Genomic DNA, 72089 nt, shown 5'->3' with positions numbered 1-72089 from the left:
TCAAACCAAGTACCTCAGGGTGCAGAGGGAATGCTGGTATTATGGACTGAATATTTATGTCTCCAAAGTTCATCTGTCAAAGCCAAATTTGATAATATTTGAAGGTAGATTTGGGAAACAGTTAGGTCATGAGGATGGAGCCATCATGAATGGGGTCAGTGCCCTCATAAACAGAGACACAAGAATGCTTTCATCCTCTGTCTCTGCCATGTGAGGACAGAGCAAGAGTTGGCCATCTGTTTAAGGTCCTCAGCAAGAACTTAATCAGCCCGTACCTTGATCTTGAACTTCTCAGCCTTCTAAATTTTGAGGAAAAAAATATTTGTTCTTTAAGCCACTCAGTCTAAGACAACTAAAATCCGACTGGTTCTGCACTGCCACTTCCAGAGCAATAAAGAGGCTAAGGCTGTAAGCCAAGTGAGAGATTATGGCAATTTAGACTAGAATTTGCAGTGTCAGGGTTAGTGAAAAGTGCTGGGCTTTGAAATATCAGTGCTAAGACTCAGTGCTAAATTCTCTTTGAACTCTGTACCTTCTCTTTAGGCGAACTCACCCATTTCCATTACTTCAATCACCACCTGCACATGAATGATTTACATTTACATTTCCCACCACCATCTCTCCTTTTTTTTTTTTTTCATTTTTATTGCCAATTGTTTTTTTTTCTGAAATTTATTGACAAATTGGTTTCCATACAACACCCAGTGATCATCCCAAAAGGTGCCCTCCTCAATACCCATCACCCACCCTCTCCTCCCTCCCACCCCCCATCAACCCTCAGTTTGTTCTCAGTTTTTAACAGTCTCTTATGCTTTGGCTCTCTCCCATTCTAACCTCTTTTTTTTTTTTCCTTCCCCTCCCCCATGGGTTCCTGTTAAGTTTCTCAGGATCCACATAAGAGTGAAACCATATGGTATCTGTCTTTCTCTGTATGGCTTATTTCACTTAGCATCACACTCTCCAGTTCCATCCACGTTGCTACAAAAGGCCAGATTTCATTCTTTCTCATTGCCACGTAATATTCCATTGTGTATATACACCACGGTTTCTTTATCCATTCATCAGTTGATGGACATTTAGGCTCTTTCCATAATTTGGCTATTGTTGAGAGTGCTGCTATGAACATTGGGGTACAAGTGGCCCTATGCATCAGTGCTCCTGTATCCCTTGGATAAATTCCTAGCAGTGCTATTGCTGGGTCACAGGGTAGGTCTATTTTTAATTTTCTGAGGAACCTCCACACTGCTTTCCAGAGCGGCTGCACCAATTTGCATTCCCACCAACAGTGCAAGAGGGTTCCCGTTTCTCCACATCCTCTCCAGCATCTATAGTCTCCTGCTTTGTTCATTTTGGCCACTCTGACTGGTGTGAGGTGATACCTGAGTGTGGTTTTGATTTGTATTTCCCTGATAAGGAGCGACGCTGAACATCTTTTCATGTGCCTGTTGGCCATCCGGATGTCTTCTTTAGAGAAGTGTCTATTCATGTTTTCTGCCCATTTCTTCACTGGGTTATTTGTTTTTCGGGTGTGGAGTTTGGTGAGCTCTTTATAGATTTTGGATACTAGCCCTTTGTCCGATATGTCATTTGCGAATATCTTTTCCCATTCCGTTGGTTGCCTTTTAGTTTTGTTGGTTGTTTCCTTTGCTGTGCAGAAGCTTTTTATCTTCATAAGGTCCCAGTAATTCACTTTTGCTTTTAATTCCCTTGCCTTTGGGGATGTGTCGAGTAAGAGATTGCTACGGCTGAGGTCAGAGAGGTCTTTTCCTGCTTTCTCCTCTAAGGTTTTGATGGTTTCCTGTCTCACATTTAGGTCCTTTATCCATTTTGAGTTTATTTTTGTGAATGGTGTGAGAAAGCGGTCTAGTTTCAACCTTCTGCATGTTGCTGTCCAGTTCTCCCAGCACCATTTGTTAAAGAGGCTGTCTTTTTTCCATTGGATGTTCTTTCCTGCTTTGTCAAAGATGAGTTGGCCATACGTTTGTGGGTCTAGTTCTGGGGTTTCTATTCTATTCCATTGGTCTATGTGTCTGTTTTGGTGCCAATACCATGCTGTCTTGATGATGACAGCTTTGTAGTAGAGGCTAAAGTCTGGGATTGTGATGCCTCCTGCTTTGGTCTTCTTCTTCAAAATTCCTTTGGCTATTCGGGGCCTTTTGTGGTTCCATATGAATTTTAGGATTGCTTGTTCTAGTTTCGAGAAGAATGCTGGTGCAATTTTGATTGGGATTGCATTGAATGTGTAGATAGCTTTGGGTAGTATTGACATTTTGACAATATTTATTTTTCCAATCCATGAGCAGGGAATGTCTTTCCATTTCTTTAAATCTTCTTCAATTTCCTTCAGAAGCTTTCTATAGTTTTCAGCATACAGATCCTTTACATCTTTGGTTAGATTTATTCCTAGGTATTTTATGCTTCTTGGTGCAATTGTGAATGGGATCAGTTTCTTTATTTGTCTTTCTGTTGCTTCATTGTTAGTGTATAAGAATGCAACTGATTTCTGTACATTGATTTTGTATCCTGCAACTTTGCTGAATTCCTGTATCAGTTCTAGCAGACTTTTGGTGGAGTCTATCGGATTTTCCATGTATAATATCATGTCATCTGCAAAAAGCGAAAGCTTGACTTCATCTTTGCCAATTTTGATGCCTTTGATTTCCTTTTGTTGTCTGATTGCTGATGCTAGAACTTCCAGCACTATGTTAAACAGCAGCGGTGAGAGTGGGCATCCTTGTCGTGTTCCTGATCTCAGGGAAAAAGCTTTCAGTTTTTCCCCGTTGAAGATGATGTTAGCTGTGGGCTTTTCATAAATGGCTTTTATGATCTTTAAGTATGTTCCTTCTATCCCGACTTTCTCAAGGGTTTTTATTAAGAAAGGGTGCTGGATTTTGTCGAAGGCCTTTTCTGCATCGATTGACAGGATCATATGGTTCTTCTCTCTTTTTTTGTTAATGTGATGTATCACGTTGATTGATTTGCGAATGTTGAACCAGCCCTGCATCCCAGGAATGAATCCCACTTGATCATGGTGAATAATTCTTTTTATATGCCGTTGAATTCGATTTGCTAGTATCTTATTGAGAATTTTTGCATCCATATTCATCAGGGATATTGGCCTGTAGTTCTCTTTTTTTACTGGGTCTCTGTCTGGTTTAGGAATCAAAGTAATACTGGCTTCATAGAATGAATCTGGAAGTTTTCCTTCCCTTTCTATTTCTTGGAATAGCTTGAGAAGGATAGGTATTATCTCTGCTTTAAACGTCTGGTAGAACTCCCCTGGGAAGCCATCTGGTCCTGGACTCTTATTTGTTGGGAGATTTTTGATAACCGATTCAATTTCTTCGCTGGTTATGGGTCTGTTCAAGCTTTCTATTTCCTCCTGATTGAGTTTTGGAAGTGTGTGGGTGTTCAGGAATTTGTCCATTTCTTCCAGGTTGTCCAATTTGTTGGCATATAGGTTTTCATAGTATTCCCTGATAATTGTTTGTATCTCTGAGGGATTGGTTGTAATAATTCCATTTTCATTCATGATTTTATCTATTTGGGTCATCTCCCTTTTCTTTTTGAGAAGCCTGGCTAGAGGTTTGTCAACTTTGTTTATTTTTTCAAAAAACCAACTCTTGGTTTCGTTGATCTGCTCTACAGTTTTTTTAGTTTCTATATTGTTTATTTCTGCTCTGATCTTTATTATTTCTCTTCTTCTGCTGGGCTTAGGCTGCCTTTGCTGTTATGCTTCTAGTTCCTTTAGGTGTGCTGTTAGATTTTGTATTTGGGATTTTTCTTGTTTCTTGAGATAGGCCTGGATTGCAATGTATTTTCCTCTCAGGACTGCCTTTGCTGCATCCCAAAGCGTTTGGATTGTTGTATTTTCATTTTCGTTTGTTTCCATATATTTTTTAATTTCTTCTCTAATTGCCTGGTTGACCCACTCATTCGTTAGTAGGGTGTTCTTTAACCTCCATGCTTTTGGAGGTTTTCCAGACTTTTTTCTGTGGTTGATTTCAAGCTTCATAGCATTGTGGTCTGAAAGTAAGCATGGTATAATTTAAATTCTGGTAAACTTATGAAGGGCTGTTTTGTGACCCAGTATATGATCTATCTTGGAGAATGTTCCATGTGCACTCGAGAAGAAAGTATATTCTGTTGCTTTGGGATGCAGAGTTCTAAATATATCTGTCAAGTCCATCTGATCCAATGTCTCATTCAGGGCCCTTGTTTCTTTATTGACCGTGTGTCTAGATGATCTATCCATTTCTGTAAGTGGTGTATTAAAGTCCCCTGCAATTACCACATTCTTATCAATAAGATTGCTTATGTTTATGAGTAATTGTTTTATATATTTGGGGGCTCCGGTATTCGGCGCATAGACATTTATAATTGTTAGCTCTTCCTGATGGATAGACCCTGTAACTATTATATAATGTCCTTCTTCATCTCTTGTTACAGCCTTTAATTTAAAGTCTAGTTTGTCTGATATAAGTATGGCTACTCCAGCTTTCTTTTGGCTTCCAGTCGCATGATAAATAGTTCTCCATCCCCTCACTCTCAATCTAAAGGTGTCCTCAGGTCTAAAATGAGTCTCTTGTAGACAGCAAATAGATGGGTCTTGTTTTTTTATCCATTCTGATACCCTATGTCTTTTGGTTGGCGCATTTAATCCATTTACATTCAGTGTTATTATAGAAAGATACGGGTTTAGAGTCATTGTGATGTCTGTATGTTTTATGCTTATAGTGATGTCTCTGGGACTTTGTCTCACAGGGTCCCCCTTAGGATCTCTTGTAGGGCTGGTTTAGTGGTGACAAATTCCTTCAGTTTTTGTTTGTTTGGGAAGACCTTTATCTCTCCTTCTATTCTAAATGACAGACTTGCTGGATAAAGGATTCTTGGCTGCATATTTTTTCTGTCTAGCACCCTGAAAATCTCGTGCCAATTCTTTCGGCCTGCCAAGTTTCTTTTTTTTTTTTTTATTTTTTTTCAACGTTTATTTTTATTTTTGGGACAGAGAGAGACAGAGCATGAACGGGCGAGGGGCAGAGAGAGAGGGAGACACAGAATCGGAAACAGGCTCCAGGCTCCGAGCCATCAGCCCAGAGCCTGACGCGGGGCTCGAACTCACGGACCACGAGATCGTGACCTGGCTGAAGTCGGACGCTTAACCGACTGCGCCACCCAGGCGCCCCACGGCCTGCCAAGTTTCAAAAGAGAGATCAGTCACGAGTCTTATAGGTCTCCCTTTATATGTGAGGGCACGTTTATCCCTTGCTGCTTTCAGAATTTTCTCTTTATCCTTGTATTTTGCCAGTTTCACTATGATATGTCGTGCAGAAGATCGATTCAAGTTACGTCTGAAGGGAGTTCTCTGTGCCTCTTGGATTTCAATGCCTTTTTCCTTCCCCAGTTCAGGGAAGTTCTCAGCTATTATTTCTTCAAGTACCCCTTCAGCACCTTTCCCTCTCTCTTCCTCCTCTGGGATACCAATTATGCGTATATTATTTCTTTTTAGTGTATCACTTAATTCTCTAATTTTCCCCTCATACTCCTGGATTTTTTTTATCTCTCTTTTTCTCAGCTTCCTCTTTTTCCATAACTTTATCTTCTAGTTCACCTATTCTCTCCTCTGCCTCTTCAATCCGAGCCGTGGTGGTTTCCATTTTGTTATGCATTTCGTTTAAAGCGTTTTTCAGCTCCTCGTGACTGTTCCTTAGTCCCTTGATCTCTGTAGCAAGAGATTCTCTGCTGTCCTGTATACTGTTTTCAAGCCCAGCGATTAATTTTATGACTATTATTCTAAATTCACTTTCTGTTATATTATTTAAATCCTTTTTGATCAGCTCATTAGCTGTTGTTATTTCCTGGAGATTCTTCTGAGGGGAGTTCTTCCGCTTGGTCATTTTGGATAGTCCCTGGCGTGGTGAGGACCTGCAGGGCACTTCCCCTGTGCTGTGGTGTATAACTGGAGTTGGTGGGCGGGGCCGCAGTCAGACCTGATGTCTGCCCCCAGCCCACCGCTGGGGCCACAGTCAGACTGGTGTGTGCCTTCTCTTCCCCTCTCCTAGGGGTGGGATTCACTGTGGGGTGGTGTGGCTCGTCTGGGCTACTTGCACCCTGCCAGGCTTGTGATGCTGGGGATCTGGCGTATTAGCTGGGGTGGGTAGGCAAGGTGCTCGGGGGCAGGAGGGGCAGGCTTAGATCGCTTCTCCTTAGGTGATCCACTTCAGGAGGGGCCCTGTGGCAGCGGGAGGGAGTCAGATCCGCTGCCGGAGGTTTGGCTCCGCAGAAGCGCAGAGTTGGGTGTTCGCGCGGAGCGAGCAAGTTCCCTGGCAGGAACCGGTTCCCTTTGGGATTTCGGCTGGGGGATGGGCGGGGGAAATGGCGCTGGCGAGCGCCTTTGTTCCCCACCAAACTGAGCTCTGTTGTCAGGGGGCTCAGCAGCTCTCCCTCCCTTTGTCCTCCAGCCTTCCCGCTTTCCGAGCAGAGCTGTTAATTTCTGACCTCCCAGACGCTAAGTCGCGCTTGCTGTCGGAACACAGTCCGCCCGGCCCCTCCGCTTTTGCAAGCCCTACTCGGGGGCTCTGCTTGGCCGGCGAGCCGCCCCTCCGCCCCGGCTCCCTCCCGCCAGTCCGTGGAGCGCGCACCGCCTCGCCGCCCTTCCTACCCTCTTCCGTGGGCCTCTCGTCTGCGTTTGGCTCCGGCGACTCTGTTCTGCTAATCCTCTGGCGGTTTTCTGGGTTATTTAGGCAGGTGTAGATGGAATCTAAGTGATCAACAGGACGTGCGGTGAGCCCAGCGTCCTCCTAAGCCGCCATCTTCACCATCTCTCCTTTGAAATTCAGACTCTTATAACCAGTTGACTATTGTAGCATTTCCCATCTCAGAAATGGCACCACTGTCTACCCAGTTGCACAGTGGTCATGGGTTCCTTCTATTCCCTTATCTTCTCAGTCTATTAGCGAGTCTATTTTACCTCCTAAATATTAGGTCAATAGACTTTTCTGCATCTGTATCACCAATCCCCTGACCCAAGTCACCATTTTCTCTTAGAATAGTTTAAGAACTAGTTTCCTTATAAATCACTTTTATTCCTGCTGTAGTTTCTTTTCCACAGTGCAATAAGAGTGATGCTAACAAATGTCAATAGCTTTCCACTGCTTTTATGATGAAAACCAAAACTTTGGGTGTGGTTACAAAAGGTCCGATCCTACATACCTCTTCCATCATATTTTCTCAGTTTACCCTTAGACCCAGAAGTGGGACCTCTGCTGGACCTCTCACTTTAGACATTTTCCCATATCACACACACACACACACACACACACACACACACGCACAATATGTGTGTGCACATATAAAACATATTAGTTGGGTGCCAGAGTGGTGGCTCAGTTGGTTAAGCAACCAGCTCTTGATTTTGGTTCAGGTCATGATCTCATGGTTCATGAATTCGAGTTCCACATTGGGCTTTGTGCTGACAGCTCACTAAGCCTGCTTGGAATTCTCTCTCTCTTCTCTGCCCCTCCCCCATTCATGCTCACTTGTCTGCTTTCTCTCTCTCTCTCTCATTCAAAATAAATAAACTTAAATTAAAAAAAAACATATTAAGAAACACAGGGGAGCTTCGGTCACTAGAATAGGAACATAACCTTGACACAGTGGAACTCATTTCCTTAAAAATCTATTTCGTGTGGTGCCTGGGTGTCTCAGTTGATTAAGCGTCCAACTTCAGCTCAGGTCATGATCTCACAGTCTGTGGGTTCAAGCCCCACATCAGCCCCTGTGCTGACAGCTCAGAGCCTGGAGCTTGCTTCGGATTCTGTGTCTCCCTCTCTCTCTGCTCCTCCCCCAATCATGCTCTGTCTGTCTCTCTCTCAAAAATAAATAAATAAACGTTAAAATATATATATATATATTTATAATATATATATTTTAACATTTATTTATTTATATATATAATTTATATATATTATTTATATATATAAATAATTATATATATATTTATATATATATATATATATATAATCACTTTAAAAAATCTATTTCGTGATTGATACTCATGACTGATACTCAAATGTGGAACATTTTTCCACATCTCTTCCACTACGTCCTCAAAACAAAAGATCACAGTGCCCAAATGCCATGAAGATTTATAGACAGTTTACACCACTGCTAACAGCAGTGCTTTGGAATGCAGAGAGGATATTAGCAAATTCATAGATAAGAGCTAAGTAAATCAATTAATTTGTCAAAACCTTCTTCTCTGATATCATGAATATAATAGATGGATATATCATTTTATAATATTTGAATGTTTCATAAATATTTTTTTTTTTCCTGACAGACTATAACCTACCTGAGGGCAGGGGCTGTGTCTTTTTTTGCCCACTCTAGTGTTTAGCATGGCCATATACTGAATAATGAATACTTGCTGATTAAATAAGGTAATAAATTAAGAAACAGACAGAAGTGGTGGAGGACCTTGGGCAAGTCACTTTAACGTATCTCTTAATTTATTACCTGAAACGAAGATAAAGGCACCCATCTCATAAGGTTGTTTATGACAGTAACAACATAAGGCCATGAAGAACACACAGTGTTCCTGCACACGGTGATTCAGTGAATTATAAAGGATGAGGTTTCTCTTCACCATGGTCATGTTTTCCCAGATCCCACCACATTTATTAATGCTATGCTTATTTTTTCCAAATTTTCAGAACAAAATGCCTGGAAACTAAATTATAATGTGCAATTACCCTGGAAAACTAAACCCAATACCTCTTTCGATTCTTCTGCCAGAGTTTTAACAAAAGATGAGAATAATAATGAACCAGTACAGCTTAATTTTAATTACAGAGGAGGCATTTTACTGAGTAATTCTATTTGTGCTGACACAAATACTGATCCTGTATGATACTGCATCCTTTGACCCTTCATTTGTAACTCAAGACTCTTTAATTCTCTTCTATTTATTTGCAAATATCATTAGAAGAGTGTGTCAGAAAATCACATTTGAAATTATAATCTACATTGGAAGATATTTATATAAATTACCATTACTTTTACCATATTAATCTTCTAACATGATTCTAATTATATTTGTCTGAATATAGATGTACTTTCCAAAGCTCTGGCTCTCAGTACCTTGATCCCCTTTCTCCTCCAATCACCTCATCCTTCACACAGCTTCACCCACTCACTCTCATGATCATAGTTTAGAATTTGTCACTACCAATGTTTACTGACCTACCAAATCTCAATTTCTAGCCACTCCTCTCCTTTTTCCTCAAACCCCCCAAATTTTGCTCCCTATCCTCACACTCATTTGATGGCCTTGCTTCCTTTTTCTCTGAGAAAAACAAAAACAAAAAACAGAAGTATGCCTCTATTCTCTTTATAACACAGCAGCCAGATTGATCTTGTTAGAATATAAATCAAATAATGTCATTCCTCTGATGAGAAACCACTCTTTCATGTCTTCTCATGGCGGTCAGCATAAAAGCCACACCCTACAATGGCCTAAAAGTAAAGTTTTTAAAAGGTGTTATTGATAACTGCACTAGGACAACAGACACGAACCGGGAATCTTCTAAGCAAACTGAGAAGGGTATTTCACCTACATGAATCTGGCATCCATTAACTCTCTGACCTTATCCCCTACTGGTTTCCCTCTTGCTCACTCTATCACAGCTGCATGGTGCTCCTTATTGTTCCATGAACATTCTAGGCCCACTTCAGTCTGGGGTGATTTCACCACTATTCTCTTTGCTTTAAACATTCTCCAAGATATCCTCTCCATTTGCTCCCTCACCGCCTTCAAATCTAGACCTTCTATTGGCCCACTACTTAAAATCACCATACACTTAGTCTCTATCCCCTTTTTCCTGCTTTATTCTTCTCTTTAGACATTATCACCATCTACTATACAATATATTTTACTTATTTATTGGGGTATTATATGTATTCTATCCAGAAGATAGAAAACAACAAGCAAATTAAATCCGAATAAAGCAAAAGAAGAAAGGAATCAATTAAACAGAAAACAGACAAACTATGGGAAAAATTCACAAAGACAAATGTTGATTCCAAAAAGATATAAGTGCTTTGAAGGGCTAATAATGAAAAAAGAGAAATACACATTACAGTATCAGGAAAGAAAAAGAGGTTATCCCTACAGCTCTATAGATATTACAAATGTATTAAGTGAGTATTATGAATGACATTATGCCAACAAGTTTAAAGGCATAAAGATTGGGAAGAAAACTGCCTCAATTTGAAGATGACATGACAATACAAATACAAGTTTAAAAAGCAACCACTAAAACTAATATGTGCATTAAAAAGATTGCAAGAGGGGCGCCTGGGTGGCGCAGTCGGTTAAGCGTCCGACTTCAGCCAGGTCACGATCTCGCGGTCCGGGAGTTCGAGCCCCGTGTCGGGCTCTGGGCTGATGGCTCAGAGCCTGGAGCCTGTTTCCGATTCTGTGTCTCCCTCTCTCTCTGCCCCTCCCCCGTTCATGCTCTGTCTCTCTCTGTCCCAAAAATAAATAAACGTTGGAAAAAAAAAAAGATTGCAAGATACAAGGTTACATACAAAATATAAGTCTATCACCATATACCAACAACATACATTTGAAAAACGAAATTATTTTAAAAATTTAATTACCACATGATCAAAAATATAATACATTTGGAAATAAATTTAACAAAATACACATAAGACCTCTAAAAAAAACCTACAAAGCATTTCTGAAAGAAACTAAAGACCTAAAAAAAAAGGAGAGGTATACTTTGTTCGTTGATAGAAGTGCATAATATTGTTAGAATGTCAATTCTTCTCCAATTGATTTATATATTCAATACCCAAGCAAGATTTTTTACAAAAAGAGAAGCTTCTCCCAAAATTTATATAAAAATGCACAGGCAAAACAATGTTGTAAAAGAACAAATTTGGAAGACTTGCATTCCCTGACTTCAAGACTTATTACAAACCTACAATAATCAAATTACTTTGGTATTGATACAAGGATAGACAAATTGAGAATAGAGTCCAGAAAAAGACCCATACTTATATAGTCAATGGATTTTTGACAAAAAGGTGAGAGGCTAAGAGAAAAATTACCAGGTGTAGTCACAACTGCAAAGAAAAGATCTTTCCCCTCCCCCCGCTGTTCCCGAAACCATCCAGGGCTCGCCCGGTTGTAGTCTGACCTAAAGGCGGGAACCAATCAAGTTCTGCTGAGTGGTTTGAAATAAAGGCGGGAACCAAACAAGTTCTGCTGAGCGTTCAAATTTAAATGTCAACCAATAACAGCTCTGTAACCTCAAAAAATCCCTAACATGTTTGTGCCTGTCTATAAAAGAAGCTGTAAGATCCTTGCTCGGGGCCTCTTAGCGTCACCGGCAACGAGTGCTCGGAGGACCGGGTTCGAACCTGCAATAAACGACCCTTGCCACTTGGCTTTGACTCTGGACTCTGGTGGTTTGTTTTCGGGGGGTCTCTCGAATCGGGGCATATCAAAGGCTAAAGCAATTAAATGGAGAAATGGAAAAGGAGAATCTTTTTTTTTTTAATGTCTTTATTTTACTTTTGAGAGACAGAGTGCGAGTGGGGGAGGGGCAGAGAGAGAAGGAGACAGAATCTGAAGCAGGCTCCTTGTCAGCGCAAAGCCTGACGTGGGGCTCTAACTCACGGACTGTGAGATCATGACCTGAGCTGAAGTTGGTCACCCAACCGACTGAGCCACCCAGGCACCCCAAAAGGAATATCTTTTTGATCAATTAGACAGAAAACCCTTACTGACACCACATAAAGCAATCAATTTGAGATAAATCATAGATTGAAGTGAAAACCGTACTGTTCATAAAGTTCTTAGAAGGAAATACGGGAGAATAACTTTACTACTTGAGAGTAGGGAAAGATTTAGAACTGGACACAGAAAACAATAGCAAAGGAAGATATTGACATGTTGGTCTTCCCCAATGTTAAGATACCTGCTCAGTAAAAGACATTGTAAGAAAGGAACAGCCAACCACACAAGAGAAAATATCCACAAGATATCTTACAAAGAACCTGTGTCCAGAATATATTAAAAATCCTACCACCCAATAATAAAAAAGACAAACAACTGAATTTTTAAATGAACAAATATGAACCAACACTTGACAAAGGAAGATATAAAAGCCAAAAATCACATTAGAAAGTGCTCAACATCGTTAATCAATGGGATATTCAAATTAAAGCCACAATAAGATACAATTTTAGGGGCGCCTGCATGGCTCAGTTGGTTAAGCATCCGGCTTTTGGCTTTGGTTCAAGTTATGTTCTCACAGTTTGTGGGTTCAAGCTCCACGTCGGGTTCTGCACTGGCAGTATGGAGTCTGCTTGGGATTCTCTCTCTCTCCCTACGTCTCTGCCCATCCCCTGCTTGTGTGCTCTCTCTCTCAAAATAAATAAATAAACTTTTTTAAAAAAAGATACAATTTTATATTCATTATAACGGCTAAAACTAAATAAACTGAAAAGCGCAAGTGATGCACAGCAGATTAATCAGAACTCTCCTGCATTGCTAATAAGAATGTAAATGCTACACCGCTCTGTAGAAGTGTTTCTCATTGTCCAACAAAGTTAAATATTTACCCCTAAAGTTAAATATCTTACGACATCCACTCCTAGATATTTACTCAAGACAAATGAAAACATATGTCCACATGAAGACTTGTACACAAATATTTATAGTTTCATCATTATAGCCCTAAAGTGAAAAAAACCTCAAATGTCCATTAATAGGAGAATAGATAAACAAATTATACTATGTTCACAAGATGGAATACACTTCAGCAATAAAACAGAACTAATTATTGATTACAAAACATGAGTAAAACTTACAGATATTGTACTGTGCTAATGAAGTTGAATGTAAAAGAATACATATATTTGAAATTCTAGAGTAGGTAAAATTAATCTTTGGTGAATAAAATCAGAGGGAAAAAGTTGCATGAGAGGAAAAAGGTATTGACTGAAAACGGGCTTGAAGGAAATTTCTGAGTGACAGAAATATTCTGTACTTTGGCAGGTGTATATGTTTCACTTTGGCGTGTACATTTGCCTAAATTTATACTTGGGTGCACTCAAGAGTTATACATCTTATGCAAGAAAAAAGGTATAACCTTGATATCTTTTATGTAAGAGAGTAGGAAAAGCTCCCTTTTATGTAAAACTTGTAACTTTTATGTATTTATACCTTTTACTGTTACCTTCAAAAATATATGTACACAAATATTGAACTCTAGTTAGGAGATTACTCTTTCACAGTAGTGTGGTTTAGCAATTCAGGAACTATTTTCTAGGTATTCTAGGCTAGAAGGGGAGAAACAGAATCATTAGTGTGTATGTGGCATGTGTGTGTGTGTGTGTGTGTGTGTGTGTGTGTGTGTGTGGAGAGAGAGAGAGAAAGAGATTTGAAGGAATTGACTCATAATTCTGGGACTAGCAAGTCTGAAATCTGCAGGGCAGGCTGACAGGCTAGAGACCCAGGGGAAGAACTGATGTTGCAGCTTAGAGTCTGAAGGCATTCTGGAGGCAGAATTCCCTCTTCCTTGGGGAACCTCAATCTTTTTCTTAAGGCCTTCAATTGATCATATGGAGCCTACATACATTACAGAGGGTATCTGCTTTACTCAAAGTCTACTAAGTTTTAAATGTTAATCACATCTGAAAAACAACTTCACAGCATCATCTAGACTGGTGTTTGACCAAACATCTGGGTACCATACCCTAGTGAAATTGACACATAAAGTTAACCACCACAGGAGCGCCTGGGTGGTTCAGTCAGTTGAGCATCCGACTTCAGCTCAGGTCATGGTTTCGTGATTTGTGGGTTCTAGCCCAGCATCGGGCTCTGTGCTGCTGACAGCTCAGAGCCTAGAACCTGCCTTGGATTCTGTGTCTCCCTCTCTCTCTGCCCCACCCCAACTCTCACTCTCTTTCACAAAAATAAATAATAAACATTAAGAAAAGAAGTTAACCACTACAAACAACTAAGAAAATGTAACAACTAAGAAAATGGTGAAATTTAAAATGTACCCTGTGATACTGGATTGAAGTTAGAGGTATCACTATGAACACATAGTTTTCAATAAGTAGATATAGACATGGGCATGGACATTAATATAGGTATAGCTGCATTTACACACACACACACACACACACACACACACACACACACATTCCCTACTTCTGTCTGTTGAGAGAGGCAAGAAGCAATAATAGAACAGTAGTGATGAACATAACTAGCATTCTATGCTAAAACACAGAAGGGCTTCTTGGAGAAAATGCTGATTCAAGGGCTGGGGCAAGAAAAGCCCACGTTGAGCCTAGAATATCTTGTGGTACAAAACAGTATTCAAATATTACGCAAACAATGCAAAAGAACACAGCTACCAGCTTGGAGCGGCTCCTACTAACCATAAATAAACTTCGGGACAATGAATAAACAACTGAGGGAAAAGGAAAAGCTCTCCCTTAGAGTAGGATGGTACTGTAATAAATTTAGAAGAAAGAAGATCATCAATAGATACTAATAAAACTAGTAGATGAAGTTTTTAAAAACAGCATGGTTCAATCTCCCCATAAATACATATTAAACCAAAAAGAAAATTATAGAGACACCTGGTGGACAACATCTTAATGATCAGTAGTACTGGAACAAGTTCACGTCACGTAATTCCTGATACAATGCACTGACAAGGACATCATTACAGTGGTATTTCTGCCAAAAAAAGATAGATTCAATGTAATCATGAGAAACTATCAGATAAACCCAAACTGAGAGTCATTCTACAAAAAACTGATCCATACTCTTCAAAACATTAGTCAAGATAGTCAAAGAAGGCTGATAAATTGTTCTAGATAAAAACTGACTAAAGACTAAATGCAGCACCTATTTGGATTGATCCATTACTAATCAATTGTTGGTTGGATCCTATATCAGGGGAAAAATACTATAAAAGTAATTGTTGCAACAATTGATGGAATTTGAATATAAACTCTGAATTGAGTAATAGTATTACATCACTATTAAGTTAGCTGATTTCATAATTATACAAGATAATGTAGAAAATCTGTTTAGCAAGTACACACTGAAAAATTATTGCAAAAGGGCACAATATCACTATAATATCTCCAACTTATACTTAAGTGGTTCAGAAAACAAAATACAAACATATATAAATATTCATATATGTGTTTATAAATATATATGTAAATATAAATATAATATAAATAATCTTTATATTGTAAAGTGTCATGTATATAAATTTAATTACAAATTTAATAAATACATAACAATTTATCTTATAAAATTTATATACATATATATACATGTAAATATAAAAATAAATTATAGCAAAGCCAAATGAGGCAAATGTGAACAATGGTGAACATGAATTTAAAAATACCCATAGTTTGGGGCGCCTGGGTGGCTCAGTCGATTAAGTGCCCGACTTCGGCTCAGGTCATGATCTTGAGGTTTGTGAGTTCAAGCCCCGCTTCGGGCTCTGTGCTGACAGCTCAGAGCCTGGAGCCTGCTTCAGATTCTGTGTCTCCCTCTCTCTCTGCCCCTCCCCTACTCACACTCTGTATTTCTCTCTCTCTCTCTCTCTCAAAAATAAACATAAAAAAATTTTTTTTAATAAATAAATAAAAATATCCATAGTTCCCTCTATTGTTCTGGCAACTTTTCTCTAAGTTTGCATATCAAACTATAAAATAAATCAAATTTGAAATTACCAAAAATCGGGGCGCCTGGCTGACTCAGTCAGTGGAGTGTGCAACACTTGATCTTGGGGCGGTGAGTTCAGGCCTCATGTTGGGCATAGGGCTGCCTTAAAAAAGTTACCAAAAAACAGAATTTTTTTACATGCCCATGATTTTTCTCATGCACAAAACAATGCCTACCACATAATAGGCATTCAGTTTATTAAGTTTATTAAAGGATAGATGAATAAACTTATTTTCTAATGAATACAAAAGCTCTTTGTAAGTTTGGAAAACACTGTGAAGCAGTGAAAGTTTTATTAAAAATTGGAAATCCAGCATTTATAATTCATACCACATTTTTCAGTCCCCAGATAATCATATTATAATAAACACCATGCAAATATTTTTATCTGATTGGACAAAATTGAGCACAGAAATAAACAAGTCAAGTTATCCCCCAATCATGGAGACCCTTCACCCAAGGGGACTTAACCTTTGGTCACAAGGCTAAACAGGCAGTTACTCTCTACTTCAACCTAAACATGATAAATTAGCTCTTAACTCTCTCTCACAGGCTGCACAACTTTGTATTAAATATTTGACATATTCTCAAAAAGGTTTAAGGATGCCTTGCAGAATAATTTAACATAACATATTCTCTACTTCCTATACGATTATTCCCTCATTTTTACTACTTGGTGCAACACGTAACTAAATCAGTAAAAAAAATCCAGTTCATGAACCCACCATCCAAACCACTTGGGCCAGAGTGCATGTTTGATTTCATGAGAGTTTGAGAATTGTTAAAAACAAACATCTCAGCATTTGAATAACAAAACATAACAATTTTATTACTATTTTGAGGACTATTTCACAAACACTAGAACACATTTATTAAAAGCAGCTTCCTTGTATCCTGAACTAATAATAACAGAAAAGCAAAACTATTATTTAGTGAGAAAATTATTCTTTCAATATCTGAAACCTACCAAGATTTTTATAAATAATCTGCTTGTCTATTTCTATCAAAATCAATGCAGTTCTTATTGTAATGCATAGCGGAAAGTTTAACAAATTTCAAAACCATGGCTCTGTTTACGGAAGGAAACAATGTGAGAGATGCTGTCAATATTTATTGATTGCTGTCTTTGTGCCAGACACTGCATTCAATTTGAATATGCAGATATGAAAGATTCAACTTGAGAGTGGATATGGCTCAATAATTCAGGGAAGGTGTCTGATAAAAGCTAGTTTATACCTAGCTGAGTTTTGAAGACTCAGTAAGATCTATGCAGGTAAAGAAAGTCAGGGAAGGCATTTGTGGGAAAGGGAATAGCAAAAGTGAAGGCAAAGAGGTTGGAAAGATATGGATGTTTGAGAAATTTCAAAGAGTTTGATAAGCTTGAGGCAAAAGTTGACCCAGACAGTGTGATAAAAAATGATACTGAATAGTTTATCATGGACCTAATATTAAGGAGCCTAGAATGCCATGGCAAGACAGCAAAGATTTGTGATTCTATCCAAGCAACTATGGAAAACCAGTCAGGAAATTGCAACTGAGAGGTGACATGATCAAGTTTATAAGAGAACATTTATTCTCATGGGTAATATTAAGTGCATTCAGGATGGTCATAAATTCAATGTAGGTATTTTGAAAGCCTGCTAAGTCGATGATTAGGGAGAATAAAACACAGAAGTATAATTTTTTCCCCTTCTGTCCACATTGTCCACCAATAACCCATAAAACTAAAACACCACACACACACACACACACACACACAGGGAAGGTGGCTTCCACTTGGTGATATTGAAGAAAAGCAGTGAGTCTGGGAGACAGGCTTACACATAGAAAAGTTCACTGACCTCTTCCCACCTGAGTCCTCCACACAATAAACACACCATGTCAGAGCCCTGGGTCTTTTTTTTTTTTTACTGAGATATAAAGATATATAATATTGAGTAAGTTTAAATTGTATAGTATGTTAATCTGATACACATAAATTGCAATATGATTACCATCTTAGTAGCTTTAGCTAACATCTGTATCATAACACGTAATTATCATTTCCTTTTGGGGATGAGAACATTTAAGATCTAGTCTTTTCACAACGATAAAGTATATAATACCGGGTTGTTGACTATAATCACTATGCTGCACTTGGATCTCCAGAACTTCCCTTTTGGTTGCAAGTTTGGACCTTTTAACAACATCTCTCCAGTTCTCCCACCTGCCAATCCCTGATAATCATCATTCTATTTACTCTCTGTTTTTAGATTCCACACATAAGTGAGATCAGACAGTATTTGTCCTTCTCCATCTGACTCATCTTGCTTAGCATAATGCCCTCAAGGTCAGTCAATGTTGTTGCAAATGGCAGGATTTCCTTCCTTTGTGAGGTAGGTCAGTAGGTCCCTATCTTTTTATATATCATTGTTCCCAGGTCTCTCTTGGGGGGTGTGAGCAGGCTACCATTTCCTCTGCATCCTGCTGCACAGTTATTCTCTGCAGTGGTTTCCCAGGTAAACTCTGAGATCCAGACTTGAGGTAAAGTTGTGGGAAGCCTCATTTTGACCACAGATTTAAGCTTCATTTTCTAATCTAGCCTTAGCAATAATAAAGCTAATATTTCATTTTTATCTGAATGCCATGTATAATTCTGTTTGATTCTCAGAGAGGTAAATAGATTTCATAGAACTAGATGACCAAAGGTGAGGATAAAGGTGGAAAGGAGACTCAAAGGCAATCCCTCCACACAGGCCTCTCTCAACAGCTTCTCTACCACAGTCAGAGCTGTGAGCTCTGAAATTCAGAGAGCTGAAATTCAGTCAAAAGGTCAATGATTAATCTAGTTTTGAAAACAAATCTCTCTCTAACATAGTATCTTTGGTCTGAGTGGATTCAGACAGAAATGCCTTGGCAGGACATTCAGGGAAAGAAGCAGTGCCAGAACATATATCCTTATCCTGCTGTACTAACACAAGGCAAACAGACCTCTGCCCACTTGCTATCCATCACTCTTCCAACAGTCAGTCAATGGCAGGACTGGAGGATCCGGTTTTATTAACACCACATGGTTACTGACTTCCCTGCAGGTAGGCTGAGACTTGGAAACTCTCCACCCCCGCCCCCGCTCACATTAGGGAACTACCAGCAGTGATTCACATTTCTGAGAAAAGCTCTGGTAAGATATTAGTATGCAAAAGGAATTTGTTATTTAAAATAAAATTACACGTGTCCGTGACATCTCACATTACTATATATGAAATGAATCTCATTTTTTTCCTTTTTTACCATTATGATTTGAAATCGACATAGAGCCAAAATACAATGTCCCATCATCTGTTGGCTAATATCTTTTCCAGCTCCCTCTGGACCTATGTTCCCATGTTGTGAAATTCAAAACTATCCAAAGAAATTGTGTGCTGTGAGTTGCAATCTTTTCAGATAACTTGCTGACTTCACTATTCTTTTGTTTTTAATAATATTGAGAATTAGGACAAATGTCACAGAACTTATCAACTGAAATCAATACAGCATTTCAGTAGAGTATGGGAATGCATGACATCTTAATACATCCTGAGGGATAAACCTTTTTAAAAAATACTAAGAGACAAAGACAAGTACTGTATGATATCACTTACATGTGGAATCTTAAAAAAAGTTAAACACTGTAAAAAAAACAAGATTAAAATGGTGGTTACCAGGGGATGGGGATGGGGGAGGTAAGAGTGGTAAGATGGTGATTAAAGATACAAACTAGTATTAAACAAGCCATAGAGAACTAATGCACAGACTAATGAATACAAACATTAATATTGCACTATAATTATGTAATCTGATAAATATCACTACATTGGCAATCATATATGAATGTACCAAAGTAACATGCTGTATACCTTAAATTTATACAACACTACATATCAAATTTATTGAATAAATTTTTAAAAAATATTAATGTTTAAAGAACTGGGTAAAAACAAACACATGTCCTTTATGTATTTAATATTAATAAACAATTCCAGACACAAAACTTTGTTTGCAATACTGACTGAAGGGCACTGATGTATTATATATCCTACTGTTTTTATAGTCTGGAATGTCAATTAATTTAAGAAGTATTTATTTTAACTACTTCTTGCTGCTACTAATATAAAATAAAGATATTTTTCACATAATCAATTTCTTGACTATTTTTTCACATAAAAGAATCCTTTGTTTGTTTTCCTCCTCAGGAAAGTAGGCATTGAAATGATGTCTTTCTATTTGTCTGCTTTTCCTTTTCTTCTAAGAAATCACTGAATTTCAAAGAACGCATTGAATCACCTGGCACATAGTCCTCAATCTATATTTGCTGAATGAATGAATGAATGAATGAATAAATGAATATGATCCTGATTCATCACTGCAAAGGGGAGAGGTAATTGGAGTGAAAAAGATAAAAGAATAACTTCCTTTTAATGAGCAAGGCTCCTATTTTTAAAAGAGAAAGAAAACAGTAGAAAACTAGAGAAAAGTATCACGTAAGAGCTATTTTTTTTCATTCAGACACACATACACACACACACACACACACACACACACACACACACTAACCCCATCTACATCACGCCTCAAAGCTAAAGTTGGTTTACAAGGAAAGCTGTATAAACAGAAAAGGCAGAATTTTCATATGTGCTTTTTTGTATTCCAGAACACATTGCCCTGGTTATTTCTCTTTACTTCAAACAAAAACAATGTTCAATCAAGAGTCTCTAATATTTAGGAAATATTTAGGAAATGTTTGGAGAACACAGTCATCTAGTGCTGACATCTATACAGTAATCATATGTTACTCAGAGTAAAACATAAGTTAGGAGTCTAGAAAGTAACATCTTTTAAGTTTTTAATAATACATTCACATGTAAAACTTATTTTCAGATTAAAAATAGTATTACTCATTTGACTCCACTAAAGAGACTTTATCAGGTTTGTAATTTGGGTAAATAATAGGCTATGTGTATCATATTTACATAAATTACATATCACAAATGATTCAAAAAATTTGTAACATTTAAAATGATAGATTAGGCTATATGCTAACTAATTTGGATATAAATTTTAAAAAATAAAAAATAAAATTAAAAAAATGATAATTAGGGACACCTGGGTGGCTCAGTCAGTTGAGTGTCTGACTCTTGATATCAGCTAAGGTCATGATCCCAGCATCATGGGATAAAGCCCCACATTGGGCTCTGCACTGAGCATGAGGCTTGCTTAAGATTCTCTCTCTCAGGAGCACCTGGGTGGCTCAGTTGGTTAAGTGTCCAACTTCAGCTTAGGCCATGATCTCATGGTTAGTAAGTTTGAGCCCCACACTGGGCTCTGTGCTGACAGCTCAGAGCCTGGAGCCTGCTTCAGATTCTGTGTCTCCCTCTCTCTATGCCCTTCCCCCACTCATGCTCAGTGTCTCTCTCTCTCTCTCAAAAATAAATAAACATTTTTAAAAAAGATTCTCTCTCTCTCTCTCCTTCTGCCCCTTTGCCTGCTTGCACACTCTTTCTCTTTCTAAAATAAAAAATAAAAAATAAAATAAAATGATGGGTTAAAAGGTTATGCTTACCCCTAGCTTAGCTTTATTACAAACCACAAAGAAATTCTGTATTAGGTTTGGCTAATGCTATGGTCCCTTCTAAAAAGTAAAAAAAATAGAATTTTTTTAAATGAAAAATCCCTCTGAAGCTTACAAGGCAAATAACGTCATAAATATATTGATGATTCTGGGCATGTGTCTCATTTACGGCACTTTAAGTTTGTTCTTAGAGAACAGAATTGACATTCAAAAGTGAAAAAACTAGGTAAAAATTAATAAATACTGTATAATCATGTGTATATCTTGATAAAAGTTGGTTTATGAGTAGAAAAACGTCTGAAAAGACATATTTTGTTAGTGTTTTTTTTCTCTTTGCTTATATGCTTTTTTCAAATATGTTTTTATAATACGAAAAGTTATACTTAGGTTCAAAATTTATACTAATCATTTGCTAATTGAAAATAAAATATTAGTCACTTTCGTTTTTTGATTTCAAGAAAAAGGCTCACAGTTGTGTGCTCCTGTATCCACAAACAAGAAGACTGAGCTCTGAAAAGCCCTCGGTTCCCTTATCTGAGGCCAGTAGAGCAGCTACATCTTATGCTCATTTTGACAGTTCAGTTAGTTGCCTCTTTATTCAACAGATGAGTGATGAAGCTCAGCTACATGAATTATAGTTACTTTCCACATTTCTGATTTGACCTAACTTGCTATCTCTTAGCTGTGGGTCTCATTCAACTTTTAATTTTCTGTGCTCGGCAGAAATAGACCTTATTGAGGATGTGCACTCCGACCTTCCTGGTAGTGACTTAACTGCCCCTTTTGGAAAATCCAATGCTTTTGAGGAAAGTGGCAATTTGACAATTTGATTGAACATGCTGGTCCATCTAACCTAGAAGAGACTTCAGGCCTAAACTCCAGATTAGAGTTATGTAGTAGTAGTTTAGTTAGGTTTCTATGCTTACAAGAGCAGGATGTTATTTTCTTAGTTAATAATTGAAAGCAATTTTCATGCATTGAGTTCGATGGGCTCCTCAAACTTCACACCAGGATGTGGAAGGGAGATCAGTTTCCTTCACTCCTTTCTTGTCCCCCTCCTCCATATAATCCCGCCACCCACCCAAGAGCATCTGGACACATGCTACTCCAAGGAAAGTCTTCAGAGTCTTCACTTCACACCTGGATAGAGCCAGCCATACAGATAATAGTGTCTTTGTATCCCCGTTTAAACCACAGCGTTCTGTGGAAGTGGCTGAGGTGGTCATCTCTGTGAAGTAAAAAGGTGAAGAAACTGAGGCCCCAGAAAATGAAACGGTTTGACTGGGTGTTTCCATATGGGGGGCTGCCAGCTATGGGCCCTCTGTGTGCAGTGCTACCAGCCATGGGGGGAGTCAACACTAAAATCCTGAGTGTCTGTCATGGCGGACATAAAGCAGATGGCGACGCCACAATTAACTTGGGCGTCTGCTCGCTTCACATTACCTCCTTGCATTTCATTGGCAGAGTACTAAACCAACGCCAGCCAATAATCAACTATCACACAAGCTCCACAGTCACAGACACAGACAAAACTAAGCAAAAACTCAGTTAACCAGAGGTTAACCATACACTCTTTAATTGTCTTTTAAAATGTATTTGCACTTTTATCAAGAAAGTTGATTTGAAAAGTAATTACTATGATGTTTCTACTGAAAAAAGGAAACCTCTTGTACACCCTTTCAAACTGTCCCCAATCCCTCCAAAAGAAACCAATTTCAGTTGTCTTTAGCTGTTTCTTCTGGTATTTGTCTCTATATTTCTAAATAACAGACTTATATACCTTTTTCTTCACTTGACAGTTTCAGATACTACCTCTCAGTTTCCTGTAATGAAAGATGAGGATTTAGCTGTTTTATATTCCCACATTCTTTCTCTCTCTTCTTCTGTCTACCAAAGCCTAACAGACTGGGATTTTATCAGAGCCTAATTGACCTAGGGGAAGGGAATTACTCAACTTCAGTCCTGTCTAGCCTTGTTATTTCACTTAAGGGTAGGAAAAAAAACAAAACAAAACAAAACTGACAAGCACTTGCTTAGGTCATAGCCTGGAGGCAAGGGCCTAATCATTAAGTATAAAAAGAATCCCTGTCCCCTCACACCCCACTACCATATGTTAGGGCTCCTGTATAATAACAGGGGGTTATGATGGAAAACAGCACCTTATTGAAGGAGAACCCAAAGGTAACAGGGAAAACAACAACAAGGATATTAGAGGAAATTTTAGCCCCTGACACCTACAGCTATAGCAAGCAATAAACACAGCATAACTCCTAGGCAGATAAGCAGAAAACTTCACACTAAAGGCCTATTTACTTCAGCTCCTTTTACCTGGTACATCATGTCCAGTTTTCACAAAAATTACAAGGCCTACTAAAAGACAAAAAAACACGGTTTGAAGTGACAGAGCAAGCATCAGAATCAGATTTGGATATGATAGAGATGTTGAGATTATCAGATTAGAAATTTAAAACAATTACAATTGCATGCTAGGGACTCTACCATAAAAAGCAGATAACATGCAATATTGGATAGATACTGTAAGCAGAGAGATAAAAACTCCAAAAATGAATTAAAGGGAAATGCTAAAAATTAAAAACACCATAATGCAAATGAAGAATGACTTTGATAAGCTAGCTAGCTCATCGATACACACACTCAACCAAGAACCCGTGTGCTTGAAAAAAAATGTTAACAGCAACTTCTAAAACTGAAAATCCAAGAGAAAAAAATTTTAAAAATTGGAACACAATATCAAATAAGTTTGGGACAATTACTAATGGTACAATATATACATAATTGGAATATCAGAAGAAGAAAAAAAAGAAAGGAATAGAGGGAATGTTTGAAGTAATAATGGCTGAGAATTTTAAAAAATTAATGGCAGACATAAATCACAGATTCAGGAAGCTCAGATAACACATAGAAAGATAAAGACCAACCAAAATACAAACGAAACAAAACAAAAGTCTCAAACCAAAACCAACCAAACACAAAACCTACATTTTGGTATATTACATTCAAACTGCAGAAAATCAAAGACAATGAGAAACTGTTTAAATCAGCTGAGGGATAAAATTACATCATATTTTTCTTCATACGAATAAGAAAAGAGTGAAGCGAAATATTTAAACTGTTGAAAGAAAAACCACTAACATAAATTTTCTGTTCAGTGAAATTTCTTTAAAAGTGAAGGAGGAATAAAGACTTTCTCAAATAAAAATTGAAATATTTTTTTTTCACCAGTAGATCTATCTTGCAAAAGATGTTCTTCAAAAAGAAAAAAAAAGTGAGATAAGTCAGAAACTTAGACCTATGTAAAGAAAAGTAGAATCTTCAAAAAGGAGTAAACGAAGACAAAATAAAATCTTTATTTTTAATTGATCCGATAGTAGGTTTTTTTTTTTTCAAAATAACAGCAACAATATATTCAGTGCTTACAACTTTTTGATAAGTGAAATCAGGGACAGTAATATTATAAGGGATGGGAAGGAGGAATTGAAAATGCTCCATCATAAGTTACTTGCACTACCCATGAAGCAATAGAGTATTATTTGGAAGTGAACTGAGATTAGTTGTAATGTATATTGAAAACTTGAGAGCAACCACTCAAAAAAATTTTTTTAAAGTAAACTTGATATGCTAACAGAGGAGATTAAAGAAATCATACGAAATGCTCAATTAAAACCAGAGAATGAAGAAAAAGAGTGAAAGAAAAAAAAAAGAATCAAAAACCAATGCAACAAATACAAAACAGTAAAAAATATGGTAGAGATTATTCCAACTGTATCAATACTCACTTTAAATGTCAATGATCTAAATATACCAATTAAAAGACAGATTATCAGAGTGAGTAAGAAGGAAAGATCCAGTTATATGTTGTCTATAAGAAGCTTACTTTATTTTTTTTTTTAATGTTTATGTATTTATTTTGAGAGAGAGAAAGAGAAAGCACAAAGAAGGGACAAAGAGAGAGAATCCTTCTGTCAGCACAGAGCCCAATGCAGGGCTCAATCTCATGAACCATGAGATCATGACCTGGGCCAAAATCAAGAGTCACACACTCAACTGGCTGAGTCACCCAGGCACCCCAGGCTACTTTATTTTTTTAATGTTTATTTATTTATTTATTTTGAGAGACAGAAAGAGAGTAAGAAAGCATGAGTTGGGGGAGGGGCCGAAAGGGGGAGGAGAATCCCAAGCAGGCTCCCTACTGTCAGCACAGAGCCTGATGCAGGGCTCCATACTTAACCACTGGGATGCTTAACCACTGAACCACCTAGGCACCCCAGAAGCCTACTTTAAATTTTAAGCAACAGATAAATTAAAATTAAAGGAATGAGGAGATATATACCATGATAAGACTAGTCAAAGAAAGCTGGAGTATCTATATAAATGGTAGAAAAAAAGACTCAGATCAAGGCAAATTATATGGATACAGAGAGGAATTACATAATGATAACAGGGTCAATTCCCTAAGAAAATTAACAATCCTTAATATATATGGTCTAACAAAACAGTATCAATAAAAACTGATAAAATTTCAAGGAGAAAGATTAATCTACTTTCTAGGTGGAGACTTCAACACTCTCAGTAACTGACAGATCCAGCAGGCAAAAATTCTGTAAAGACAGCTGAACTAAAAAGCAACATCAATCATCTGGATGTAATTGACATCTAAGTGACACCCAACAATAGCAGAATAAGCAGGGGAACCAAGACAAGCCACATTCTGGGTCATAAACACAATGAGTTTTAGTGAAACAAATTTAAAAGAATGGGAGTTATCCAAAGTTTGCTTTCAGACCACAATGTAATTAGACTACAAGTCAATATAGATAGTTGAATAATCCCAAAATACTTGGAGATTAAACAACACACTTCTAAATAACACATGGGTTGGGGCTCCTGAGTGGCTCAATTGGTTGAGCATCCAACTCTTGATTTTTTCTCAGGTCATGATCCCAGGGTTGTGGGGGTCGAGCCCTGCATCAGGCTCCATGCTGAATGTGGGGTCTGCTTAAGTTTCTCTCTCTCCCTCATGGTCTCTCTATATATATCTAGAATAAATTTTAAAAAAACTATACAGTGGTCAAATAAGCAGTCTCAGGAGACATTTAAAAAAATTTTGAATTAAATTTAAATGCAAATACAACTTATCAACATTTGTGGGATGTAGCAAAAACAGAGACTGGAGGGATATTTATAGCATTTAATGCATATATTAAAAAGAAGAAAAATCCAAAATCAATAATATAAACTTCTACATTAATGAGCTAGAAAAAGAAGAGCTAATTAAATACAAAGTAAGCAGAAGAAAATATATAATAAAAATTAGAGCAGAAATCAATGAGATTGAAAACAGAAATGAATGGAGGTCAACAAAACTAAAAGTGACTTCTTTGGAAAGACTAATAAAATTGATGAACCTCTAGCCAGGTTAACTAACAGAAACAGAGAAAACACAAATTACTAACTTCAGAAAGAGGGGACATAATGACAGATCTTATGAACATTAAAAGAATAATAAAGGAACAGTATGAACAACTTTGTACCCACAAATTTAATAACCAAGATGAAAGAGATTAATCCCTGAAAAAAATCTACCAAAAATTTTTTTATAAATTTGTTTTAATGTTTATTTATTTTTGAGGGAAAAAGAGCACAATCCAGGGAGGGGCAGAGAAAAGGGAGACACAGGCTGAAGCAGGGTCCAGGCTTTGAACTGTCAGCCCAGAGCCCTAAGCGGGCTCATACTCACGTGCTGTGAGATCATGACCTGAGTGAAGTCAGACGCTTAACAACTGAGCCACCCAGGTGCCCCAAAAATCTACCAAAACTTATACAGAGATAAATAGACAATCTCAATAGGCCCATATCTATTAAAGAAATTGAATCAATAATTAATAACATTTCAAAACAAAAAGCATTAGGCCCTGATGGGCTCACAGATGAATTCTACCAAACATTTAATAAGAAAGTTACACCAATTCTCTACAATCTCTTCCAAAAAATAGAAGCAGAGGGAATACTCCCTAACTCATTCTATGAGGCCAGCACTACCCCAATACCAAGAGTAAAGACATTACAGGAAAGGTAAACTACTAACCAATATCTCTCCCGAACATAAATGCAAAAAGCTTCAACAAAATATTATCAAATCAAATCCAAAAACATATATTAAAAAAAATTACACCATGGCCACATGGGATTTATCCCAAGTATAGTATGCAAGGCTGTGTCAACATTTGAAAATCAACAGATGTAATCCATCATATCAACAGGTTAAAGAAGAAAAATATAATGTAATTCTAGCAATAGATGCAGAAAAATAATTTGACAAAATCCAACACTCTTGATAAAAACTCATATCAAACTAAGATTAAAGGGGAATTTCCTCAATTTGATAAAGAACATTTATAAATCCTACAGATGACATCATACTTACTGATGAGATGTTTTCCTGCTATGATCAGAAACAAGGCAAGAATATCTCCTCTCACCACTCCAACATCATACTGGAAATCTTAGCTAACGCAATAGGGCAAGAAAAATAAATAAAATGTATAATGACTTGGAAGAAAGAAATAAAAGAAAGAGCTAGATTGAAGGCAAAGAAGAGCAGGAAAAACAGAGTAGGATTTGCAGATATGGAATTTGGTTTTAGAAGGGAGCACTTTGAGTACGCCTATGATCTGGGAGGAGGAACTTATAGACACAAAGATGTTTAAGGTAGGGAAACAGAAATAATGATCCACAAATCAATGACCCTCTGAAATAGGAGGGAGCGGGATTCAGAGTATTGGTAAAGGAAGATACAATAATTTATGCTCAAGTTAAATATCTCCCAAATTGTGTTCACACAGTCACTAACAAAAGCAGTAGAAAGGAATAAATGGGTTAATTACTTTCTAAGATTCGGGGGATTTCCATTAAAAAAAATCCACCCTAGGCTACCTATTTTCATATCCTAAAGAAATTATTTTTTTTCTCTCAGCATCTGTAGAAATACCCATTCAAAATTCCATAGAATTCTATAGAAGTATTATTTTTTTCCCATCAACAACACTCTCTTGTCTGTCTTTATTAGGGATAGTTAAACTACAAAGTCAGAAAAATAGACATTGTTCAGATAATATTTCTAAGCTTCTCTGGGATTCCTAGATAAAATATACTGCAAATGAAATAGAGCAATCTGCTCTCTAAAGGTTAGTTTTCAAATACTAATATTATTCTGTAAAATACATAACAGACAGAAATGAAAATAAAAGGGCCTCTGGGAACTGAAATCAGATTTAGTCATTCATTTACTCTTTTGTTAATTCATCAAACACTTGTTGAGTAATTATATCATGAGCAAGATACAATGCTACATGCTGCAAATACCATGGGGGAAAAGCAGCCTCTGCCACATGGGGTTTATAGTCCAGCAAAAGAGATAATGGTATAACAGAATACCACAGGGTATCCAGAGATACAGAACAGTAACTCCCATTCCCATCACTCCATGACGAAGATAGCAAGATAGGGATCCTGGAAAGCTGTCCAAGGAATGAAACTAAACTAATATTTAGATGATAATGTTTCTAGGCTAAGGTGGGAAAGATTGTGAGGGGAGAAACAGAGAAAGATGTTGTTTTAGGCAAAGAGAAATAATGAGATGAGCTAAAAAGAACCCAATGCATTTGAGGAATCAAAAAGGAATGCAGTCATTTATTTTTTCAAAAATATTTATTGAACCCTTAGAAGGCTGGGAATAGAGCCATGGGCAAGACAGAAAAGGCCTCTGCTCTTCTACTGTTTACAGTTTGGTGGGTCAAAATACATTTGAGGCAGAAGAAATAGTCAAAAACTACAAGGCCTTGATTTGTTTGAGGAACAAAGAATGGGCCAGGGCTGGAATGTATGACCAAGTGAGATCCACAATAAAGAGGGTTTTCAGCAGAGGAGATATATAATCTGATTTATATTTTTCAAAGAATGGTTATTATGTAAGAAATGGATTATAGAGAGATGAGAATAAAAATAAGAAAATCAATTAAAGGGTATTATAATCAGCCAAGGCAGAGATAATGTTTGCTTGGTTTAGAATGGAAGCAGTGGAAATGACAAAATGTGATTGGATTTGCAATACAAATTTTCGGATATAGAGTTGACAGTACTTGTCAGTGATTCAGGAGGCATGAGAAACTAAGGAAAAAAAATTATGTGGCTGGAATTTAAAGGACATGATAAGGCTGGCATGAAAGCTGAGGATAAGAAGAAAAATGAGAGCCAGTTTATGAGAAACATGTATGTCTTATTAGAGTCTAAATATTAATACTAAGAACAATAAGAATCCATTGAAAGATTTTAGGCAGTATCTTGCTTTGAGCAGATATATATTTTTGAAAGGTCATTTTGGTAGGAAAATTCTTATTCAAAATACCCTCAAAATCTATAAGACACTCAAGAAAAAGCCTTAAAATTTTATAAAAACTTGTGTGGAGAAAAACATACAGTGTTATTAGAGAAGATTAAAAAAAAAGACCTAACTAAATAGAGAGATATACCATATTTACAGACTAGAATATTCAATATCATAAAGATGTCAACTCTCTCCCAAGTTAATATGTAAATTCAGTGCTATTACAATAAAGATCCCAAAAACTTATTTTTAGGTAACTTAGCAATATGATTCTAAAATTTACATCGAAGGATGCTGCAATGAACACTCTTCATTTTGAAGAATAGTGTAGAGGCTCAGGCCCTTCTAGATATCAAAACTTACAAAAAAGCTGTAGTAATTAAGCTATGTGATAATGAATACCACGAGAAAAAATAGACTGATTAACCAGATAGAGAACTCAGAAACAGATCAGGCCTAAAAGGAAAAAATATATACTAATGACATTAAAAGAAAGGAAGGAAGGAAGGGAATGAGGAAGGAGGGGAGGAAGGAAGGAAGGAAGGAAGGAAGGAAGGAAGGAAGGAAGGAAGGAAGAAAATGACTTAATTGATACAAGGTAGTGGAATAATTATTTATTCACATGGAAAAATTCAAATAAAATTAGATCCCTAGCTCACACTATGCACGGTAACCAAAGGGAAAAAATGAAACAAGGGTGAAAATGCTACCAGATTTCAGGGTTGGTGGCAGGAAACTAAGGGTGCTCTTAGTTGAAGCCTTCTTTTTTTTGTGAGGCAGGACCACGCATTGAGAACAAGAGCAAAAGTAGGAGGAAAAACATGTTTGGAAGGGGGAGAATTTTGAAAGTTGTGGAAAATAAGAGAAAGAGTGTCTAGGAAAATATAGAAGAATTCCTGGTAGTATTAAAATGCCATATGAGTTCGAAGACTTTGACTCTAAGGCAGCACCAATAACTTTCTCATAGAGACTTAAAAGAGACAGGTGGAGGTGCGCTTGGGTGGCTCAGTCGGTTAAGCATCCAACTTCAGCTCAGGTCATGATCTCATGGTTCATGAGTTCAAGCCCCATGGTTGGTCTCTGTGCTGACAGCTCCGAGCCTGGAGCCTGCTTCAGATTCTGTGTCTCCCTCCCTCTCTGCCCCTCCCCCACTCATGCTCTGTCTGTCTCTGTCTCTCAAAAATGAATAAACGTTAAAAAAAAAAAAAGAGAGACAGGTGGACTAATTGAGAGTTGCTTACTACAGAAAAGGAAAGCAAAATAGGTTAAAATTGTTGAGGATAATGTCAAGAAAATGATCAAAGTGACGGAGTACACACTAGTAGCAATGGGAATCCAGAGTTTGGAACCATCATTAGTATGGCTAATAAAGTCACCCAGGATGAAGGTGGAAGTCGGAATGGAGAGGAAAACAGGAAGCCACACGCCCAAACTTCCCCCTAAATCCATGGATTAAAAGGTACCATCTTTGTTCATAGTACTTACTAGCTTTATTTTGGAGACAGCTAGTAGCCATTTCCCCATTTAAAGCAGGCATATTACAGTCTTAAAACATTACTTCTGTTGGGCTGATGATGGTGAAAAAAAGTAATAAAAACAACAAAACACGAAGAGAAAAAATATAAAAAGCTAACAGTCTAGAATCACTTACCTGGAGGAAAAATTAGTCTTACATACATCAGAGACCCCAAAAGAAAATATCAGAAGTACAATATAATACAATAATAAAATCTCAAGAGTTGGTAAAACTTAGATTCTAGCCTCTGTTCTCCCTTGGAACATTCTCTGAGATTCAGTTTCCACAACTATCTAATGAAGGGATTAGACCAGATTGTCTCTAAGTTTATTTCTAGCTCAAAGAACCTATGTTCCTAATGATGATGCTAATATAAAGAAACATTTTTATTTAGAAAAAGATTATGTTGTATGTTTTACTAAAACCTCACTGGGGTGCCTGGGTGGCTCCAGTGGTTGAGTGTCTGACTCTTGATTTCAGCTCAGGTCATGTTCTCACATTTTGTGAGATCGAGCTCCATATCAGGCTCTGTGCTGACAGTGAGGAACCTGCTTGGGATTCTCTCTCTCCTCTCTCTTTGCCCCTCCCCATTTGCACATATGCTCTCTCTTTTCTCTCTCAAAATAAATAAATAAACTTTTAAAAACCTCATCAATATAATTTAAATTAAAATCTCAAAGCACTATATTTCAATCATTTGAAAAATTTAGCTATATGAGACGTTGCATGTTCCAACAATGGAAATAAATTAAAAGGAAATTTTAGTAGAGACCTCTGTGTATTTTCCTGTTCTAGAATTCCTATAGTCCATAATTTAACACTATTTTGTAGAGTTTACTCTTTGCTTAATCTGTGTTAATATTGCCTCCCAATAAGATTCTGAATTCCTTCAAGGCAACTTTACTCAATAGTTCACTTTTCTTCTTCATGGCTGCTCTCACAGTAAAATTAGACATTTAATATTTTAAATATTTAATATTTTCAGTGTCTAAAATGAATAAAAACCATATCTGGAAAATATTCTCTAAAAAGTTTCAAAAGATAAAGGACATGTTTATACTCACACACAAACTAGCCTAAGAACCAGAGCCCAGAGCCTATAATTGTCTTATCTATTTCAACAGAAAACATTTAGTGAGACTCCCTGATATCCTACATCAAAGAGTGGGGTTTTTTTCAAGTAATGTTAAAATAGAGTTTTGCACATCAAACAGACCTATCCCTAGCCTTACTCATTTCTGACTCATATATCACGAACTGCAAATGTTTTTGAAACACTGTTTTCTCTTGATCTTCTTTTCAATCAAGTAATTTTTTAAAAAGCTATCAAACAAAAGACACCTACAAACTTACAACTGTGCCCAAAAATCTAGAATTCAGATTATTCTTATTATTTTCCCCAGGGTTCTCCAACATAGATCACAATCATAAAAATGACTGTAAAAAATGATTAAGAACAGTCTGTATTTTTAAAGCACACAAAATAAAGTAATAGCTGAAGTGACAGCAATTCTCTAGTCTAGGCGTAATGTTTCCATGAACAGATGAACTCTGGGCTCCACTTCCCAGCAACTAAAGCTTCACCAGTCTTGCAAGAAAGTTTAGTATGCATGCTGCCAAAGCGAGCACTGTCTTTTGCAACAAATGACAAACAGCACTAGCAGCCTTAAGCGTGTGTGCCACATTCCTCTTACTAACTTTGCTTGCCCTGGCTTGTCTCTCCATACAGCATGAGACTTCCTTCCAAGAAACTTCAAAAGGCCCCTCAACAGCAAAAGCAAAACACATGTCAGGAGAATTGGACTGTTGGTGGAACAAAATTTACATTCCCTGCCACAGGAGTTGACCATCTTTTATTCCGTGAGGGTTCTTTGGAATTAAAAGAAAAGTAAAATCTCCTATTCATCCTTCTTAAAAACCTGAAGCAATTTCATCTGACTGTCCAAATGTACACATAATCCAAATTTGGACATGTGTTTCCTTTTTATTCAATCAAGATAATTCATAATCTTAAGATACTAAAGATATACAGGAATAAGAAAAATCATATAAACGGAGACCCAGATATTGTCAATGGGAAAACACATAATAAATGACAGAACAGAGGTTAGAATCTAGGAATTCTAATTGAGTGTATAACTCTTTCCACTATACCAAGATGATGATTGTGCCAAATTTCACATTAAAATATCCACAATCAATAAAAATATCTCTTTTAGGCAAAGGCATTTTCCTTTTACAAACAGAACCAAAAGTGGTTGGTTTTATAGACTCCCAATCTTTCTTTTCTCATCTATAATACTGAAGTACAAAGTAGTAAGCTAGAATTTCACTGAATTCAATCATTAGGAAAAGGGTAGAAGTCAGCTCCTAAAACAAGCATGCTGCCATTGGTTATAAAGACAATGACCAAATATTTTTAGAGATTACCAGAAATATATGTTCCTAGAAACCTCCATACTGAACTTTAAGGACTAACCACACTTTCAATCTAAATATAGGGCCAAGATAGGGGCACCTGGCTGGCTCAGTTGGAAGAGGATGTGGCTCTTGATCTCAAGGTTGTGAGTTTAAGCCCCACACTGAGTGTAGAGATTATTTAAATAATTATTTATATATAGTGCAAGCATAAATAATTTCACTGCCACTATTCCACCTACTAAGTAAATATAGATGTATAAAGATTATCCAGAAAAAAAATATCCATAATAAATTCAGAATACCCCAACTCATTAATATGTTACAAATTTAGTACCAATGGGTCTAAAAGTCTCCTCAAATAGGTTTGACATGCCTTACACATGTGAGCAAGAGAATTCAACTCCCATTGCATTATTAAAAACAGACGCGTGTCACCATTACATATAGGGTCCACCTTACAAGACGAGGGAAATGACAGCGGGTACCAGAAACATGATCTGAATTGGCCCTAGGAGAATATCACATGATTTGAGATGACACGGAGTTGAGACTACAGCTCCATTTTTCATATACCCCCCACACTTACTCTAGAACTAGAAAGATGCCAAAATTTAATTCTCTCACTTCCAAAGTCACCCACCAAAGGTAAGCTCGATCACATGTTGTTTTCCAAAATCAAGAGCATTTTATATATTTTTAAAAGTTACACTATAACATGACTATCAGAAGTTCTTTATAATTACTATGTTGTAAAAGCTGCAGAAAAATCTTCACCAGTACAAATTGTATGAAATTAGGTATAACGTACATCTTAGAAAATCTGATAATTAAAAGTAAGACTCTTGGGGCGCCTGGGTGGCTAGGTGGGTTGAGCCACCAACTTCGGCTCAGGTCATGATATCATAGTTCATGAGTTTGGGCCCCGCCTTGGGCTCTGTGCTGACAGCTCAGAGCCTGGAGCCTGCTGCAGATTCTGTCACCCTCTCTCTGCCCCTCCCCCACTCATGCTCTCTCTCTCTCTCTCTCTCTCTCTCTCTCAAAAATAAATAAATATAAAAAAAATTTTTTTTTAAGTAGGACTCTTTAGAGAAGAGATGTTTCTCATACCCAATTTCTCTGTAGTCTTAGTACAATTTCTTTCTTGGTGGTCTTGTCAATTATTTTGAAGCTACCATTTTCTTTTCATTCTCCATATATCTCCTCATTTCTCCTTCTCAGTGCCCATATGGACTTTTCTTCCTCTGTTCCCTGTAAATGTTGATGAGCCTCAAAAGTTTCAACTCAAGAATTTTTACCATTTCATTCCATATAGCTTCCCTAGATGATTTCATCTATTGTCATCAATATATCTATTACCTGTGTGGTGATAAAACCTTTAAATATAGATATATATCTAATTCAGGGCTACTTCATCCAGTTAACAAATATAGCTAGCATTATTTTTTTTACCTTCTATGTGTCAGGCACTACTCTAAATGCTGGATACACAACAATGAATAAAAGAAATTTCCCTTGTCATTATGAAGATTATATTCCGGTTAAGGGAGGCATGACAATAAATTAAATAAGTAAAATATATATCAGATGATGGTAAATGCTGTGGTGAAAATAATGCAGAGGGGGAAGATAGTACTTATCTGAGTACTAAAAACATGAATAAAGTCCAGTGAAATAAATTCTCTTTGCAATAAACTTTGAAACTTCTCATGCATGTCTATTGGGCCTTATTCAATAAGAACAACACAGTATCTTGCACTTCACATTAGCCCAAAAAGATCAAAAATGCTTTTATTCTAAAGTCCTCAGAGCTTCTCCAGATCAGGAGCTCAAAGTATAACATACGTCCAATGTCAGAAAAGTCTTCTTACTGGTAAACTAGTAAATCTAAATTTTTTTCTGTCCTCTGTGGAAAAAAATCATTGGTCAGTTTTCTATCCCATTAATGTCAAAGTGACAAACTTGTCAGGCAGCATGAGTTCAGAGACAATGGACCATATCCCTAAGCAGCATTTCTAGTAATGCATCCCATGACCCAATGAGTCTGATAAACATCAATAGGTGATACAGAAACAAACAAATAATAGTTGGCTTTCATGGTCAAATACAATTGTCAAATGCTGTGTTAAACAGAATTAAAGAAATTTTTTCACAAATCTTCTCACAATCTGTATTCTAAGATGAATTTTGAATTCCAATAAAGGGATAATATTTCCAAACATTTGACCATGGAATGCTCTTTAGAAAATTGCTTAGGGCGTTGGACCCATGGACAGTCTTTTAGAATTTCTGGCTTCAACTACTCCTTATTCTGCAGCTAATAGAAGAAACCCATAAAAAAGTTTGGTTACACTTATTAACATGGGCTTATTCTGGAAAGAAGCAAACTTTATACCATTATGAATGTGTCTCACCTTAGTATACATTGAGTACAGATTTTGATGATGGTGACTATCCAGAAAATAAGAAAGAATTGATTCATTGAAATGGGCAGAGGGAGAGCAAGGAGCTCTAAAGGGAGAATTAAGGCAATAGGTTTTTTTCTCTAAGAATAAACTTTCCCTATTCACAATTTTGCTAAATAAATAATTCCATAGATTAAATAAATATTGTTGACATCTTTTCTCAAGCCTTCCTCCATATTTAAAAATTCCAAATCCTTTGACAATACTTACCAATCATTTAATAACATTAACAGTTTTCTTCTGGCTCAGTAAAAACCAAAAATGCAACTTAGGTATCCACTATTTATACTCTATCATAATAGCTCCTTTACACACAAAGGAAAAAGCTATTCAATCAGAATTGAGTTGCCTATGTGTACAACACACATAGAAAAAACTGGAGTTGATTCTGTCTGCCTCTTCTAGATATTTTTGGTACAATAACTTCACATATAGAGGATTTATGTATATTAATTCCTCATAAATAAGTTGAAAAACAAGTGATCTATTCCAAATTAACCATTCTAATACCTGTGCATGTCCTTATGTGTAATCAAATCAACAGATGTTTCTCCATATAATATCTGAAGGAATTATCAATCATGTTAATATGCTCCTGTAGAAAACATATGTTAGCTATATAGGAAACAGGGATCTATGTCAATCAGATTATAGTCTGTAACTTCATTAGCTACAAGCTGTGGAAATTTGGTGTAACTAACACTGAAGGCTATTTCAACTACAGGCAGCCACTTCCCCCATGGCCTCCCATAATCTCTGGGTTGTACAGATCTCGATGTAAAAGGTAAAAACCTGTAGGCAATTATGCACCTAAGAAGGGTGCTGATTTATAAACTATGTTCAAAACTGCTGTCCACATCCTTCAGTGAAAATTACTTTTTTGTCCTACAATGGAATAGCTTTGATACACTCCCTACAAATAATACAATAATAATACTGTAATTTGTATAATTCATTTAGCAACATTTATGAAGTTTAAATGTATACCAGAAAAATTCTGAGCCAAGGAAAAATCATGGTAGGAATTGCTTCATGAGTAAATGATGGTTCAATAAATCACCCTTAGGGTAGATCTTAAATGTTCTCACCATAAAAAGAAAGAAATGGCAATTATATGACATTATGGAGGTGTTAGTCAATGCTATGATAACAATCATTTTGCAATATATGTATATGAAATCAAATCAACACCTTATACATCTTAAATTTATACAATACTATATGTTAATTATGTCTCAATAAATGTGTGGGGGTGGTTAAAGGAGCCCTCCCAGTCAAGAACTTTCCTCTAGCCTTTGAAAACAATGTTTTGTTCTGTGTTATAATTCTTCCCCACATCTCACTTCTAATATATATATATATATATATATATATATATATTCTATATATATATATATTCTATATATATAATATATATAGAATATATATATTTTATATATATATATATATTCTATATATATTCTATATATATATTTGCCAGTGTACCCTGCCTCCATGCAACATGTTCTAGGGAGACAAGTGTTTGTCTAGCAATGCTACATCCCAGTTCAGAAAAAACTAGGTTTTCCTAAATCTTCTCATGTTGTGTGCTATCTGAAAAATTATAAACTGAATTTTTCTATATCAAGTGGGTTCTCTGAAGTACAATATCTGTGAATATTTTCCTTAGAGTTTAGAAATACATGCCTTTCAACACACACACATAAAACTATTTTCACCACTCTTTTTGGATTGTGGTAAGGTTTTAATGAAAAGAATTCCACATTTGGGGACTTTTGTCCTTCATGTTATCCATCAAAGTCAAATCGTAAGACCTTATTGAGGATTAGTCATGTTGTTAAATGGAATATTTCGCAAAATGGGGAAAGTTGCCATACATTTCTAACCAAAGAGCCAACATGATTGATTACTTATGCATATTTCAACTTAATTCTTTCAGGAAATGTTTACACTGAAAATGCTGAAAGTGTTGCCCAGGGACCCACATGTACACACAACCACACCCTACTGGAATTATCTAGATACTGAAGATTTCAAAGCAGTGGTGCAGTTAATGCAAACAATGAAACAATTGCATATACATATCAAAGTAGACTTGAGATCTCTTAATATTTTAATATTAAATTGGCATAGCACATGAAATACAGGGGTCTTTTGAATTTCATTAGCAAATACGGCTTATAAATATTTGACATTATAGCCACCCTATGTATTTGTTTATAAAATTTACAATAATTAGAAATATATATATTGAGTTGCTTATTGCTTTTATTTTTCATACTGTCCCAGAGGTTCACTATGTAACTTCTAATGGTTGCTGCTTATCCTTCCAATATATCCTCTATTTCTACTTGGGTATCAAAGGCTATGTCCTCCATAATCTTTTAAGCGTAGTGACTAAATGTATGCCTCTTGAGTGGGAGTTCAAGTTGGAAGGAATGTTATCAAGAGGGTTACTACTCTCTCCTGTGTCATAACATAGAGAATGATTTTGACACTACCTTCATAAATAAGGCTTAACCTAGTTTCAGGAATATCATACCTTCTTATTTACGTTAGTTCTATAGTTTGTAGTGAGTCTTGGTATGCTACCAATAATTCATTGAAGATCATTTCCCTTTTTTTCTTATCATATACAAATAAGTATGTAATACTTATTGTAACAGTTTTCATTTAGTGTGTATTTTGATCTTTGTTATTTCACTTTGTTGTACTTCCTATACAGATGGACCTGTGATCTTATATATTCTAAATATATCTATTTTAATATCAGAAATATCAATATTTCATTATCACTTCCTGTGTAGTTATGCCCAAATATTTTCAATTAAAATGCATGTTATTTTATTATAAATTAGAATCTTTCTGTTTCTCTTTATATTAAAGTTGAACCCAGAGAATTTTATTGATAACTTTTAAATTAAATAAGTAGGTTGGCTATATTACCTATGCATTTTATCTCATTATGCTAAAAGGAAAATTACAAATAATATTTTATAAAGAGAGGATATTGGTTAATGTATATTGAGAGCAATTGTTTTATATTTCAAGAACTCTCAAACAAAAAAGCTAAAATATTCCTTTTATATAACCATATTTGTCCATCAAATGACACTGGAAAAGAGATAAAGTAAACAAGATTATTCCAGGAAGAAATTCATGAGGATTAACATTGTGACAAATTCTTATTATTCATAAAAAGTACATGAAGAAACTAAGCCACACACCATAAGATTCCAACTATATGACCTTCTGGAAAAGGCAAAACTATGCAGACAGTAAAAAGATCAGTGATTTCCAGGAAGAAAGTGTGGAGAGGAATGACTAGTAGAAGCACAGGATTTTTAGGGCAGTGAAAATACTCTGTGTGATACCATAATGATGGATATATGTCATTATACATTTATTTTTCCAAAGCCATAGAATCTACAACACCAAGAATAAACAGTAATGTAAACCACAGACTTTGGACAATTGTGATGTGTCAATGTCCATGATGTGCGTTCATCAGTTGTAGCAAATGTACAACTCAGATGGGGGATGTTGATAATGGGAGAAATGCTTACATGGGGATAGGGACTATACAGGAAATTTGTAACTTCCTCTTAATTTCACTGTGAGCCTAAAAATGCTCTAACAATTACAGTTTTTAAAATAATAATAATTGTCAGAGATGGTAAGCACTAAGAAGAAAAAGAAAGTCTAGTAAGAAGACAGACAGTGCTCATTTATACAGATCACTGCAAGGACTGGGGCGGGAGGGGGAGAGAAACTTCTAATAGAAATGCAATAAGCCACATTTTATTTCACTAGTTTTACATTCACAGAATTTAGATCCGAAATTTTAGGGTCTTCTTAATTATATATATTTTAATTCTAAAAATTATTTAAAACACTTTTTTTTACAAAATACACATGGTATTTTGTAAAAAGCAGTTGCTGCAAACCCAAAGAAAGCAACAAAAACTGTATCTATGTATGCTCTTCAGGTCTTTTAAAAATATGCACATGTGTTATTCTAAAGCATCATAAAATTTATACCTCATCTTTTTTCTTTATCATTTTTCTGTTACTATTCCACAATATTCACAACCATCATTTTTGTCACTGTGTGACATACTAATGAAGAGATAAATTATTACAGAGATAATATATTAAAATATTGCTGTGTCACTGAACTTTTATATTGCTTCCAGTATTTTACTGTTTTTAAGTAACAGTGGTATAAACATATTCAAGCATTTGTATTTTCTCCATATATCAGGTAACTTTATTAGAAGAAGAAGTGAAATTACGGGTGAGAGAAGTTTTTTTTTAAAAAATCTTTACATCTCTTGGTAAATATTGCCTAAATAAGTTGCTCCAATATAAATGCCATAATCATTGTAATGACAATCTCAGCACTATTTTCTAACATTGGAAGTTCATTATTTTCATTGAAAGATCCTACAACAGTGAAAAAATAATATTTTCCCTCAGGGAATTTATAACATAATAAAAGAAAGAGAAGCATAAATTATCTAATGGAAGTTATTGATTTATAATAAGATTATATGCATATATTTTTCACTTCTATATTTTATTCCTCATAGTCTATTTAAAGATATGCCTTCCTCGATCTTTTTAAGTATTCAAACAATGTTTGCTTTCTAAGTGGTGGCATTTCAAGTTAGAGTATATGTCATCTGGTGTAGTGTCTACCAGTGATGATCACTTTCCTGTTTCAATTATGAAATTCCTATATAATATAGGCATTAGTAAAACATATATCCAAGTTAGCAAATACAGGTCTATTTTGTTCATTTATTTAGGAAGCTTTGGCACTTATATTCCAAAATCAGGATGGCCAAAAGGCAAAAAACTGTATGAAATTGCTAATATTTGATTTTATATGGACCTATAAAAATGCAGTTTCATTAGTTGACCATAACACATATATACGTGTATCAATGTGTAAGTGTATTTTTTTTGCTTGTTCTGAACTTTAATTATAGATATACATTCTGCCAGAGGAGAGTGAGGATGCAGTGTGCCAAAGAAAATTGTTTACACTGGTCTCCAAGAGATGTGCAGGAGTTCAGCAAATGGACCAGCTCTAAACAAAGAATTCAGAAAGAACAAACCCATGAAAGCATAAAAGAATATGATATGGCCAGGAAATAACAAGCATCCAGTTTGTTTAGTGTGCATTTCTTGTATCGAATAACGGAAGTAACTAGAGGTAAAAAAAAAAAAAAGACAGTATTCTTTTGACCCTATGGACTCTAGCTAACTCACAGCAATGCCCCAATAATTATCACTTCTCATTTAAGCATGAATTAACACTGTTTTTCTAAAAAGATATGCAACAACGGTTTAGATATACAGATATGCTTAGTCTTTCATTTTGTTGCCCCAAGCTTCTTTACTTTTATAATTTTTCTGCTAATTTACATGATTTTTTTCTCCCTTCACTAACAAACTATTAGCCATCACTTACCACTTCAATCTCTGAAAGTTTTTCTACTACTTCACACTTCTCATCTCATCAACTATCAGGAAGTTGAAACACTGTACAACAAAACAAAGATCGTGTCTAAAGCAAGTTCATTGATATAATCCCTGAATGAGAGCTCTTAGAATAAAAATGTGAGATTTGGTACTTTGAGAATGTAATTTTGACTTCTTAGTGGGATTTTTACTTGGTTTATATTTAGGATTGTGTTCAGCAGTCAAGACTACCAAGAGATTGAATATTGATAATCTGAGGTAATCCAGAAACCTAAACTCCCAGAGGCCAGCAAATGGTCAGCAAATAGTCCCTATCAGGAACTAGTTTGCTTCTGGGCACTGAAGTCTATGATTGGTACAAGGAATATAAACGCCCACTCAGATCTAAATATATAAAAAATGGGAAGGTCCCTCTTCCAAGAAGAACCACAAGAGACTGAATGTCTGGCATTGCCACTCAAAGAGTAAAGTTTCCTTTATTCCTGTCTTTTATCCTTTGAGCAGGTTGAGTTTGTAACATGAATACAACTAATCAATAAATCGAATTCTGTTGAGTTGAATTTAATTTCATTTACCAATATCTATAGTAAATGTGAATTTCAGAATTAAAACAGTTACTATCATCAGTAGCTTTGCCAAAAGGAATACGAAAAAGGCAAACCTACTGACACAATGTTAATGTATTTTGAACTGGTCAAACTTGAACTTTGAACGTTTTCAAACAGTAAAATCTGATCCTACAACAGTGGAAGCAAATCTAAATGAATTGGGAAGTCTATGTTGCTTTATTACGCTGATTACTTTTTTTTAACTTGCTCTTTGCAGTTCAATAGACTTATATGGAGAGATACAGAAGAATAATGAAAGCAAGTATGCCAGAATGAGAAAACATTCTTCCATCCTAAATCAACCATGGTAGAGTGCCAAACTGATCTTTGAAGTTCTCAAGTATGCAGTCTTTTGGAATGATTTAATACATAACATATTCCATTCATTTCCCTTGGTAAAAACTGTAGTTTTTCAACTGCACATTTTGTTAAACCTAACAAATAAGGGTTTTTTTTTAATTCTTGAAAGCACATTTGTAACATTTTCTACAGCCAAATACATAGTTATTTTTTATTTAAAAGCTGTTATTATTTAACCATGTTAAGATCCCCCTAAGAATAAGGTATATCCAGTCCATTTACCAAGCAGTCAAATCCTTACGGTGTTAAAAGTTTTTGCCTTGATGGTAAATGTGTGTCAAGAACATTTTTTCTATTATCAATGAAAATTAAATAAAGTTAAAAAGTTTTTTACCTATAAAAAACACATCGACATGATATACAAAGAAAACTAAGTCATTCTCAGTCATAAAATACATACAAAGTTCATGAGGATGTTCAGTTCTCATAGTGTCTAAATTACTCGTAGCAATTCTGAATAGTGATGAGGTTTTGAAGTGATGGTGGGGTTTGGAGCCAATGGCCAAGAAAGAATTCTTGAAGACGTCTTTGGTGCAAAAAAGGTGATTTTATTAAAGCATGGGGACAGGACCTGTGAGCAGAAAGAGCTGCACTGGGTTTTGAAGATTATATATTTTCAGGTTGGGAGGGCGTCAGGGACAGTGTAAATCTCTAAGGCTTTTTTTTTCTTGTCACTAGGGAATTTTGAAAGCAAGGTTTCTAGGAACTTGGGGGGCTAGCTGTTGCTAGGAAAATGACATTTTATTACTGTTTAGTAATAAACAGGGTCTCAGTCATGAGACCCTTCAGATATATATCAGAGGCCATATGCTTAGAGTATAATTGCCAACATACACTTGGGGGTTAAAGACAAAGGAGGTTTGCAAAGGAATTTTTATGTGTTTAAGGAGACTAACAAGATCCTGACAGGGCAGGATAATGCTAAGCCAAGATTCCCTTTTGCCCCTAGCAAAGTGTCATCATCGAGGCAACTGAGCTCCTAGAGAAAGGTCACTCTGCCTGTTTTCAAAGACTTGTTGATGGGCTGTAGGAAGTAAGGGAATTTAATTTTTCATTTGCCTTTGTTTCCTACATCACCATGGCAAGCACTTAAACACACCTACATCTTGATGAGGGTGATTTTAGGGCTCCAGGAAATGGAATCTATGTATTTTTGGAGATTAGGCTATGGAAAGGATTGCTTTTTTCTTGTAGTTTACTAAGTTATCCATAAACTGAAGGAGACCCCTATCCTGCATTACTGTGATCTCTATCAGTCAACCATTTGTTTTCTGGCAGCCTTTGTTTTCCTTTGTTCTTAGGCAGCCAACAGTGTCTGAGGAATATCATATCTACCCCACTTAGAAGTGGGGGGCGGGGTGCTGCTGTTAGCCTGTACTTTGCCCTCAGCTTGCCTTATGCTCCCTCATCAATAGTAGGTGATTGGATGTAGCAGGGAATTATATAGTTCACAATCATATTCCAGTTTACTGAAAAGAGAAGCCATAATAATTTCAGGCTGATACATTACTAGGCTACAGAACTAAAATATGAAATGCATCCTTGAGTTCAAAACCTTATGGAAGAAGTTTAAAATAAAATTTTAAAAAGGAAACAAAATTAGAGCTGAGAAGTAATGGGGGAGCGCTAATTACTCCCCCAAGAAGTAATGGGGGAGCCTAATCCAGCTAATCTGAGAAAGCCTAAGGAAGGATGATAATTTATGTTGCAGCAACTCCTGCAAACACCAGGTGTTTTGGAGTGTGTGGGTTCAGCATAACTCAGAAAAACTGGGTTTAAAGTCAAATAGATTCCCAACCCCTTTCACAACCCTGCAAAACCAGGCATTTCTCTGTTGCCCTCTGAGCTAAAGACAAAAGAGCTAAATTCAAAGAAGAAATGCCAAAGCAAAAACAGGGAGATTAATTAAAAGTAAAATGAGTAAGGACATAGTTGAACTCAACAACACCATCAGTCAGCTGGATGTAACTACATATATAGACTCATTGAAAAACAGCAGAAAACACATTCTTCTCAAGTTCACATAGAACATTGACCAAAATGTGATTAAGTGTCTGACTTGGGCTCAGGTCATTATCTCATGGTTTGTGAGTTCAAGCCCTGTGTCAGGCTCTGTGCTGACAGCTCAGAGCCTGGACCATGCTTCAGATTCTGTGTCTCCCTCTCTCTCTACTCTTGTCTTCTCTTCTCTTCTCTTCTCTTCTCTCTCTCTAAAAAATAAATAAACATTAAAATTTTTTTAAAAAAGACATTGACTAAAATGAACCACCTTCTGAGCCATAAACCAAACCTTAACAAATACAAAAGAATAGAAATCAGACATTATGTGCTCATAGACAGTATTATTAACTTAGAAACCAATAACAAAGATGAATGAAAAGTCCTAAAATACATGCAGATTAAATAACACAATTTGAAATAACACATGGGTCAAGGAAAAAATCATAAGAAAAATTAAAAACTTTGAATTAAATGAAAATGAAAACACAACTTATGAAAATTTGTAGGATGCAGCAAAAGTAGTGCTCAGTGGGAAATTAGAGCACTGAATGCATATGCTAGAAATAAATTTCAAAAATAAATTTCCAGGTTTCTACTTTAGGAAAAAGGAAAGTAAATTAAATCCAAAGTAAATAGGAGAAAAAAAAAGAGTAAGAATTAAAGCAGAAATTAATAAATTGCAAAAAAGGAAATCAATAGAGGAAATCTACAAAACCAAAATCATATTTTTTGAAAAGATTAGTAAAATTGATAAGCTAAGAATAAAAAAAAGAGAGAGAGAGAAATTACTAATATCAGAAATCAAAGAGAAGACACCACTACAGATCCCATGCATGTTAAAAGGATACTAAAAGAATACAGTGAATAACTCTATGACTACAAATTTTTTTTTAATGTTTATTTTATTTCTGAGGGAGAGAGAGAGAGACAGAGCATGAGCAGGGAAGGGGCAGAGAGAGAGGGAGACACAGAATCCAAAGCAGGCTCCAGGCTCTGAACTGTCAGCACAGAGCCCGATGCGGGGCTTGAACTCACAAACCGTGAGATCGTGACCTGAGCCGAAGTTGGACACTTAACCAACTGAGCCACCCAGGTACCCCTCTATGCCTACAAATTATACAACCAGGATGAACTGGACAAATTTCTGGAAAAACGTATGCTGCCAAAACTAACACAAGTAAAATAAAAAATACCATAGGCCAGTATCCATGAATTAACTTGAATCAATAATTATTACCTTTCAAAACAGAAAGCAACAGAAGCAGGTGTGTTCATGGTGAATTCTGCTAAGTATTTAAGAAAAAAAAATTATACCAATTATCTGCAATCTCTCTCAGAGAACACTAATAGAGGGAGTAATTCCAACTCATTCTATGAGGTCAACATTACACCAATACCAAAAGCAGACAAAGACATTTCATGAAAAGAAAACTACAGGCCAATATCTCTTGTGAACATACATGCAAAAATCCTCAAGAAAACATTAACAAATCAGAACCCACAATGTATAAAAAGAATTATAAACCATACAAACTGGGGATTATTCCAGGTATCTGAGGTTGGTTTAACATATGAAAATCAATTCATTTAATTCATCACATCTACAAGTTAAAAAAAAAAAACCTCACATGGCCATATCATTAGATGCAGAAAAAGCACTGGAAAAAATCTAACACTATTTCATGATAAAAACTCTCAGTAAACTAAGAATAGAGGAAAACTTCAACTTGATAACTTCCTTAACTCTCACCATTCCTTTTCAACATTGTACTAGAAGTTCTAACTAATGCAATTAGACCAGAAAAGGAGTAAAAGACATACAGATTGGGAAGAAAGAAATAAAACCGTCTGTTCAAGATGACATGATCATCTATGTAAAAAAACCTGAACGAATCAACAAAAAATTCTTGGAACTAATAGGTAATTTCAGCAAGGTTGCAGAATACAAGATTAATAAACTAAAGTCCACCACTTTTCTATGCACCAGCAATGAGCAAGTGAAATTTGAAATTAAAAACACAATATAATTTACTTCAAAAATGAAATACTTAAATATAAATTTTATAAAATATGACTAAGATCCAAATGAGAAAAACTACAAAGTTCTGATTAATGAAATCAAAGAACTAAAAGAATGTGAAAATATTCCATGCTCCTGGATAGGATGATTCAATACTACAAAGATGTCAGTTCTTCCTAACCTAGCCAATCAATGCACTGGGATTCAGTGCAATCCCAGCCAAATTCCCAGCAAGACATGTTGTGGATATCAACAAACTGATGTAACATTTATGTGGAGAGGCAAAAGACCCAGAATGGCCAATAATATTAAAGGAGAATAAAGTTGGAAGAGTAATACTATCTAACTTCAAGACTTAAAACTATAGTTTTATAGTACAGTATAAAGCTACAATAATCAAGACAGTACAGTATTGGAGAAAGAACAGACAAATAGATCAACGAAGAGGAATAGAGAACCCAGAAATAGACCCACATAAAGACAGTCAACTGATATTTGACCAAGGAGCAAAGCCAACACAATGGAACAAAGACAGTTTCTTCAACAAATAGTGCTTGAACAAATAGATGTCCACATGCAAAGAATGCATGTAGGTACAGACATTATGCCCTTTTGTTCAAAATAGATCCCAGACCTAAATATAAAATTCAAAATTATAAAACTCCTAGAATATAACACAGGAGAAAACCTAGATGCCCTTGGGTATGGTGGTACCTTTTACATATAACACAAAAATTATGATCCATGAAAGAAATTATTGATTAGCTATATTTCACTAAAATTAAAAACTTCTGGGGCGCCTGGGTGGCGCAGTCGGTTAAGCGTCCGACCTCAGCCAGGTCACGATCTCGCGGTCCGTGAGTTCGAGCCCCGTGTCAGGCTCTGGGCTGATGGCTCAGAGCCTGGAGCCTGCTTCTGATTCTGTGTCTCCCTCTCTCTCTTCCCCTCCCCCGTTCATGCTCTGTCTCTCTCTGTCCCAAAAATAAATAAACGTTGAAAAAAAAATTTTAAAAAAAAACTTCTGTTTTATGAAAAAAAGTCAAGATAGTGAGAAGATAAGCCACAAGCTAGGGGAAAGTACATTTGCAAAAAATATATCTGATAAGAGATTATTATTCAAAATACATAACTCTGAAGATTCAGCAATAAATAAACAACTTGATTTAAAAATGGACCAGAGACCTTCATAGACGTCTCACCAAAAGAAGACATGTAGATGAAAAACAGGCATATGAGAAGATATTCCACATCACATGTCATCAGGGAAATGCAAATGAAACCATGAAGAGGACTACCCACCTATTAGAATGGCCAAAAGCCCAAACACTGACAACAAGTGCCGGTAATAATGTTGAACAAGAGGAGCTCTTATTCCTTGCTAGTAGGAATACAAATAGGTACGGCCACTTTGGAGGACAGTTTGACAGTTTCTTATAAAACTAAACATAATCTTACAAAACTAAACAAACTAAACACACTAAACTTTAAACATACATACAAACTAATTATATGATCCAGTAATCACAGCCCTTGGTATTTACACAGAGGAGTTGAAAACTTATGCCTCCTCAACTTGCACAAGGATGTTTATAGCAGCTTTATCATAATTGCCAAAACTTGGAAGCAACCAAGATATCTTTTAGCAGGTGAATGGATCAATAAACTGTGGTACTTACAGACAATGGAATATCATTCAGCACTAAAAAGAGGTAAGCTATCAAGCCATGAGAACACATGGGGGGAACTTAAATGCATATCACTAAGTGAAAGAAGCCAATCTGAAATGGCTACATAATGTATGATTCCAAGAATATGACATTCTGGAAAAGGCAAAACCATGGAAAAAATAAAAACAGTGGTTTCCAAGAGTGGCAGGGGAGAGATGAATTGGAGCACAGAAGATTTTTAGGGAAGTGAAAATACTCTATATAATATTACAATGATTGATATAAGTCATTATACATTTGTCCAAACCCAAATGATGCACAAAAATAAGAATGAACCATAATGTCAATTATGGACTTTGGGTGATTACAAAGTATCAATATGGGTTCATGCTTGGTAAAAAAGTGTACCATTTTGGTGAGTGATGTTGATAATGGGAAAGGCTATGCATGGAAGGGAGTATACTGGAAGTCTCTGTACCTCCCTTCCAATTTTGTTGTAAATCCGAAAATGTTCCATGAAAATAAAGTCTTTAAAAAAGGAAATAGTAGCACATAAAGGTAACCAAAACATTCATTTTATTTTTTATTTCTCATACTTAATATATTTAATAACATCTTTCTATTTTAAAAAAAATTCATTTGGTTCCAATTGTTTAAGTCAATGCATCTGCTTTATTCTCTGTCATTGCTAAAAATCAAAACAAAACCTCTAATGAATATATGGGTTTATCTAGAATAAGAAACATAAAGACAAAGGTCACTAAGCTTTAGTGATCTTAGGTAAGATCTTAGGTAAGATCATTTTCATTCAGGTCACTTAAGATTTATTCAAAGATTTCAGACAGAAAATCCTCTATAAGGTCTACTGTCATTTTTCGTATGCTTGGTTATGTGTTGAAAACGTCACTGTTTCATCATCAAAACACATTGTAAAATGTGTTTAGGTAAACAACTTAGAGGCATTTAGAGTTAAGTTTTCAGTTTTCAAATGGTTTTAATATTTAAAAAAGGTGAATATTATATTCCTAACTCTACAATCATTTTACTGTGTTCATTTTTACATCTACTTGTGTTCCAAGGAAATCTTAATCCATATGTTTATGATTATATTTTTATTTTTAAAATAAATAAATAAATCTGCCAAAGTTAAGCTCCAACTCTCTCACAGAAAATGGGGAATAGTGCTATTTTCTTTGCTGATTATATTTCAAAGAGCTATCTCCCAAGTCTTTGAGAAACCCATTCCTTGGGTTGTAAAACTGGCAGGAAGCCTTTTCAAAAATTTACATCTCAAAGCGCAGAGAAAGAATTTATAAGTTTTGTAACAAAATAGCTCTAAGAAAAGAGAAGTCAAGACCTAGAGTCAGGAAAAAGCCTGTCTAGTTTAGTCAAGCTGAGGGGAACATTGAGGCCATTGACCCGTTGTGATCTCCCAGTTCCTTCATTTTAGTTTGAAAACAATAATATTCGATGTTGTATGATGAAAGACGGTAACTATACTTATCATGGTGAGCAATGCATAATGTATAGAATTGATGATTCACTATTTTATGCACCTGAAACTAATATAGCATTGTGTGTCAGCTCTACTTCAAAAAAAAAAAAGTCTTACAAAAAAAGAAAAAAACAATACTCACTTAATAGGAAAATTTTCATTGCAATCTTAGTATCTTCTTCATCAATCTTTTTAAAGATATTATCTTAAATAACGTACTTTGCTTTGTGTTTGACACATAGCAAATTGTCACTGTCAATACATTGTCACTGTTAAATAAGCCATTTCACAAGACTTCCCATTCAAACCCTTAAAATCCTTCCTTGGCAGAACTAGAACAGTCCAACAATACTTCACCTGAAATTTCTACAGGGCATATGACTACATCCCTTTCATAACCAAGATACTACATCAAAGAACATTAACTGTACATATTTAATCTAGGCCAAAAGAAAACTAAAAACAGTATTAAAACTATTGTCTGAGCAACATGCAGAAGGTTGAAACTAGACCACTTTCTCACACCATTCACAAAAATAAACTCAAAATGGATAAAGGACCTGAATGTGAGACAGGAAACCATCAAAACCCTAGAGGAGAAAGCAGGAAAAGACCTCTCTGACCTCAGCCATAGCAATCTCTTACTCGACACATCCCCAAAGGCAAGGGAATTAAAAGCAAAAATGAACTATTGGGACCTCATGAAGATAAAAACTTCTGCACAGCAAAGCAAACAATCAACAAAACTAAAAGGCAACCAACGGAATGGGAAAAGATATTCGCAAATGACATATCGGACAAAGGGCTAGTATCCAAAATCTATAAAGAGCTCACCAAACTCCACACCCGAAAAACAAATAACCCAGTGAAGAAGTGGGCAGAAAACATGAATAGACACTTCTCTAAAGAAGACATCCGGATGGCCAACAGGCACATGAAAAGATGCTCAACGTTGCTCCTTATCAGGGAAATACAAATCAAAACCACACTCAGATATCACCTCACGCCAGTCAGAGTGGCCAAAATGAACAAATCAGGAGACTATAGATGCTGGAGAGGATGTGGAGAAACGGGAACCCTCTTGCACTGTTGGTGGGAATGCAAATTGGTGCAGCCGCTCTGGAAAGCAGTGTGGAGGTTCCTCAGAAAATTAAAAATAGACCTACCCTATGACCCAGCAATAGCACTGCTAGGAATTTACCCAAGGGATACAGGAGTACTGATGCATAGGGGCACTTGTACCCCAATGTTTATAGCAGCACTCTCAACAATAGCCAAATTATGGAAAGAGCCTAAATGCCCATCAACTGATGAATGGATAAAGAAATTGTGGTGTATATACACAATGGAGTACTACAGGGCAATGAGAAAGAACGAAATATGGCCCTTTGTAGCAACGTGGATGGAACTGGAGAGTGTGATGCTATGTGAAATAAGCCATACAGAGAAAGACAGATACCATATGTGTTCACTCTTATGTGGATCCTGAGAAACTTAACAGAAACCCATGGAGGAGGGGAAGGAAAAAAAAAAAGAGGTTAGAGTGGGAGAGAGCCAAAGCATAAGAGACTGTTAAAAACTGAGAACAAACTGAGGGTTGATGGGGGGTGGGAGGGAGGGGAGGTTGGGTGATGGGTATTGAGGAGGGCACCTTTTGGGATGAGCACTGGGTGTTGTATGGAAACCATTTTGACAATAAATTTCATATATTGAAAAAAAATTAAAAAAAAAACTATTGCCTGAGTACTTATAGCAAGGAAGGAAATTAGCACTGATATTGAAAAGGAGGTGGATAAGGCAAATGGAGGGGAAAAAGACTAATTTAACACCTGTCCTATAAATATGTATGTTAAGTAACACCAAAAGAGAGAAATAATTAAGACATCCAATAAAAGAATACTCATCTCTCATTAATAAGAAGGAAAAGTTTTTTTGGCAGCAAAACACACACACACACACAAAATTTAGAAATTATATTTGAGAAAGTTTTTATGATGCATTTTTTATCATGAAAGGGTGTAACAAACCATTTAAAAGCTTAAAGTTTTACTTAAAGTCCAATAAATTAGACATAAAAACTCAATATGTATTTTTAATTTTATGACTATTTCCTTCAAGGGACTTCTTGGAGAGCTAAGCAACTTTAAAGACACAAAACAGAAGGGTATTGATAGAATTGAAAGATCAATTTTCACCAACAAAAGATAAATTATATTCTTGATTCACTAGTGGGAAGTCAGATTTAGGTAAAACCATATGAATATTTATTTTATTTTTTATCGGGAGAAGAAACATTAAATAAAATATATTATCTCTATTGGAACACTTGGTAATGCATAAAAACCTATCCAAATAACACAACAATCCTACTGGCAAGAACTACAGCACTGACTCACACACACACACACACACACACACACACACACACACACACACTGGACAAAATCAATGTGCATTGATATCTAGCAGTCATGCACTGGTTTTTTCAAAAGGAGAGTGAACTGTGTGGGTTTTTGTTTTTGTTTTCAAAAAGTATGTTTTAACTGGTCCTGCAGACACTTTTAGTATTTCCCCAATATCTACAAAAACACCAGTGTGGAGTTAAAAACTGAATAATGCATTCCAACCCTTAGCTAAATAATCTTATTGAAAAGTTAAATAAGACCATAACTCATAGGCTTAGAATTTAAATTGTTCTGAAAGGCAATTAAAGTTATCTAATTTCCTCTGGAAGCCAGCAATCAAGCACCTGGGTGATTCCCACTGCTTGTCCTGAAACTCTGAAATCAGTCACTAATGGCTGAAAGAAGTACTGAAGTAGTATTAAAAATCATCGATGTATAGCTCCAAAACAGACTCGAAAGAATGGGCTTCATGATAACCTAATCAATAAGAAGTAGATATATCAACCAGAAGGCCTACTGTTTTTATAATCAATCAATATCCATGGACTAACCATCTGTATCAGTCAGATAACCAGAGTTTTACCATTCTAGAATGAAGATACTTAGGAAATCTAATTCATAATCAGACTTCTGCTGAATGATAATCAAGTAAGGCAAACTTAAAGGAAGAATATGTTTTGATCAAGCTATAGTAATCTTTTATTTCTTTCTCACTCTAGGGAGTGTAGGTGCCAAACCAACCAGGATGTTCATGTCGGGGGTTCAGGTTATTTTCTCCTTGTGTGATATTGAACATATCATGACATATTCTTACTCTCTATCCCCTTTATCTGGAATAAACGAAGATCATATCCCACATGTTTATACTTTATTATTACTACATCTTTCTTCTTTCAGTAGTATTATGCAGCTATTACCAACATCTAAGTTCATAAATTCTCTTAGACTGGTTACACCTCAGGGTGAGGACTTTCTGATAACATGTAGAGCAATAGTGTGTTATATCCCTAGGGCTAGCTATCTTAGAGCTATAGCCAACTGCCACCAGTGAATAGTTTCCAAATTTATAGAAATCCCCTTTTGATAGCTTCTCCTCTAATATTTACCTATTTCTCTTTTTCCTTAATATTTAATGTTTATCTTAGAATCTGTGACATATTGCAAAGGGTCGGTGGGTTCTCTCTCTCTCTCTCTCTCTCTCTCTCTCTTTCTGTTAGGAAATAAAACTTTTCCCATAATCCTCAGGTTTAATTCCCCTACATCTCATTAGTCTGAGTTGAATTACATGCTCATCATCAGAACAGTCATTGTCAGGGAAGTATGACATTCCCATAACTGGCTCAAAACATGCTCCCTTCACTGCCAGAAAAGAAAATTGCCTTTCTAAGCACAGTACTACCTGTGCATTCCCTGAACAATGTGTATTCTCTGTCAAGAAAGAGGGGCTGGGGCAATCAAACAGTCATTACCACTAGAACCTCACTATCAGTGAAGTATTTTTGAAGACCTAGATAGTCCAAAATATCTTTAGCACAAGGATTCTTTCCTCACTTTGAATATTCTCAAGGGTCTGTTTTATAGTTTAGTTTTTTAAGTTTTGTATTTTCATTTTCATATGGGCTAACCTCTATTTCCAAGTAACTGTCAAAATTGGTGCCTAATAATGGTTACTGTTAAAACCTCGCCAGTAATTTGGCCATCCCCAGAGTCTCTTTTGGGGTGAATGCCCAATGTGCCAACTGATGAGCTACATAAGTGTCAGCCCTCAAATAAGAGTAAAAAAATTCCAGGGAGGAGTACCTGGGTGGCTCAGTCAGTTAAGCATCCAACTTTGGCTCAGATCATGATCTCATGGATCATGAGTTTGAGCCCCACACTTGGATTAGGCTCTGTGCTGACAGCTCAGAACCTGGAGCCTGTTTCAGATTCTGTCTCCCTCTCTCTCTCTCTCTGCCCCTCCCCCACTCATACTCTCTCTTTTCTGAAAAATAAATAAACATTTTAAAATATTTTTTTTCATTTCAGGGATAATCAGTTCAGGTACATTTATAATGGCATAAAACACTGAAGAGAGTAGAACCAGAAACGAATGAAAAATGCCTGCATTTTTATTTTTTTTAATGTTTCTATTTTTGAGAGAAAGACAGAGTGGGGCAGGAACAGAGAGAGTGAGAGAGGGACACAGAATCCAAAGCAGGCTCCAGGCTCTGAGCTGTCAGCACAGAGCCCGACGTGGGGCTTGAACTCATGAACTGAGAGATCATGACCTGAGATGAAGTCAGACACTTAACTGACTGAGCCACCCAGGCGCCCTTGCATTTTTAAAACACAAATGCAAAATGCTGTAATAGTCACTGGCAACATAAAGGTTAAAAAGGATTTAGTTGCTATTTTCAAAGAATACACAGTTTGAGGAACAAAGAGAAACATGGACTATTAATTATAATATACCATAAAAATCTGCTGCAATGGAAATATAAATAAAATGTTGTATGAAAACAGACAAAGGAATGGCTTAAAAAAGCAGTAGTAACTCGTTAAAAAATCAATAGGAAAACAGTTGCTTTGATTCATTTTAATGCTACAGTAAGGTAGAGAAGAAAAATGATGTAGGTACTAAGATATTAGTACAGAAGATACAGAAACTGGATCTAGGATGTAGAAGTATTTTTTTCTTTAAAGTATATAGAGGAATTAATTGTTTATAACATAAAAATGCTGTACCAAGGAGTATAACAAGTTGTATACTCATATTTTTTAAAGTTTATTATATGCTGACTCTGCTAAAATTGTGGTAGGTCCTGGGGACACAACAGCAGATAAGAGACATGGCCCTGCCCTCATGGAGGTAATCGTCTAGCAGAAAAAAGTCATTTCTTACATAAGCAATACTAATGAAGCATGATAAGCACTGGTAGAAGGTAAATCAGTTAGAAATGGGAAAACACCTCCCCCCCCCCGCCACACACACACACACACACACACACACACACACGCACACACCCTGATTTTTTTTAAAGTGAATTTCTCATACAACTGAAAAATTCTGGCATACATTTGCCTTTAAGTGATTTTTTTAAGTTTTATTTATTTTTGAGAGAGCTCAAGTGGGGGAGGGACAGAGAGAGGGAGGACAGAGGATCTGAAGCAGGCTCTGCACTGTCAGCAGCGAGCCCAATGTGGGGCTTGAACTCACAAACCTCGAGATCATGACCTGAGCTGAAGTCAAATGCTCAACTTACTGAGCCACCCAGGTGCCCCCTTCAAGTGATTTTTGATGCAGGAATTTAAGTGTTGTCAGCCAAAACTGGTTCCTTTCTCTTCATCTTTTGGCTCCCCTTCTCTGGGTTGGCCGCATTATCCAAACTGGATCTGACCTTGCGGAGACAAGATAGCTTAATAACCATAATCCTACATCTTTATAACAGAAAAAAAGAGCCATTTCTCCAATAGGTCACCAAGAGCACTGAGATTCATTCTGATTGTATTAGCTATGATCATATATTCACTCTGAACCAATAAGTGAGATATACTGTGGGAAGTGTGATATACTGATTGTCTAGCCAGTATTTATGGCAATTGTGTCACAGAAACAGCTACCATATTATGCCAGATTCAGGCAACATAGGCACAATTATTTTTGTGACAGCTAGATTTAGATATCAACATGTCAATGTTGTTTTTGAGCATTGTAAAAAGATATGAATACCTTCCTGAACACTTTCTTCTTTCACAGGTAACACTGATGAATCCCAGAAATTTACTGACAACTAATGTATTTTCCCTCTCTTTTTACCTCATACCACAGAAATCTGAAGGAAGCATTCCACTACCAAAATGCTGTATTCCAAGAATTGAGTTCTTCACCAAAGCAGATAGTATTTAACATAAAGTACTATACAGTTATTTTGAATTTGTTATATTTTTTAGTATTAAAGATTTTTAGAACATTATGCTTGCCATGTACCCTTTAACTGGACAATTGTGAAAGCCATCATGAAACCCAAAGACATGACATTTATTTTTTTAATAATTTTCTGAGAGGAGGGAAATGGTCTCAGAAAGGAGAAAACTGGCAGTGTCCTAAGTTTCAAATCATTTAAACATTCCATTAAATATGATCAGCCCCAGATCCAGCATGTATTGAATGTCAAAAGATAGCTGTGGAATAGAATTTGAAATTCCCTATGAACCACTGATTTTTCCAAATTTTTTTTTACATTTGGGAAGAAAAAAAATGAAGATAAGCAGAAAAGGAAGGAATTCACACAAAATAAAGGAAAAATGTCAAATTGTAAGAACCTTGTATCAAATACATTGACACAGGTAATTATTCCTCCAAGGTAGCAGTTTACAAATTTTAATATGCATCAAATCACCTGGGAAACTTCTTTAAAATACAGATTCTAAGCCCTATTCTCAGATACTCTGACTTCCTAAGTTTTGAATGGGACCTAAGATCCTACCTTTTTAATGAGCATCCTGGGTGATTCTGGTGCTAACAGTCCAACAACCATACTAAGAGAAAATTAATTTATATCTAAATCAAAAGCTGCTATATCTAATTTTAAAAAATTATTAAAACTACCATGTATTGTAATAGTAGAAAGAGTGGAAGTATCAGTACTTATCCCCTCATTTCATGAGTAAACCCCACCAGCTAGATCTGTTCTGCTTTATAAATGCAGGCATACATAACACAGACAACATGGATGAGACCAGTTCTTAGAGGCATACAGACAGCAGAATTTAAGAAAGCTATGACCCTGAGAGCAAACACTAACACCATGGAGACACGGTGCATTTCTGAAGTGAGGACAGCAAAGCAAGACTGTGTAAGACAAAGGACTTCGACCCAGAAGGTTATTGGGAGGTCAGGTGCAAAAATCTCTGGGGCAGGCATCAGATCAGCACTATATGCTCTATCTGTAAGCATTTTAGCAAACTTCCTTAACAAATCTTGAGTTCTGGTTGATTTCCAAAATGATTCCTGGAATGTTGGAATCCCTCATCTGTAGAAGCAGTGACTAGTAGGGAATTGTGGTCATCCACATCTCCTCATACAGATCCAATTTCTGATTCATTGGGTTACATCATGTAATGTGATCAGAGAAGAGAGTAAAATATAATAAGCAGTCAAACTACTGTTCTTGCAAATACCTGTTCATTTTCAAATCCACCAGTAATCCAAGGAGTCCACAGTGGCTTTATCCTCTCCATTAATTTTTCTACCCAGTCTATCCCCATAAAGTCGATTTCTGCTAGATTTGCAGAAATTTTCTGTACTGTGTATTTTCACAAAGCCCAAAAATCCATGGGTAATAACTGAAGATCTAGAAGTTTTCATCTATGAAACTTATAAATCTGGCCTTATAAATATATCCAGTTTTGACAATAATTCAGATGTTCAGAAAAAATGTTTTATATTGCCATGGCACATATGGTGTGTGTGTGTTAATGTGGTTATATAGACAGAAGTGTAATATTTCAATCAAAATGCACATTTATCTCTAACTTAAAACTATCTTTTCTTTTTAACTGATTTAATTTATTTAAAGAGAAGACGAAAGGTTAAAATCAATACAGCATAATGATTAAAAGTACAGATTTTGAGCAGAAATTTAATCCCAACTCTGACATGACTTTTGAGATTTGGGGATAAATTGCTTAGCTTTCTGAGCATCAGTATGCACAGCTCTAACATGGACACAAAAATACTTACCTTACAGGATTGTTAAGAGTACTAAAAGTAGGGGCGCCTGGGTGGCGCAGTCGGTTAAGCGTCCGACTTCAGCCAGGTCACGATCTCGCGGTCCGGGAGTTCGAGCCCCGCGTCAGGCTCTGGGCTGATGGCTCGGAGCCTGGAGCCTGTTTCCGATTCTGTGTCTCCCTCTCTCTCTGCCCCTCCCCCGTTCATGCTCTGTCTCTCTCTGTCCCAAAAATAAAAATAAACGTTGAAAAAAAAAAAGAGTACTAAAAGTAGCTGACACATGATCTTCTCTCCTTTCTTCTCTGTGCTTCTCTCTTACCTGCTAGCCAGAATATGAACATGCAGTCTAAAGGGCAAAGAAGCCATAGGGGACCAGGAGGTGACCTTGGGAATGAAGGCTATCACAGAAAAACAGTAAGGTAAAAGAAGCCTTGAGTCTTAAATGATTTGTAAGGTAAAGCAACATGCCTAATCTAACTATTGTGTGAGAGAAAAACCATTTTCTAACTTTTTAAAGTTACATTATTTTTATATCCACATTGAACCTTACCATAACTGTGCCAAATGAGGAAAATATTTTAGTAGAATGAGATTAACCTAGACTCACATGAGCTGAATTCAAAACTTCTAGTGATTCCCTATGACAAAGACTTAAAATGTATCCTGGAGAGTGCCAGAACAGAGGTTACATAATAGGTAATGGTGAGATGTATACGTATCTCATTTTAATTTATGGAATATGGTTTAAAATACACAAACTCTCAGAAAATTGAATAATCTGGAAGTTTCCAAAGAGAATGAGGAGACTATCTATAGAGTTGTGGCAAAACCCTATCTTAGTTTGAGAGAATTAACTATTGCACTTCTAAAATTACTTCAAACGTAAGGAATCTGGGGTTTTATGTAATATCACTCTGTTCATCACAAAGGCACCAATACTATATATTGGGATAAATTAATTAAGTGATTATGTGAATAAAGAATGCTAAGCCATTGAAGGTTGATCTTTGTTAACAAGAGAAGGTAGAAGGAAGAAGACAAAAGAGTGCTGCAAACATATCCAAGTAGAAAGGCAGTACTGGATGTCTACACTTTTTGGCCGGTTTACTTAGCCTGCAGAATAAATAAAAATTCACATGGTTGACATCCCAAATTTTATGATTACTAGTATATAATCTGAGCTTCCATTAATACCTCAGGAATGTCCTTATCTCCTGTTCTATGAAAATAAAGGAATGAAAGCAAGGCGATTATAAACTCTGGAAGAAAACCAAAATACTAGGTAGGAGGTTTGAGAGAAGTACCATGACATGACAGAATCTAACTATAGGATCAAAGGCCAGGACAGAGGCCGTGAATGGGCCTCGTGCTAAAGAAAGACATACTAGCATATATCCCCTACACAAAGGAGAGACAATAGAAAAAAATTTTTAAACGCCATGGTGGAACAGTGAGTGTGTAATTTTTCTCTAACTAACACCTCTCCCGATCTCCAAATATCTTCCTATAGGTTCCATATTAAACTCAGAAATAAAATCACAATGTGGATAGAGGGACATTAAGAGGGGATAGAATGAGTCTATAGCATGATGAAGAGTACAGTATAATCTTTAGAGAATTTTAAGCTGTCAGAAATTTTTCTCTCTTTCTACTATCAGGCATTCCAGGAGTTATCTGTGCCACTGACAAATGATGACTCACAATTTTGAGCCCTTACATTAAAATCTAGGGTGAACAAGAAGAATAGAATATTTTAAATGTTTCAGTGTATGCTGTTAAATACCTTAAATATAAATGAAAACAAGGAAATCGCCAAATCATAAGAATTATTAAGAATGCAGAAAATAATGTTTTATTAATAAAATATTTCTAATTAAGTATAATAGCTACAGTAAATACTAGATATTATTCTAAAGACAGCCAAAGCCTCAAAATTTTATTCACCTTATATGAATGCCAAATTTGACCATGAGGAACTACATATCACCTGGTGAATGCTATTACAATTAAGAGAATTAGAGCAATAACTAAAATAAGGTTTCAGTTCTATCAATGTAATTAAATGACTAGTAAAATGAAATGACTTTTTAAAGTGAATATCTTTGTTCTAAGTTATTATGATGACTGGAAGGTTTTTAATTACCTCCTCCATTATTCTATAATGCTTGAATTTGTCTCATACAGAACTCTGGAAAAAAATTACAAAAGTAATGTTGAATAAAAATGTGTATTCTCTCATTAAATTTCATTAAGTGCAATTCCAAAACTTCCTTTTGATATATTACCATTTGCAAAATTTACACCAATGTTCATATACAAAATTAAGGGAACTTAAAAACATAACTCCTCAGTATGGCTTTCTACTCCTCCTCACCATCCCAATCCGCTATCAACCACCACTTGATTTAATTGAATGCTAATGTTATCCCAGTTGAAGCAGACCAACTCAAAACTTCTCCTAGAATCTGCTCCTGAAATGCTTAGGCTTTATAACCAGCAATGGCATGACAGCACACATTACCCTGTTTCCAGGACACATGCAGAATACGTCCCTAGTTGCAACACTCAAATTATGGTGTGCAATAACTATATTTGTTTTTAAGTTCCCAGTTATCCTCAGGACATTACTTATCTCCATGATTCTGAAACAGAAATGCTCCCCCACTTTTCTCTCCACTCTTCTCACAATCAGTCCAACAAAAACAGAAGCCATCACAGTCTTCACTTTTTCAATTTTGAATTTCTGTGAAAACAGACTTCTCTATCACTTCCATCTGGCTCACTTACTCTCAGTTCTTCCTAATGAAAACCCATGACTTTTCCCCCTCTAAACATTTTAAATATTGCCAACACTCTTGTTTCATATATTGTTATTTTTAATTAAGAAAAAAAACCTTTGTGGGGTGCCTGCGTGGCTCAGTCAGTTAAGCATCCAGCTTTGGCTCAGGTCATGATCTCACGGTTCGTGATTTTGAGCCCCTAGTGGGGCTGTGTGCTGACAGCTCAGAGCCTGGAGCCTGCTTCGGATTCTGTGGCTCCCTCTCTCTCCCTGCCCCTCCCCCACTCGTGCTCTGTCACTCTCTGTCTCTCAAAAAATAAATAAATGTTAAAAAAAAATTTTTTAAGCTTTGTGATCTTTCTAGTCTTTGAAGACATCCACTCAACTTTTTCTTCTTTCCAACTAAAGAAGTCTAATGTTTTAGTTAGTCTTTCCCTGAAGAACATTTTTTTTCCCATTTAATACTTTTAGTGTTCTTCTTTGGCACTTTCAACAGTGTGTTATGTATTTCTTAAATATAACAAAGTTTTCCAGTGACAAATGAAGAAACCAAAGAACTCAGAATATAAAAGAAGCAAATGGTTGAACCAAATCCTCATGCTTATTGTAAAACATCTTTCCTACAGATAATTATATATGCCTAAGATGAAAGAAAACTTTAAAATAAGCATTCTTTCCCTTCCTCTCAGTATTGCTGTGCTGAGGGCAATGAAACAATAAACTAAATCATACCTCTCTCTCTCTCTGCTTCCCCTTCATTACCAGGACGAGGGACTGGAGAATTTTAAATGGAAAGTGGGACAGTGGAACACATTTTTTTAAGACTTCATACTACCACATGCACTGTCCAAGCACTTGCTGCTTAATAGCTCTGTAACCTTGGGAAAGTGATTTCACCTTTTTCTGTCTCCGTTTCCTCACCTAAAAATTGGGATAACAATAATATCTTTGAATTGGGTTATTGTGAAGTTTGAATGAGACAGTTTATGTAAAATAATTACCATGGTATCTATCACATATTAAGGATACAGCAAACAGACCTCCTTTGACAACAATCATTCTGTCCTCCACTAATCAGGCCTTGGCAACAACTGTGAATGACACCGATAGAGCACTGGGACATTACTAATAAATATTGTGCTCTGCATGCAGCCTACTCAAAAATTCTACACACCAAAATCTACACGGAATCTATTAAATATACACATCAAAAATTTTAATTCAAAAAATGTATACTGTGATACACATTACTTGAATCCCTCAAGTGTAGAAGGTAGCACTTCAATTTTGACTGCCTTACATTTTAAATTATCACATGTCATCAGTGTGTTTAGCACTGAAGAATGTAGCAGAAATATAACAGAGCCTGTCTTGTAGAGCCTGCCTAATGCTAATATCACAGACATATTTGCCAGCTTGTAACATCAAACATACTATTAAGATAATATAAGCCTAACGGATAAATTGTAGAATGGGTTCCAAATGTTTTACAGAGAGGAGAAAAAGATAAAAGAGAATTCAAGATGTGAAGAAAGATTCTATAAAATATGTCGTAAACTAAGCATTAAAGAATCTTGACTAAGTCTTAGCTATTCATTAAGCCAAAAAAGTCCCCTTAATATGGGCCTGTTTATGCTTTTCTTGCATATTTTTATTCATTGAAAAGATTTCTGAGCACATTCGTATATGGAGGATTGTAGAAAGTACTGGGAATACAACAATAGACCTAATATGCTCCTCTCACAGAAAGAGCCTACAGGATTTCCTGCTCCTGGTGTTGGTGGAGCGACTTGCTACAGAGCAAAATTTCCACAGGATTAATCTGTAACCATTAGAAAAGTTGGAGAAAACAAAAATTGTATTCCTTCAAAGAGAGAGTAATTTGAGTATCCAAGATCCTGGAGAAAAGGGAGCTACATTATAGTACTTTTACCTCCAAGATATTTGTTAAGCTACAAGAAAGGTAGGATAAAGAGACCAGGAAGCAAAGCAGAAACAATGTCCAAAATTCTAACACCTGAGTTGAGTTTTGAACAGTCTAATGAGACTAAGGGGACAAAATCTGGAACTCAGAGGCCCCCAAGTCAGAGAGCCCCTGATAAAAGGCCCAGGCCTCCAAAAAGGCTTTGAAAAGGCCAGACTTTAGAATTAAGGGCAAAGCTCTCATAGAAACCCCGTGTTGACCAGTTCAACCCAAGACCAGGTAAAGGTGATCTGCTTCTGCTCTAAGTGCAGAGTAAATTAATACTAAATCCTCTCTGAAGGAAGATAACATCAGGTAGAACTTCACAAATTATTTCTATGATTTTCATATACAATATGTGGAATTTAATTTTTTAAGTTATTAAACAGGCTAGTAGAGAGAGTTAAATTCTCAGAAATCAAGAAAAAAAATTTTTAAAAAGAAACAGACTCTAAATGATACAAACTTTGGAACTGGAGTTCTCACACAAGGATATTAAAAAAACTGTGATTAATGTTTTCAGAAAGTAATGGGAAAAAGGAGAAATTGACCAGAAATGGAAACCAATTGAAAATCCTGAACTGAAAAAGACAGTTACTAAAATCAAGAAATTTACAGACATTAAACAGAAGATGAGAGAATTAGAACTGGAAGTGAGATCAATTTAATACATCCAGACTAAAGAACAGAGAGAGGAAAACATGAAAAATAAAGGTATATAAAAGATCTATCAGACAAATTACTGAAGACCTCAAAGGAGAGGAAATAGGCAAAGTTTTACATGATGCTGCCTCACAATATAACAAAAACACCAGGTATCAATCCACAAACTTAAGAACTTCCATGAAATGCAAGCAGGATAAATATAAAACGAAACAAGCAAGGAAGCAAACAACAACGTAGTAAAACTGCTGAAAAATAAAGATGAAAAGAAAATTTAAAGTAGCCACAGAAGATAAAAGATAAAAGGGTACAGCTTCTATAAGATAATATAGACTAATATATTCATGACCTTGGAATACGTGAAGATTTCTCAAGCAGGATGTACACACATAGACAAATTAATCATCTTCATCAAAAACACGATTATGACAGCAGAAATCCCAGAAGGTATAATCAACAAAGGATTGGATTCCAAATAATCTGAGAACACTTCTAAATCAATAAGAAAAAGATAAACCCACGGAAAACTTGAAAAATCTTTAAAAAGGAGATGGGACACACACAAATGACTATTAAAGATATGAAAAAGTATACAATCACATTAGTCATTAAAGAAATGCAACAAGATACCACTTCACAAATATGGATGGCTAAAATTGGAAAGATTGACAATAGTAAGACATGTCTATGACCAAGAGAAACCGAAGTTCTCACATATAGCTTATTGGAGCCAAATATGATACAACCACTTTGGAAAACTTCAGTAGTATCTTCTACAGCTGTAAAATACATATCCTATGACCCAGACATTCTACTTTAATTTGATAGCTAAATGTTCATTAAAAACTATACATATATAATCACAGAAGCATTAGTTACAATAGTTCAAAACTAGGAACAACCCAAATATCCATGTAGAATAGAACAAATCGCTAATTTTGCTATATACATACAACACAAGGGTTAGATATACAAAAAGTTCAAATGTCTGAATGGAGATTATTTGTGGAGAGGAGTAGTGGGTAGTGACTGTGAAGGGGGGGCACACAAGGGGCTCCCGGGGACTGATAATTGGGGTTTTTTTCTTAACATGGGTAGTAGCAATTTAAGTGTGCTCACTGTGAAAATTTATTGAGTAGTATAATACGATCTGCGTACTGACTTTAAACAATTATATGGGGCGCCTGGGTGGCTCAGTTGGTTGGTTACGCATCCGACTTCAGCTCAGGGCGTGATCTCGCGGTCCGTGAGTTGGAGCCCCGCGTCGGGCTCTGTGCTGACAGCGCAGGGCCTGGAACCTGTTTCAGATTCTCTGTCTCCCTCTCTCTCTCTCTCTGACCCTCCCCCATTCATGTTCTGTCTCTCTCTGTCTCAAAAATAAATAAACGTTAAAAAAAATTAAAAAAAAAAACACACAAACAATTATATGCCCAGTACAATGTTAATTAAAGGAAACAAATATCTATTGATTTAATTTGTGGATTTCATTTGCCACACACACAGTACATCCAAAAAATAAAGGAGATCCTGACACAGAAATAAAATATTAAAAAAAAAAAAACAAACAATTCATCCTCACAGGTGCGAGAGGGTTGAGTAAAGAGTCAGGCCCTGATGCCTGTGCCAGGATCACCACACCCTTGGCACAGCTGTGTGTACCCATGTGCCATGCTGGTTTTATAAAAGAACACTTTGATAACTTTCTAAGACTGTAGACCTAAACACAAAGTTCTGTTTCTAAGATAACATCCTGTACCATACCTTATGTTTGACTTTGGCTGCCGAACTGGAACAGTCATTGCCTCTGTTATTTTTAAATAGAGGGCTTTTCAGTGCTGCATTTATGAGTTTCTCATTTTTTAAGTGGATAAACCTGGCCAACGCCACAACCCTAAATACTTTTACTAGAACAAGTACCAGCCACTGCACACACGTCCTTCATAGAGAAAAACCTGGCTTCTCGATACTTTGGTCTGGCCAACAGACATCCCTCCAGGTTTACAGTGAAAGATCAGAGTTCTCTGACAACAGCGTGAGGAATATTTCCCATCCAGGAATGAGTGGATCCTGTTGGGAGTTTGCAGGTCTGGCAAGACACCGTGTGGACGAGGCCAAACCAAACATCGAGTGGAAAAGTCCACTCAGACAGTATTCTGCAGGCCCAGGCCCCCTGCGGCCAGTCCACATGTGCAACTGACTGTAGTTAGGAATGAAGTGGCAGCCAAACAGTGCTGCACATACTGGACAGAGCATGTGCCTCCGCCAGGTGGAGGCAGGATGACAGGACCACTGGGACACTGTCCCAGGTCTAATCAGAAAAATACGCTCTGGGTTTTTCCAGGACCTCGTAATGCCAGAGATATTTTGATCATGGAGTTGGGGAGATATTTTGAGCATAAATGGCTTTCGTGACCCATATGTCTAAATATTTTCCCTTTTATGCTAGGAAAGAATAAGCCTCGGTTCATAGCTCCACAAAGTGACAAAAAAAAAAAAAAAATGGAAGAAAACTTTGCCTAAAGCATGTATCCTACCAAATTCTGCCCTCTCCCTCAAACTTCTTATTCCTCAACTGCAAATTCACTAGTTAGGAACAGTGTTGGTATACATTTTGCACAGTGACAAGTACACTTTCATACTCAAAACTATCAAATACTTATTCATATAATCTACTTTTGTTCATTTATTTTAAATACTTTTAAAGGTGCTTATGTAAAAGCACTTCTTGAAATTGTGCCCCCAATAAGAAAGCTTTCATAAAGAACAAATTGATTCATCCTATCTAACCTTACACTCGCCACAACTTCCACATTACTTCTCTCCATTGCTATGAATAATTGAGAGTTATCTGTGTATCTGCTTTAAAAGTATGTGGCATTTAGGGCATCTGGGTGGTTCAGACCATTAAGCATCCAACTTCAGCTCAAGTCATGATCTCACGGTTCGTGGGTTCCAGCCCCTCAACAGGCTCTGTGCTGACAGCTCAGAGCCTGGAGGCTGCTTCGGATTCTGTGTCTCCCTCTCTCTCTGCCCCTCCCCCACTCATGCTCTGTCTCTTTCTCTCTCAAAAATACATAAACATTAAAAAATTTTAAAAATAAATAAATTAATTAATTAATTAATAAGTAAATAAAAGTATGTGACATTTACCCATTATGTCTGAAACTGGAAAGCATGATGATGCATGTATGTCACAAACGCAGAGTAAGATATTCTCTTCAGAAGACTAGGAAATCATTTTACTTGCAATATATTGTAGTAGACTTCACAAAGCAGTTGAAGATGTCAGAAGATTCCTAAATGTGGAAAGAAAAATTAACTTTCAAATTCTGTGAACTTCAAAGATTGTACAGATATATAAAATAGATTAGCTATATCACATGCACTAATATTTCTTTTTTTTTTTTTTTAATTTTTTTTTCAACGTTTATTTATTTTTGGGACAGAGAGAGACAGAGCATGAATGGGGGAGGGGCAGAGAGAGAGGGAGACACAGAATCGGAAACAGGCTCCAGGCTCTGAGCCATCAGCCCAGAGCCTGACGTGGGGCTCAAACTCCCGGACCGCGAGATCGTGACCTGGCTGAAGTCGGACGCTTAACCGACTGCGCCACCCAGGCGCCCCCATGCACTAATATTTCTAACAATAATGGCTAACAATAGCTATTAACATCCAATTTCCAAAATAAATATACATATGTACCTATATATACATACACATTTCCTGACATATGATTTTACATTTTATTTACATCTCAAAGAATAAGGGAAGAACCAAAAATTACCATGACCTGTTAACTCCAACAAAGGTCAGTTACCGTCTGCTGTACTTTTTCTGCTTCCTCGGAATTCTACATCACCTCATGTGGCAACCCTATTTTTTTAACCATCTCAGTAAAAATTCAAAGATCCCAAGCCTTCTCACATGCGGCAAAGAAGGGTAAATGACTGCTCCCCAGGTCAATTGACTTGCCAAGGAGTTAAGATCTCCCCTAGTATGCATTTTCCAATAGCAAAAGTTTTAGGAGGGAAAAGAGATAGGTTATTTTGTTCAAGTCAGAACATTTTTGACTGAAATATTTTTATCTTTTTCTTTTAAATAATGTCTACAATTTCTATATAATTGTAAATTATAATTTACAAAGTGCTGCCCTATGTAATTTTGTTTCATTCTCACCAGAACACGTGTTTAGACTACTATTTTGTAGATCCAGAAACTGAAGCCAGAACCTGAATCTATGCCACTAGCCCCCAGCACAAAGCTTTTTCCTCTTGACCACACTTCTCTGAATATGTGAAAGTCAGAAATGAGGCTGCTTAGAACTCTCTTCTCTTGGGTGAGAACCATAAAGAAGATTCATGACTTGAAGAATAATACTCTTGGAACCTGAGAAGACACTTCACAATTCTGACTTGATCTGTGAAAAAAAATTTTGATACAGAAAGGAGAACTGAGATATGAAAATGATCATTTCAGGCTCTAAGGAATTCACTAAAAAATAAGAACCATTTTAGCATTAGTATGACTAATACTAAAGCAGAGGTTCTGACTGGCACTACAAAACAACAACAGCAACAACAACAACAACAAAACAATAACCTGGGATTAAAACACCACATTTGTAGTCACAATAAGGGTAGATCTAGTTAAGAGCTGCTTGTAACTGTAAACAAATGATATCTCTATGGTAATCAAGTAAAAATAAACAAACAAACAAAAAATAACTTTTAAAAAGAATTTGAGTGTAATGGTAAAACTGCTGAAGGACACGGCAATTTGAAAGAGGTTAATGAAGAAAAGTACACTAAATTAGGGAAACTCATAATCTGAAAATTATAACTGGAAAGAAGGCTGTTAACAAATTTAAACTGACAATTTCTTAATTGTGTTGTGCCCTTCTACAATGAATGACTTGAACTCACAGTTCCCACAGTTTGAGGCGCATTAGACATGATCCTCTTCTACCTTTATCTTCTACTTCCAATATGCGCTGTCTCTGTGTTTCATTGTGTCAACCACATTGTGAACTCCTAGCTTTTAGTGGTTTCAAAAAAATTAAAATTAAAATTACCTTTTTAAAAATCATATTCACAGCAATGAATATTTTATGAGCAATGAAGATTTTATTACAGATTTCAAAAAATTCGAGGGGTGTGGCATGGCTCCAATTTTAAAATTTATCCTCCAGATACCATTTTTCTCAAAATTTCTCTGACAGGAATGGAGTTTGGAGGTCCTGACTTTGACCCTTCTCTAGCCTGCACCTCATCTAGTCTCCCAACCTGCTAACCACTCTTGCTTTTCACTGACTTCCTCTTCTCATTTTCTTCTCCCTCCATCTCAGGAAAGGCAAAATGTCTCTTGTCTCAAGTTTAACAATATAGTGATTGTCTTGTTGTTGAGATGGTCCTAAGGTCTCATCATCCAAACCAAGAGATTACTCAAGCCTTGTTCTCCCCCAATACCTCTTAAGTATAGTAAGGGGGAAAGGATGGAACAAGAGTCATAAATGATCAAACAACTCTGGTCAGCCATTGATTTAAAAAGCAATATACATTTAACACCAATTTAGATAACATATGATTTGTCCTGTGTATTTCATACTCATAGTTGTTTTAACACCAAACTACTTATATGTATCCAGGTCACATGAATTTGAAGGATCAGTAAGCAAAATCCTTCATACAGAATAATCAAGTACATGGCATATGGAGCTATACAGCATCGTTCAAATTCTGTCTCCCCCACTACCTTAGGCAAGTTACTCAACCTCTTGGCCTCAATTTCCTCAAATGCAAAATGGAATGCTAATAATTACTTCCACCTCCTAGAGTTATAGTATGGGTAAATGAACTAATATAAGCAAATTCCTTAGAACGCTGCCTGGCACACAGTAAGTACTGAATAATGTTGGCTCTTTATAGAATTATCTTCACTTACTTCAGAAGGCAGTGGTATCTTTCTTCCTTACATCTCCTCTTAAGCACTTGCTAAACTTGCTGTTTTTACTATTTATTTGTCAATTACTAATATGCAACTATGAAAAAACTCATACATCTATAATATAATAGAATACAACTTACATGCATATCTTAATTCAATGGTTCATATTCAACTATCTTTTTTAGATTGTAATCTTCTTATAGACATTGACTGCATTTTAGCATATTTGTATCTGCCTTAGTTCTCAACATAGTAACTTTCTCATAATGGGGACTTAATATTTTCTAGTTCAAACACCAACTGTAATAAAACCAATGGTGTGTCAACATATTTCTATGTAAGTTCATTACACCATATTGGAGAATCACCTCAAAACCCTATTAATCAATTAATATTTGCCTTCTCCCTCTCCATTACTACAGATATTCCAACTTCTATTTATATGGGCTTTTCATTGTTCCTACAGAAATTCAAGGCAAAAAAAGGGGGGTAGGTAAGGGGAGCTAAATAAATGTCTCATGAAGTTGCATCTATATCCATGGTAAAGAACACATTTCTATATTTTTTACTTTCCAGTAATTTTGTTTTCTAGGATATTTCCTGTGTAAAATATGCAATTATAAAAGAATACTTTTAGCTGCTATTTGAAAATCTATTGAAGAATGTGGACACATTTTAGGATGAGATTTTTATCTCTTGAGTTTTTTGTTTTACTTGAAAATTACTTAATTCATACGTAGCTGGGTGTTGGGGCAGGGTTAATTTGTATTGGCCATTTTATCTATTTTTCATGGCGATGAGAAACTCAAGGATAGAAACTACTTTCCAGACATTTAGGTCACAATATGTCTTCATTGCTCTGCCCATGTATCTCATTCTTTTTTTTTTCTTTTTATGTATATTTCTTTACTTTGAGAAAGAAAGAGTGTGCATGCACATGAGCGGGGGAGGGGCAGAAAGAGAGCATCCCAAGCAAGCTCCACGATGATAGCGTGGATCTCACAAACTGTGAGATCATGAACTGAGCCAAAATCAAGAGTCCGGTGCTTAACTGACTGAGCCACCCAGGCACCCCTCATGTATCTCACTCTTAATTCCCATGTGTATACACACCCTACCTTAAAACAATTTCTCAGACACACAAGAGTCCCATTTCATGAATTAAGTGAAGTTAGACAAAGGGAAAAAGAAGAGGCAATATTAGGTCTGATTCTTTTTGGATCACAAAATCTAAGGCTTGGGCTGCTTCCAAACACCTGCACCTAACTAACTAGGAGAGCAGGGACATGTTTCATGGGTCCCTAACCAACTACCTCTTAATGAAATAAACATTATCATTTTCATAAGATAATTTTCATGTAAGTGCACTTGGCAAAGAAATGGCACATATAGAAAATAAAATTACTGACATATTATGCATCTTTGCATCCATGAATAGAAATATATATCAGGTTATAGAGAAACAGACATACACAACCTGTCTTCTAGAATAGTAGTAAACATCCAACAGTATTTAGAGGAACAGTGAAAACAAATAACAACAAAACTGCATAATCTATGCTTTAACATAAGCTAAAATGGAGCTCATATGTTACATCACGAGACCAGCATCCATCAACTTGACTCCAACACCCAGGTATCCATGTGCAGTAAATTATATACATACAATCTCCTTTTAGTAAGTATAATAACAGAACGGAGGTGGAAATCTAATACTAAGAGAGGAGAAGGATGGCAAAGATGCTGTCATCTTTGCTTCCAACAGAATTTTGTTCTATGTTTAAATTCCTATGATTAGTGGGGTGGGGTCTAAAAATGGTTAAACTCTTTTGCATAAAATATTCTGTAAATTACTGGACCCAAGAAGAGATTCTTTTAGACTTCAATTTTTAAAATGTTGAGGTATAACACTGACAAAGAGGTTATTCTTCCAACTACTGCTCAGAAGCCTACAATAATTTAGCAGCTCAAGGGCTATAGCTTGGCAAGTGTCTGCAGGTATTTTTCTTAGAAACTAGTGGTGTCATGATGGAAAGTGGCAAATGAGCTTTTTCAGGCAGTAATTCTATATCCTTTTGAGTTAGAACATAAGCATATAAAAACAGTCATCAAGTAACAACTATATCTAGAATGTGGACATTTTGAAGCACCAGCTTGGAAATATATGGAGATAACTGAGCAATACATATAGAGTGGTGGAGATCCTGCTATTATACAGATAGAGGCTAGCATATCAGCAGATATTGGGTTAAATGTATACTGGAGTTTTGGAAAGCTAATAAATGAAATCAACCCTCACCCCCGTCCCCCCACCACCGCCAACTTCAGTAATGATAGAAGGAGGGATAGAAGGAGGGTTTAGGCAGGAAGAAAACAAAACACCAAGTTTATTACTAATGAATTGCAGAATGTGGCTTGGGTGTTCAGTAATTATGAACTTCCTCATACGGGATCCCCAAATTAAATAGAGTTACCACCCTACCACAGCAAGTGCTGTAGGCTGCAGACCTCTGCAACAGGGGCAAAGCCTGGAAGGTTATGATGGTATGTATGCTTTCTGCAGGCAAATCCAAGGGGGGGGGAAAGAATTAGGCTACACATGTAAAATTCCTCTTTCCAAACTCACCAGTCATTCCAAGCTTGCCAATTACCTTAGGAGCACTGAGAAAGAGGTTGGAATAAAACATCAGTTTTACTCTCAAGGAACTCTTTCTACATAGAAAGATGAAGCCTATGGAAAAGAGGTTCCTCCACCATCAGCAACATACAAGGAGCCTGACACTGAGCTAACTGGATAGCAAGCTACTTATGGAACAA

This window comes from Prionailurus bengalensis, chromosome A1 (assembly GCF_016509475.1).
Source record: "Prionailurus bengalensis isolate Pbe53 chromosome A1, Fcat_Pben_1.1_paternal_pri, whole genome shotgun sequence".
NCBI lineage: Eukaryota > Metazoa > Chordata > Mammalia > Carnivora > Felidae > Prionailurus > Prionailurus bengalensis.
Note: the sequence above shows the minus strand (reverse complement) of the source record.